Below are 61,640 nucleotides of genomic sequence, written 5' to 3'. Positions count from 1 at the left end.
CGGCTCCTCGGAAATGATGCCGGCTTTTGCGAAAGCTCGAACAACAGTGCCAGCAGCCATGTTAGCCCAAGCATCTACAATCCATTGGCAAATTGTGGCGTAACTCGCCCGGCGCTGCCTTCCACTCTTGGTGAAACTGTGGTCTCCATCGGTCATCCATCGCTGGATGTGTTTGTCGCCGATGTGTTTGCTGCAGTAGGAGCGGAAGATGGCCAGCCGGGGTAGCGGTCATGTCCGGTTGGGGGCTCTGTTGGCTCTCAGGTGACTGTTTCCTCGCGGCTGCGTGCAGCGTGGCTAGGGGAGGGTCTGTGCTGACGAACGTGGGTTACTGACCTGGTAGCCTGGCTGCCCCTGGGTGGGTCCAGGATGGGCGTGAGGTTCTGGGGGCGCTCCGTCTCCGGGCTGGGGCCCGGGCCGGGCCTCGGGGGCTTGGGTCCTGGTTGGTGTGTTGCCGGGGCTGTGGGCGGGTGGGTGCATGGGGGCCCAGCCCTGGAGCAGGGTGCCGCCGGTGCGTCGAGCCACCTGGGGGGCTCTTCAACTGGTGGGGGAGATGGTCACATCTGCAGGAGCTTTCCTCTCTTCAGGGACTCTCTCTGCAGGAGGGGGAGATACAGGAGAGGTGGAGGAAGATCTCAGCCTGGGCGTTTACTGTCTTATGTAGTCTGGAAGATGAGTGGATGGTGGGGTGGGTGCAGTTTTCTCTGTGGTGGGGTTGGGTCAACTGTCCCGGGCTCTGTGGGGCCGGGAGGCGCTGCTGCACTGGGCCCCGGTCTGGATGGGCCTGGGCCCTCTTTCTCTGGCAGGTCGCGGAGTGTGGGAGTGCCTACTGGGGTCAGCGGGGGAGCTGGCCCCAGGGAGGGGTTACCTGCCCCTCCCTTCCTTCCCTCCCCATCTCCAGCTGCCTCCCTCTTCCCGTTCCACCACAACCACCCACACATGCAGGGCCTTGGAGTAGGGGTATGTCACCAGGGTGCAGAGGAGGCTACCCCCCCCCCCCCCCCCCCCCCCCTCTGTCCCCTTCCGGCTGCCTCTGCCTCAATTTTATCCCACAACTTAGACATTCACATTATTCACACTCTCATTACACATACATATAGGACCTTAGGGGTGGGCACAATCACGGAGTCCATATTACCATCAGGGTGTACACCTCACCCCTGGCGTCGTTGCCCACCTCTCAATTTTAAATACACTTAGACATTGAGGGCTATCAGGAGGGACTATGCGCTTACCTGCTGCTCTCTGGCAGGTAGCTCCATGCCCTCCTGGGTTTTAATTGCACCTTAGAACACACATGCATCAACACTACAATGAGCGGGTGGAGGGAGGTTTGGAGTCTTCTCCCACCCCCATTCTCTGCGGCCTGCTGGAGCGGGAGGGCTAGGAGGAGTTGGCCGTCCGACTGCGGTCTGGAGTGTGGGGCCTCCCTGCTGCTACGGAGTCGGGGTGGACTGCTTCTCCCCACTGCAGGGAAAAGGGTAACACCACCTGGGTCTGGGTGCAGTTCCCCCCTCCAGGGGCAATGGTACCTAGACCCGGTTTGTAGAGTATGCTTGGGGAGTGTGATCGTGTGTACAGCGTCTCTTTATGTCTGTCTCCACGTTGGTTGAGTGTGGAGTGAGTGCACATGAGAGCATGAGGGGGGGAATGGATGTTTGTGTCTGTGTGTGCCTGTATGTCTGTGTCTATATGTCAGGTTGGGTATCAGACACCACCTCTCTGGGGACACCTCGGGCCCTCCAAGGTTTGGAGGCCTATCTCCACCCACCACCACTTCCCCTGCCGGTGGCGGACTCCCTCAGGTGTCGGTGCGTTGGTGGTTCTTTGTGTCTGGGGGTGGGCACCCAGGTACACACCGGCTCACTCCTTGGCGGCCGCTTATCGGGGCCTGGAACCTGGGGCTCGCTCGGACCACTTCGGAGGTGGGGTGCCCCCGGCCTCTCGGCCTGGGGCTTGGTCACTCAGGCACAGCTGGCTGCCGGCGGAGCTCACGGGCGCGTCACTGCAACTCCCCCTGGCTTCTGCTCCGCGGCTGCTGAGTGAACCCTCATCTGGGACTCTCCTCAGCTCTTGCTGGGACAGTGGCGCGGCTGCCCCTCTGTTGGTCTTCCATGGTCTCTTGTGTTCTGGGGGCCTCTGGATGTCTGGAGTTTTGATCTCCTCCATACCTGCTTCATACCCTGGAGGACGGGGCTGTGGCCCCCCCCACACTCCCTAGCAGATCGTTACATGGAGAAACCTTTGGAATACAAGCACGCTGATCCACACAGGTATGCACACGGGTGTTCACTGCTCGTAGACTTAAATTACACCTTTCTTGGCTACTACTTCGAAGCACATCTGTCCTGCGTGCTGCACAACAACATTGAATATTTAGTATATACTGCTGTTTACACTTAGCTAGATTAATGCGATGGTGTTGTGTTTAGTATGTTGCTTTGTTTTTTTTGTCTTCTATTCTTCTCTCAACAGGTGATCCAGGAGATTTTTATTTTTTTTCTCCCCCCCTTTCTCACTGTCCCTCTCCCCTTCTGTTTTTCCTTTCCTTCCTCTTCCTTTCTCCCTTTCCTATCCCTCACTGATGTCTGTCCCGTCTGTAACATCTGAAAATAAAATATAATAAATAATAAAAACAAAGATCGACCAAATGGACCAATAGAGCAATGCCACGAAGATCCATTTGGCAAAGTAAATCCATTGGGTATCCTTGTTGGTCTTCAAACAACAATTCTGATGGCTAAAGAACCAAATGGGACAGGCAAAAAAAAAAGAGTAAAAAAAAAAAAAGAGTAAGGCGATGCTGAACGATAGGCTATAGGCGAATTGCTAACTAGAACAACAATACGTCGTTCAAGTGGAACAGCGAAGCGCAATTACGAAAGCCAAGGGGTTGTCACATGATTTGGAAGGCATTGTGGGCATTGTAGGCTTGGCCAATCAGAGCCAGCAGATTTTATTACACGGGCAGAAATATTGCCGTTCAGCGCCTTCGTAACTTGAATTTTTTCGTGACATGGGGTATTCGTAAGTCGGGGTTCCCCTGTATACATAAAAAAAGATCAAAAGTATACAGATAAATCGTTTCCCAAAGTGAAAATACTCATCTATAGATGAAAATTTAAAGCTAAAGTTATTTACTGTCTACAGACAAGTTTCCTTCTAAGTGCATAACAACATTTAAAAACATATCAAGTTGTAACAATCACGTGAGAGTCCAGCAGCAGGTGGAATAAAGAGTCTTGCTTAACAGCTCTAACAAAGGGATTTACAGCTCCTCAGGTCACACATGTTGAAAAGACCACATAGATTATACAGCAACATGCATTTGAAACATTGCAATGAACAGTTATGTTTCTACTTAATAAAGCCTGGAAAACACAAACACTTATGCAACATCAAATAAGGCTTTTAAAACATGTATCATGTATAATGGTAAATATACTGCTGGCTTTTTCTAATCTAATTCATAAACAATTAATGTCACTGATGTTAATGAAGAGCATGTGTCTCCAGTGTCAGCCTGCATGATTTCCTTGTTAATGCTTGGGTGAAAAACAGCATATTCCTTGTCTTTTTTTCTTTTTTTTTACAACAAATGCGTAAAGCAGTGTACACAATCATTAACCCAAGCTTTACCGGCAAGCAGGTTTTCATTGAGGAGATCATGTTTTACACAATCAGTAAATGCAGAGGCTGGGATTACAGCGACAGTTCTTTCATGATAATGGTTTGTATAAAGATTAGATATGGCGGTAAGACTATCCTACTCTTTGAGCAGAGGGAAATTACAAGAGCAATGCGCTCCCCCCCCCCTCTCATTTACCCTCTATCTAGCTGTAATTTTTTTTCATTTAATTTTAATAATTGACAGACATTCTGATACACGGTGTTCATTCTTCATTGGTTTTTGGTACTAATGTAAAAAGAAGAAAAAGAGAAAAAAAAAGAAAAAAAAAAAGGAAGATGGCCAGCTTTTCCTTATAATCCGCTGGAAGTTGCTGCGCTACCGTAGTCCTGGTCCGGATGGAAAAATGGCACCATTTCATAAAAAGTGAAAGTGAAACTGCTTTTAGCCGAATGGTGACCGTCGAAACGCTTCTCCCGCTCGTTCTTTGCTCGATGACCGCCTTATGTCCGCGGAAACTCAGCTGCGTATTCTTGACCTGTCGGAGCTTGTTTTCCAGCTTCCTCCACTTGCGAACCATCGATTCATTAATCTTAAATTCTCTCGCCGCTGCTCGATTTCCATGTTCCTCCGCGTAGCTGATGGCCTTCAGTTTAAACTGTGCTTCGTAAGCGTGTCTCTTTGCCATTTTCAGGGTTGTTAAAACAACGGTGTCCTGCATAACGCACATACCTGTTCTTTTATACAGGTATGTGCAATAAAGTCAACGCACACCCTTTAGCGTTCTCATGGTGTTCTCTTTTTTTTCTTTTTTTTTCTTTTTTTTTTAAGTTAACATGTTCTTTATTTCTTCTTTTTTTTTTTTTTTGGCCTGTCCCGTTTGGCTCTTTTGCCATCAGAATTGTTGTCTAAAGGCAAAGAAAGATGCCCAACGGATTTACTTTACCAAACTGACCATCCCAGCCTTGCCGTAATGGTCCATTTGATTCACCTTTTATTGTTTATTTTATTTTCACTTACTGAATACGGGACAGACTTGACTGGGGGAAAGAAGGGGAGAAAGAAAGAGGGAAAGAGAAACAGCTGAGAAGAGGGACGGGGGAGAAGGGCAAAAGACAAAAACCAACAGAACGGGCAGAGAAAAAAAATGCATATATCAATCACCTGGATCACCTGCTGAGAAAGAAAAAAGAAAGCAAGCAGAAGAGAACAAGAGTAATAGAATAAACAACATCACAATGATATATGGGAATATGACAGTAAATACTAAATGTTAAACATTATTGTGCAGCACATAAGATCAACAGAACACAGTGTGCTTTGAGGTAGGAGCCAAAAAGGGTGTAGTTTGTGGGTGTGATCACCCGTGTGTACACCTGTGAGCATGGACGCGCTTGTTTTTTGTTTTTTTAAAAGGTTCCTTCATGTAATAATCTGCTAGAGGGTGTGGGGGGGCCACAGCCCCGTCCTCCAGGGCGTGAAGCAGGTGTGGAGGAGATCAAAACTCCAGACATCCAGAGGCCCCCAGAACACAAGAGACCAAGGAAGACCAACAGAGGGGCAGCTGCGCCACTGAACCGGAAAGAGCTGAGGAGAGTCCCAGATGAGGGCTCACTCAGCAGCCGCGGAGCAGAAGCCAGGGGGAGTTGCAGTGACGCGCCCGTGAGCTCCGCCGGCAGCCAGCTGCGCCTGAGTGACCGAGCCCCAGGCCGAGAGGCCGGGGGCACCCCACCTCCGAAGTGGCCCGAGCGAGCCCCAGGCTCCAGGCCCCGATAAGCGGCCGCCAAGGAGTGAGCCGGTGTGTACCTGGACGCCCATCCCCGGACACAAAGAACCACCAACGCACCGATGTCTGAGGGGGTCCGCCACTGGCAGGGGAAGTGGTGGTAGGGGGAGATAGGCCTCCAAACCTTGGAGGGCCTGAGATGTCCCCAGAGAGGTGGCGCCTGACACCCAACCTGACATATAGACACAGACATACAGGCACACACAGATACATGGTGTTCTCTACTACGTCCTCCTTACAATACAAAGGGCGCACTGCACTATAGGGCGCGCCGTACTTTTTGAAGAAAATCTAAGACTTTTAAGTGCGCCTTATGGTCGTGAAAATACGGTATATAGCAGAATGCAATATATTTCACAATAATGAGCTTTTTTTCAAAATGTGTTCAATTATTTCACAATATCATTCTCACATTACATATCTGTGTCTTATTTATTCACATAGTTATTTATTTCATCATGACTTATTTATTTATTTATTTAATTTTGAACACTTTGGAGTTCCATATGGTTGTAGTGGGCTTGTAATGTAAATGTGGTCTGATTAAATGTGACATTAATGCTGACGCTGCATAAACCTGATAAAACAGTTCTATTAGTGGGTCTGTGTGATCAGCATCAGTGGGTGAAGGTGAAGCCTTGACTAGTAGAACGTCATGTTGGTGTTTAACAACACATGAGCCAACATCAGACTCCGAGCGCTACGATGCTAAAGATCAGAAGATCCAGTGTGACATCATCGTTACCTGGCAACAGTAGCCCTCATCTGACTTTATTGGAGGATATTTACACCAGCAACACGGTTTAGTTTGATATGACGGATTAACAACATGCGCTGTGATATCCTGTTCATCTGTAACAGATACTGGATCTAATCAGTCAGCAGATATTTGATCAGCTTATTTATAACTACACTAGAAACAAACACAACTGTGTTGGTGATTCATGCAAACTTGCATATCAGCCTTTGAAGGTTTTGTAGTATTGAGAACAAAGAGGTTGTGTTAGGGCTGAAAAGCCCGACTTGTTCTCCTCTGCAGGTCATCAAATGCACCACAGAAGTTTGTATTTGCACAGCCTGTATATGTTTGATGGCTTTATTATTCTCTGTTCAAAGACAGTAAATATGGAAAATGTCTCATGTAGTATCAGCTTCATTTAAAATGACTGCAAACATTTAGAGAACATGTGCTGCTGTTTGTCCTACATTTCAACACTGAATGAATGTATGAAGACTGGAAATATAGATGATAAAAACATGCAGCCAAACATTTGTGGACATGAATAAACTATCTGATCCAAAAAGCAGGAAGTGACACAGCTAGAAAGTGTGTAACAGCTGAAGTCAAATGTAATGCAGAGTTGAATCTGCACTTGGATCCATCTGTGAAAGGTCCACATGTAGGGATCACATGAGTCCTGATGTTTGTCAGTCAGCTTGATAACTCCATCTACTGTGGCTACATATACTGGACTGGTAGCTCCACAGTGTTGGAAAGAAACTATTAAATGTGCAAAGTTTAAAATCAGAGGCTCTTCTAACACAGGAGCCATGTTGAGTTTAGATCACAGCCGACCACCGGCAGTCTGAAATGGAATGAAGCCCATTGACAGCCAGCAGGTCTAAACAGGAACGCACCCATTTGTATGTGTGGCAATGATGTGGCTGCAGCTGACACAGGATTGGTTCAAACTAAACATCAGACACATTTCACAGAGTTCACAAATAAACTCACGTTTTTATTTTTGAAGATGATCATAAAGTAGAATTTATGGTCCAGTAGAAACAGCAGGAGGTTTGAGCCCTTCTGATGGCAAGGCAAGTTTATTTGTATAGCACAATTCCACAACAAGGTGATTCAAAGTGCTTTACAGAGACATTAGAAACAAAAACAAATAAAAAGCATGATTTAAAATTTATTAAAACAAGCAAACAAACTAACTAACTAATTAACAAACAAACAAACAAACAAAACAGTATATAAAATCAAAACAGATCAGAACAGTAGATAAAATCAGTAGTTAAATGTATGTTTTGAAATTTAAGCTTAAAAGTGTGGATTTGGTGCTTTATTCAAATGCAGCTGAGAACAGGTGAGTCTTCAACCTGGATTTAAATAAACTGAGTGTTTCAGCTTATCTGAGGCTTTCTGGGAGTTTGTTCCAGATATAAGGAGCATAAAAGCTGAATGCAGCTTCTCCGTGTCTGGTTCTGACTCTGGGAACTGATAAAAGACCGGATTCAGATGACCTGAGGGATCTGGAAGGTTCATACTGAGTCAGGAGGTCATTGATGTATTTTGGTCCTAAACCATTCAGAGCTTTATAGACCAGCATCAGAACTTTAAAGTCTATCCTCTGACGGACAGGCAGCCAGTGTAAAGACCTCAGAGCTGGACTGATGTGGTCCACTTTTTTGGTCTTAGTGAGGACTCGAGCAGCAGAGTTCTGAATGAGCTGTAGTTGTCTGACTGATGTTTTAGGTAGACCTGTAAAGATGCTGTTACAGTAGTCAAGCCTACTAAAGATGAATGCATGGACTAGTTTTTCCAGGTCCTGTTGAGACATCAGATCTTTTATCCTTGAAATATTCTTGAGGTGATAGTAAGCTGACTTTGTTATTGTCTTAATGTGTTTTTCTAAGTTTAGGTCTGCATCCATCACTACACCCAAATTTCTCACCTGGTTTGTGGTTTTTAGATGTATAGATTGAAGTTCTCTGGTGACCTGTAATCGTTTTTCTTTGGCGCCAAAGACTATTACCTCAGTTTTGTTTTGTTTAGCTGGAGAAAATTGTACGGGGCCTCGGTCTCCTGGTGACATTGTGATATATATTTGTGTGTCATCTGCATAGCTATGACAGTTTATTTTGTTGTTCTTTATAATCTGTGCCAGTGGGAGCATGTAAATGTTAAACAGAAAGGGTCCCAAGATGGAACCTTGGGGAACTCCACATGTGATACTTGTCTGCTCAGATGTGAAGTTACCTGTTGATACAAAGTATTTCCTGTTTTCTAAGTATGTTTTGAACCAGTTTAGTACAGTTCCTGAAAGACCTGTCCAGTTCTCCAGTCGTTTGAGTAATATGTTGTGGTCAACTGTATCAAATGCTGCACTGAGATCCAGTAAAACTAAAACTGACATTTTTCCACTGTCTGTATTCAGACATATGTCATTAAACAGCAGAAACAGGATTTGGAGGAAGATGTTAATAGATTAGAAAGAATTGTACACTGTGAATCAATGCAAGTCTTTCTATATAGACAGATCTGTAATAATCCCTCAGGTAGGTTCCTCTGGGACAGTCACAGATAGAGACACCAATTCTGACATCCTTTGAAAGCCTGACTTTGAATTTTCATCACTCGTCATGCACACAGATGTTAATTCTACATATTCCTGGTACTGAACTCTAAATCAATATGAAGAAAATGTTCCTGCTAATCTGCATCTATGTTGATATCAAATCCTTTTCCAGCACATGGATAAATCTCTATAAATCTTTCAGTCTGATCAGAATGGGCACAGTGTTGTTATTGCAGCTCCCTGATGTTTGAAAAGCTAAATGTCCATTTTAAAGTGCTCGTGTGTAGGATTGTGTTTCCTTCCTTTGTGCAGTTCTTACAGTAAACATGTTTGAATGTTTCCTGTTCATGTCATGACAAGTCATGTCAAGTCATGATGAAGAGATTGATTAGTCAGTCACAGTGTAAAGAGTCCTCCTGCCTGCATCGCTCGCCAGTATAAACAGACCTTTGCTCCTGGAAAACAAATATATCAAAGTCATGTTGTCCAAGAAATGCATTTTATCTCACCAGTGAATCAAAGAAAGTCTGTATAGTTTCTGAGAGTGAGAGGTGAACGTCAGACAGTTCTTAGAAAATGTAGTTTCTCTTTAAGCTTTTAACGTCTCTTTTACCCCCATTTGTCTAAAACTACTTGACAGCCCTTCATGTCAGAGGTTTATTATCTGTGCAGGATGGAGCACATGGTCTCAGTCAGGCTGGACACGATCACTCCTACAGGAAGTAAATGTACTGTGATTTTATTTCACCTGTGAAATGATGAAAAACAGCAGAATAGCTCACGCTAACAAACGGGTGTTGAAATGTTTCATTTTCTGCTGTTTCACAGGTCAAAAAGGGCATCGAACCAAACTGAAGCTGAGCTGCTGCTGCTGTTGTAGTGCAGCATCTGCTGTGTGCTTCATCAGAGAACCTTCTGTACACAGCAGACAGAGGCTGCTGGCTGAAGTCCATCTGCTAGAGAGCTTTAAACACTGGTTATTGAAGTGGCTTTGATGATACTGATACACAGTCTTTGCTGCTGTCACAGGACAGGGATCCACCAGGGAGTAGTTGTCAGGATAAAGAGCCTTCGCTTCTCTAAATATAAACTGGATACTTGTAGGAAACTTTGGGAAGCAGCATTTTTCCTCATATCGTCTAAACTGAAGTTAGCTCAGGTGCTTCTTCCATACTTGCTCTGCAGAAAGCCAAAGAGTTTGGAGCTCTGCAAACATTTCCAGCACAGCTAGATGTTTGTAACTTTGGTCACCTCTGTATCATCCCTCAGATTCTTTCTGCACAGCTTTGAAACCATGACAGCACGAGTGATGCTGAGGAGACGTCCAGTTTAAACAGACCTTTATTCCTGGAACACAAACACATGAAGTGATGCTGCTAAAGAAGAACATTTAATCGCACTAATGAATCAAGCATCTGTGTGTTTGTGTGTCAGTCTGTCCACAGTTCCTCTGATCGACTTCAGACTTGGTGGGTATTTTGTTTTTGCAGCGGTCAAAGTCGATCAGCGTGTTGCTTTGTCTGCTGTAAATCTGCCTGTACAAAGGGAAACATGCATGTTTTTAGATGCAAACTCACAACATGGCTGCATTTTTGTGATTATGTGTATTTTATATTGATTTATTCTATTATGTTTTGTATATGAATCTTTACAAGTGTGTCGATACAGAGGCTTGATTAAAACAAAGGTCTCAGCTGTGCTGTTAGGGATGCACTCATATTTGTTTCAAATGTAATAAATCAAAGGATTTCAGGCTTTTCATCCTTTTTATTTGTTTGGTTCTAACAGCAGCTGGATAAAAACATGCAGGTGATGAATATAATTGTGTGATATTATGAGCATTGTGAATAAAGAAAGAGCAGAGATAGTAAAAAGGAAACAGGTGATGGACATGAGATTTTCAGAACAAAAGCTCCTCAGTGAGACGATCACCTGGACACAAGGTCAGGCAGCTGGGACTCATCTAGAGAGCAAAATGGAAAAGTGATCTGTGCAGAACATCACTGTTGATTGCAGTTATTTACATCAGACTTCTTCTCTGAGATAAGAGCACCATTTGTGGGAAAGATGACAGTATTTCCAGGCTGGATGCTGTTTGCAGGGAGAACTGAATGAAAGTCTCCTGCACCTCAGCGCTGAGGTCCACACCTGTGAACACAGATGAGGTCAATCTGCTGCAGCACGTAGAGCTTTACTGATCAGCAGGTTCAAAGGATTCAGCAGAGCGTAGAGTCAGAGCTAAATGCCACATCACCATAGAGTTTGTTAACAACAGCTTTCTTTGCCCTTTGTCTCGATGGACTGAATCAGGGATACTCGTCATACTTCACCTCAACCACGTCACTGAGAGACCCCAGCCTGACACAGCAGCAGAGATGATGAAAGCAGAAACAGCAAACAGATGCTTCAGTTGTGTTTCTCTCTGTGTGTGTGCTCACGCCCACTTGTGTGTGTGAACTTTCCACGTACCTCAGCTTGTTTCTCCAACATGAGCCATCAGGGCTGAAAAACATCACTAACACATGAATTCTTTCTCTTTTTGTTATCACCTGTGATCATGTGTCTCATGTTTCTGTCATTTACCAGTTCTTGTATAGTTACGTGTAACTAGACTTCTGTGGGACGTAAATGATTGTTTTGTATGCAGATCTGTACAAAGGATGTAAACACTTGATGGTAAATGGTAAATGGCCTGTATTTATATAGCGCTTTTACTAGTCCCTAAGGACCCCAAAGCGCTTTACATATCCAGTCATCCACCCATTCACGCACACATTCACACACTGGTGATGGCAAGCTACATTGTAGCCACAGCCACCCTGGGGCACACTGACAGAGGCGAGGCTGCCGGACACTGGCGCCACCGGGCCCTCTGACCACCACCAGTGATTACAAAGGAGATCTCAGCTGTGTTGTTGTGGATGGACTTCAACGTATTTGTTAAAAAAGAGAATAAAGCAAAGTGTTTTAGCTGTTTGGGAGTTTTTGTTTGATTCCATTCAGTTTTATTTCTATGGAGTCAAATAATAACAAAGGCTCTAGAACAGCCCTGAGTTTGTCCAGGTGACACTCCTCTGAAGAATAAAGACAAAGAGGAAGAAGGGGATTCGTTTTCAAGTCTTGTTTCTTTCAAAATAAAAGCTGAAATGTTTTGGAAGCATGATAATATTTTCAGCCAGGATGCCGTCTCCAAGGAGACCTGCACCTCAGCGCTGAGCTCCACATCACGCCCTGTGAAAGCACAGATATAAATCTGCTGCAGTGAGAAGAACTTTACCCAACACAAGTGTAGAAGTAGACATTTGACTTTACCTACAACCTGTTAACAACAAAGCTTTCATTGCCTCTGTTGTTGATGTCATGTAGGACTAATCATACTTCACATCAGCCATGCACACGTCAGAGGATCTCCAGGCTTTCAGTAATAAAGCCAAGCAGATGATGTGAACATAGCAATAGTAAAACATGCATCATAATCAGCTGTATGTGTCGACTATGTGGCACCTCAGTCTTGTTGGCATGAAGAAAAGTTGTGTAACATGTAGCATAAGGGCTGCAAAGACATCATGTAGACAGCAGTCGTCTGTTAGTCGTAACGTATCTCCTGTTAAAGAGTTAAATGTGCGTTCTCCATCTCTGTCCTCTCACAGCTCGCCGTACACCAACTCCAGCTGTGGTAACCATGGCTGTGCCCATCAACACGCTGAAGCTGAGACGCCACCCGTCACTATGGCGACTCCAATAGGGTTACCTGTCAGCTGTGGACGCATGAAAGGAAAACAGCAGAAACACAGACATGTTTACTGGAACATTTCCTATTGACAGCTTTATGGAAAAGTGGGTTTAAACACTTTTCTATGTTTTATTTTGTTTATTTATGGATTTATTGTGAAAGGAATTTCAAAGTTTTAATTTGACCTTTCCCCTGTTTTTCATACAGAGTGGAGACGAATGGATGGTGCTTTCTTTGTTTGTCTAAAGATAATGAATAAAACTCTACACACATCTTAAACCACCCTCCTTTCTATATATTGTGTTATATAAATGGAAAGTATATAAGACACAAACTGAGCTTATATGATACTAAGGACACTGGAGGTCAGTCCACCTTTATAATTCAGCACAGCCTGGAGTCTCTTAGTCAAGCTTGTTTGTGTTTTCTGTGAGGAAGTTTTCAGCAGCAGCTCTTTTCTTGGATGTTGGTTCCCTTTGTTTCCATCCTCTGTTAAGATGTTTCAGTAATGTTGAGGTCTGGGGAGGCCAATCCATGGCTGACGTCCTGTGATGCTGCATTAGCAGTTTGTTCATAGTGAAAAATGAAGCCACTGCCAATCAGACATTTGCACAGTGGATCAACTTCTGATGGTACTGTCCTGAATTCCACACCTATAATATGTTTGCACATCCTGATGAATATGTGCAGCTGATTTTCAGTCCAGTTCCTGTGTGACAGATGCCAGTCTTTCTGCCTGTGTCCTTCCTTAACAATAGAGCCATCCTTCCACTGAGACTGTTTCTGATGAGGCTTCACTGAGCAGTAGATGGATCCCTCAGCTCATCTAATCGTCCTATTTCTAACACATGACTGTCAGAAACTGTTAATCTGCTGCAGCTCTTTAACTCCTCCACTTCTTTTTTTGTAATCTCTTAGTTTCCTCGTCTTTTAAGGTGGCACTGCACACCAGATCCAAAGTCAACATGCTGTTATATAATGGAGTTGAACCTGTAATGGAGTTTGATTTAAACCAATCAGCAATTAAGTGAATGATGATGAGCAAAGATGGTGGAGGTGGTGGATGAAGACCCGGACAGCTGTGGTTGGCTCCTCGTATAGAGCAGAGTGAGGTTGTGTTTGCACATTATTATAAAACCATGTTCACCATATATTTTAGCTGCAGACAATAACATGATTTCTTTGCTGTGGTGATTTTATTCCACTTTGGTAAAATGGGAAACCATCATTTCTTGCTGTAATTCACACATTATTCCAAGAGCCTCAACACAAGCCTTGTAGTCCGACCATATATAGACAAATCAATAGTTGTGTTTGTAACAGCTCACGAACATGAATCGTTCCACATTACTTTGAAATCATTGTAAACTAAACTGGAATAAATGAGTGTTTATATATAGTTTTGTCTCAGCTGTTCATACACAGTGTTTCAGTTCTTATCAGAGTCCCACCGTCTCACTGTGGTGAACCTTTAGCTCTGTTGTAAGTGTGTTGTTAGACCAGGTTTCCCTCATTTAAAAATAATCTCTCATTAGAAATGGACATGATGTCTAAGACATAGAAATGCTTATTATGGGTTCACTTGATGTCACTGAAAAGATGCACATGGGTAACGTGCAGGCCATCCAGCGCCGAGGTTTATCTCCTCACCTCGAGTCTGCGACACTCTCTCCGTGTCCTCTCAGATAAGGGCGCGCACATTTCTGCACGATCTTCTAAATTACAAAGAGCGACTCACAAAACAGAAGCTCACAAAACACTCATCACAAACCAAAAATGGCTCCACTGAGCGTCAAACTGTCACCAGAATTTACTGATAATCTAAAGACTCACAGAACTCATTTTGTCTCATTGTGTCTTAGTTTGAGACATAAGTGCATGATCATAATACTGTGTAGTTAGATGAGACAGAGCTGATGCTTGCTCTTAATTATCCTCTTCATGTTTCCCGAGCCTCAGCAGTGGAAGCTACCATGGATAGAAAGACTATGACTCATCTTAAATCTCAAATCTTTGTCTCCAAAGAGCTGCTGATGTGTCCGATATGATCCACAAGCTTAAACTAGGATTATAAGTGTGTGCAGTGATGTGTGTGAAACCTCTGAGGACTCACACGTGTGTGCTTCAGCCCACACACACATATGAAGCACTGCGACCTCACACAGAAGTGTTTTACACATCCAACCTGAATCCTGATCATTTCTACAGTTTATTAAGTTCAGCTTCACCTGAACATCAGTGATGAAGCTGCTCTGACTCCATCACAGCTCACAGCTGTTGGAATGAGTCAAACAATGAAGAAGGTTCAGAAACAGCTGATGATTTTACAGAAACATGATGCAAACATGAGGATGGACACATGATTTTTTATTAACAGACACTGTTTATGTTTCACTGTGCATGACGTCATCAACACTGACACCAGGGGGCGCTCATCACCAGCCTGAGGAAGTGTGATAATGGGGGGAGACGCAGTGTTGTGTGTACTGCAGTCGGACAGAAGGAAAAACTTCCTCCTGAAAACATTTTCATCCTTCCCAAAAGTGTTTGAGTCAAATGTTACAAATATATAAATACAATAAAACACAGGGTCTTACATAAAATTAGTGATGCAGTTGTGCACTGAGCACCTTTCCAATGTTCCTTCCTCAGATGAGTCCAGCTGCTGAACACATTAACATCTGTATGTAAATGTAGCCGAGAACCAACCTGAGCACTGCTGGGAAAATACAAAGGCAACCATCAAAGTGCTGTATTATCTTATTTATTCTGAATGTTGACTTAGATCCACACCACGATTTATGAAACTATAGAACTAAAATAACAACAATCGTCTGCTTCTTTAAAATTTCTTTCATTACATCAAACCAGTGAAAACTGAAAAAAACAAAGAGCTGTTAGCATGTTCAGACCAACTTTGAGACAGAGACTGTAAAGTTCTGCACTTTAAATCCTGCCTGTGTTCCTGCAAATGATTCACACTGAAAGTATCTTAGTTTAGTATTGAGTGAGCCACAAAGCAGCCTGATAGCTTTAAAACAGTAAAAGTAAATGAAATTGACAGTTTCAGTGTAGCTGGATCTATTATTGGGGGGTCATGGCCCCCGTAACCCCGCCTGGTCCTGAGGTCAAATCCACCATCTTTGTTTCAGAGCTTCATGTTCTCCCGTGTTTGTGTGCGTCCTCTCCGGTACTCCGGCTTCCTCCCACAGTCCAAACACATGCAGTTAGTGGGGTCAGGTTAGCTGTGAGTGGTTGTGTCTCTGTGTTATTCCACCTTAATCAATGACTTCCTGTTAGCATGAAGTGCTTCTGTAGGACTGATGTCATTTTCATGGTTGGATCATTTAAATGAAGCTGGACTCAGATGCAGTAAATAAGCTGATTGATCATTAATGAATAAAGCTGGTCAAACACATCACGTGGACACATGTGATTGTGTGTTGTAGTATTGATCCCAATGCTGGTATCAGTCCTGGATCAATAACACTGGATGGATGCGTTCAGCATGGAGCCCCTGAGCTGTGTTACAGACAAACATGGAAACTGACAGGTCTGTGTCATTCACAGTCTGTAACACTTCTAAACAACAGAGGCTGACCCAAGTGCCTCAGAGCCAGGCACGCTCACATCACAGCTCTCTAAATAAGCCAGTTTCAAAATAAGAGCTGAAAGCTGTGTTTGCTTGTGTTAGCTTATTATTGTGGAGACTAACATTCAGTGATCATGTGTTCAGACTCATAATGATTTCTCTCAGAAATCCTGATCTTTGTATTTACTGTGTGTTGGATCAATAACTGAGATTCATGGTATCACACAGCTGTGCTGCTGCTGATGTCAGCACATCTGGAACAATAATAATAATAATAATGGATACTTTATTGATCCCCATGGGGAAATTACTTGTTTTTCTCTGCATTTGACCCATTCACTCAGTGAAGCAGTGGGCAGCCCACTAAGCAGGCGCCCGGGGAGCAGTGTGTAGGGACGGTACCTTGCTCAGGGGTACCTCAGGGTAGCCGTTAAGTGGATTCGAACCGCCGACCTTCCGATCATGGGGCGACCACTTTACCTACTGAGCTATCCCTGCCCAAATACGAGGTATCTGCTACCAGACTGAGCAGGACGTGAGACCTGTGGACTGTTTAAAGCTGTCCCTCCACAGCTCACTCAGACCTGATCCACACCTCAGTGATATTCTCTGACTTCCTCAGTAGAGACAGAAACCATTCAGATCTGGGACCATCAGCTGACTGATGATGTCACACAGACTGTGTTTTTCAGGAACAGTGATTCTGATGTGAGCCTGCTAGCTGACAGCAGACCTGATGAAAGCACATGTTCACATCTGTGAGGACAGACTGGACTCTTTGACTGCACCTTGGTTCTCCTCAGAGGTCTGTACAGGAGCATGTCCACCCCCACTGAAGATCTCAGTCACTGTGAAACATAGAAAGCTGCTTGTGTGGCCTCTGCCTCACATGTAGATACAGCTACAGGTTTCTCTGTCAGTCAGACTGAAACAGTGTCCTGATGCTGCATCATTCAGCTCTGTGCCCCAGTCAGCATCACTGGGAGCTACCAGTGTTTCTGCCCTTTTCCTGTAACACTACACTCAGCACAGGCTCAGCTGGTATCCAGTGTTGGACTTTGGCTTCAGCTGCTGTGATAGATCCTCTAACATAGATCAGCTCTGCTACATGTTGTTAGATAAGTGCAGCTGCTGTCATGTCCTGATGTTTCTCTGGCTCAGCAGCTTCTCCATCAGAGGTTCACATGGAGCTGATCCAGTATCTCCAGTAACTGTGTTCTGTGCCTCACTGGTTCATCCTTCTGTCTGTGTGACGTCAGTCAGATGTTGAAGTTAAACTCTGTAATCTTCACTGTGTCACAGAGTTCAGTGAGTCCCGTTATTCACAGTATCAATCAGATCATCAGAGAACAGCTGATCAGCAATCAGTGGTGCCAACAGCGCCTCCTGTGGTGAGAGGATGCAATAATGCAATGTAGCATTTTTCCACTCAACACTTGCAGTCATGGAAACTGTCTGTTGGATCTGTGTGACGTTGCTTTCTTGGTTAGAGTTCCTCACAAATGTCCAGATGATTCTTCTAATGAGGCGTCGACCATGTTTGCAGCTCTTTGGAAGAAAACGTCGCCCTTTGCCATCCTTACTTTTCTTTGACTTCTTCAAATGCAGCTGAACTCCAGCTGGTATTTTCTTGGACTTTGCAGCTGTTTCTGGTCATCAGTTCATTCCTGCAAACCTCTGAAGCTGAACAACAATGATGCTGCATTGCTGGCTGATCCCAAAAGGTTGATTCTGTTCATCTGGACGTTTTCAGAAACGTTTGCTCACTGATCAGGTGACTTCTTCAGTCTCAGCTGACTGCAGCTTTACAAGCTTACAAACAGCACATTTGCACAATGACTGAAAGCAGCAGCACCTGATATATATGATACTAATATAATACATATACATATATAATCCATACTAATGATGAAGGAACTGAGCTCACAGTCCATTGTTCATTCAGTGAACTACTCAGTTTATTTTGGGCCTCAGAAATGCTCACTCTGTTTGTACATCACTGTCAGCAATAGACTCATTCTGCTGTGTGGACAGGAACACATGTGACATCACTTCCTGTTTGTTTGTGACTGAAGAAGTTTACAAGGAATCATTTAGAAGAGTTTCAAACATCAACTGATTGAATCCATGAATCTGAAAACGTGTTTGTGAGTGAACGAGACAGACATGTACAGACTGAACTATCTGTTCAACAGTCAGAGTGTTTCTGTAACAGGAGACACTCTTTACACTCCACTCAGCACAGGGACACTGAGCCACCAGGAGGCCAGAACATAAACCCAGGATAAAGAGTTTGAGTGAATGTGGTGTTGAAGGTGTGGAGGTGGATCAGAGTGTCAGAGGAGACTCTGTAGAAGGACAGAGTGCCAGCAGGACAGTCCACATACACTGCTGCTCTGTTAGAGACAGAGGAGGAGGAGGAGGAGGAGGAGGAGATGGATGTTACTCTGTTATTGTGCCTGACAAACTCAGGACCATCATCAGAGCAGCTCAGACTCCAGGACTGATCATTGTATCCAAACACACAGTCATCACTGTCTCTTTTCCTTCTGATGCTTCTGTAACTCACTGATATATAAACGTCTCCTCTCCACTCGACCTCCCAGTAACAGCGACCAGTCAGACCATTTCTACACAGCAGCTGTTCATAAACATCAAATCTGTCTGGATGATCAGGATATGACTGAACCTCCTCCACACGTGTCACCTTCCTGTTGTTGTCAGACAGTTGGAGCTTTGTGTTCACTGTGTTTGTGTCGATTGTGAGTTGACAGGAATCTGATGGAGAGAACAAACACAATCCAGCTGCAGTTATTGATCCATCATCTGTTCATTGATTGACACTTTGATGATGACTCCTGACATGATGAAGATGGTTGAATGTGTGCTGCTTTGTTTTCATGAATCCCATTAAAAACACACTTACACTTCCTCAGACCTGGTCTCAACCATCGGACTCCAGCAGGCTCCACCCTGAAAGGAGGAGGGGGGTCAGAGCAGCACAGTCAGCATGCACACATGGACATTACATGGCTCTCACACACACACTGTTACACACTGAGCTCAAAGCTCGGCTCCACTGTTTTATTCAAAGAAATCTACATTTATTTATCAGCACATTTAAAAACAGCTTGAGCCAAAGTGCTGCACAGAGTAGAGAGAAAATAGGAAACATACACAGTAATGACTATAAAGACTGGTCAGGATTGAAAGCTACAGAGTACAAATGTGTTTCCAACCGGCTTTTAAAAATGTCCAGTGTTGGTGACGACCTGATGTGAAGGGCGACTGTTCCAGAGTTTGGCTGCAGCCATCGATAAAGCTCACCTCTGTTTTTACGTCTAGTTCTGGTCAGAAGCTGCTTATCTGCAGACCTGAGGGCTCCACTTGGATTCTTTTGTTAAAGAGAGATAAGATGGAGCCAATCCATTCACAGATTTAAAGACAACCAGATCTGGAAGTGGATTCTACCACGTACTGGTAACCAGTGGAAAAAGCTGGTGATGGGTCGTCTAGCACAGACCCACCGCTGGAACCAGACAATTGATGAGGGAGAGAACTGTGACAGCGCCGTTCCTTCACTTGACCTCAGTCGCTCTCGTCTGCTCCCTCGTAACACTGCTCTTTATTGAGCTTACATGAATATGCACAAGTTCATTATGACGTCTTACACAGGTATGAACAAAGAGTACCAGTCTGTGCATAGTGTGTGTGTGTGTGTGTGTGTGCGTACGTGCGTGCGTGTGTGTGTGTGTGTGTGTGTGTGTCTGTGTCTGTGTGTGTGTGTGTGTGTGTGTGTGTTCCAGATGTGACCCTGTGACCCCAAAGCTGGTGCTAAGAGTCCAGCGGTCCCCCTAACAAAGGGCTCTTATACTTAACCAGACACAGAGTAGGTGTCCTCCTACACCAGGGGTCTCAAACTCGTGGCCCGTGGGCCAATTGCGGCCCGCAGGACGATAGTTTTTGGCCCCACCTTAATATGAAAATGTAATGTTAGTTTGATAATGTATGACACTTTACAGTGTTGTGGGCGGAGCTGAATTAACCCACCAATCAGGGTGGGATATGGATCTCAGGGGACACCAGCTGGGCTTGATGCAAGCAGGGAAACATTTCTCAATGAGTCAAAGTTCCAGCAGCGTTGCCCTGGAGTGTTTCTTTCTTTCCTGTGCCTGGCTGGCTTCCTCCTTTCTATTGGGCAAACGCCGACATTCGCCCCAGCGCGCTGCGTTCACAACACTTCAAAAAAAGTTGTTTTTTTAAGTTGCTGCCCAGCGGGACATTATACGTATATAGATTTATACACACGTCAGTGGGATTTAAAGTTATTTTTCCACAGAGAGAGATCTCATATTAACTCTCACAGTGATGCGTAGGCGGCGGGATAAAAGAAAAGTCATGAACTCAATGCAGCCCAATTTAGTCTGCAGTCACATAGCGACACCTGTTCATCGGCAACAACAGTCCCCAGTAACCCGGACTAATTATAGGGTCGCACCGTAATTTGTGGCTCCATGTTTTTATTTGCATCACTGCGTTTGCATTGCAGCAAACATGAACATTACATATATTTCAATATAATGTAAAAGCAGTCAAAACAACTAACATCAGAAACAGCTGATGTTATTTGTTATATGTCACGGTGTCATTTCTGCTTCTTTCTCCTGTAACAACAGCCCGGCGCCGTGAGCAGTCGCCTTTTTTGCGCTCGCTATCCCTGCACTTTCTACCATCTGCAAACGCCACGGTGTTCGTGTCGTCATGAAAGACATCAGAATCAGAATCAGAATCAGAATACTTTATTGATCCCTGGGGGAAATTATTTTTTGTTACAGTGCTCCATTTTAAACCAACATTAAGACAAGACAGACAATACGCTAACTAAGAATAGTACAATATATACATATATATACATACATACATACATAAGTCACTTATAAATAAATATTTGGAAAAGAAACATGTGTAGTTGTAGCAGCAAACAGTGTGTTAAGTGGATGCGTTGTACAGGGAGATGGCCACAGGCAGGAATGATTTCCTGTGTCGTTCAGTGGTGCTTTTCGGTAATCTCAGTCTCTCACTGAACGAGCTCCTGTGACTGACCAACATGTCATGGAGTGGGTGGGAGGTGTTATCCAACATTGTCTTTATCTTGGACAGCATCCGCCTCTCCGACACCACCTTGAGGGAGTCCAGCTCCATCCCCACAACATTGCTGGCCTTACGGATCAGTTTATTAAGTCTGTTGGCATCTGCGACCCTCAGCCTGCTCCCCCAGCATGCAACAGCATAGAGGATCGCACTGGCCACCACAGACTCATAGAAAATCCTCAGCATTTTCTGGCAGATGTTGAAGGACCTCAGTCGCCTCAAAAAATAGAGACGACTCTGGCCCTTCCTGTAAAGTGCTGTGGTGTTTTTAGCCCAGTCCAGTTTATTGTCAATGTGTACTCCAAGGTATTTATAGTCCTCCACAATGTCAACACTGACCCCCTGGATTGAAACAGGGGTCAAGTGTTTCCTGGTCTTCCTGAAGTCCACGATCAGTTCCTTGGTCTTTGCCACGTTGAGCTGCAGATGATTCTGCTCACACCACGTGACAAAGGAGTCGACCACAGCCCGGTACTCTGTCTCATCATCCCTGCTGATGCATCCAACCACCGCAGAGTCATCAGAAAACTTCTGAAGATGGCAGGTCTCTGTGCAGTGGCTGAAGTCTGTGGTGTAGAGGGTGAAGAGGAAGGGGGAGAGGACAGTCCCCTGTGGTGCCCCTGTGTTGCTAATCACCTTGTCAGACACACACTGTGGGAGACGTACATATTGTGGTCTTCCTGTCAGGTAATCAACAATCCAGGACACCAGAGAAGCATCCACCTGCATCGCTGCCAACTTATCACCCAGGAGGGTCGGCCTGATGGTGTTGAAAGCACTGGAAAAGTCAAAAAACATGACCCTCACAGTGCTCGCCGGCTGGTCCAGATGGGTGTAGACACGATTGAGCAGGTAGATGATGGCGTCCTCTGTTCCGAGACGAGGCTGATAAGCGAACTGAAGGGGATCCAGATGTGGTCTTACTATGGGTCGCAGCTGGTCCAGGATGAGCCTTTCCAGGGTCTTCATGATGTGGGAGGTCAGTGCCACGGGCCTGTAATCCTGGGGGCCACTGGGACGAGGCGTCTTTGGTACAGGGACGAGGCATGATGTCTTCCACATCACCGGGACCCTCTGCAGACTCAGACTCAGCATAAACAGTTTATGAAAGACTCCACACAGCTGGGGGGCACAGGCCTTGAGGACAAGGGGACTCACTCCGTCTGGTCCAGCAGACTTTCCTGAGTGAAGTCTCCTCATTTGCATCTCAACCTGGTATTGAGTGAAGGTGATGGGTGGGGGAGGGGTGTCAGGAATCTCACAGGAGGCAACATGTGAAGAGAGAGGCTGGCACAGTGGTGTGGCTCTGGATTCCAGGCTGACTGCAGGTGAGGTTGTGGGGGTGGGAGCAGACACTGTGGTGTCGAATCTATTGAAAAACAGATTCAACTCGTCGGCTCTATTCTCACCTCCCTCAGCTCCCCTGCTGTTGGTTGGCCTGAATCCAGTGATGGTCTTCATGCCCCTCCACACCTCTCTCATGCTGTTCTGCTGGAGTTTCCACTCCAGCTTCCTCCTGTAATTGTCCTTAGCCTCTCTGATCTTGTCCTTTAGTAACACCTGGACCTTCCTCACCTCCTCTTTGTTGCCCCCTCTGAAAGCCCTCTTCTTGTTGTTGAGGAGGGCTTTGATGTCCTTAGTCACCCACGGCTTGTTATTTGGGTAACAATGAACAGTCTGAGCTGGAACAATGGAGTCGGTGCAGAAAGTTATGTAGTCTGTGATACACTCAGTAAGCCCATTGATGTCCTCGGCGTGAGGCTCACAGAGTGTTTCCCAGTCGGTCACCTCGAAACAGCCCTGTAGTTCCGCTATTGCCTCCTCTGACCACCTCCTAACAGTCCTGGTGGTCACAGGTTCCCTCCTCACAATTGGCACATAGCGGGGGGTGAGGTGAATCAGGTTATGATCTGACCTACCAAGTGGGGGGAGGGAGGAGGAGCTGTATGCATCCTTGACGTTAGCATACAGTAAGTCTAAAGTTTTCTCTCCCCTGGTGGGACAGTCCACATATTGTTTGAATGTTGGTAGTGTATTGTCCAGTGATACATGGTTGAAGTCACCCGAGATCACAATAAAGGCACTCGGGTGCTGAGTCTGTAGCCGAGCTATGGCAGAGTGGATAGTGTCACATGCAGCTGTGGGGTTAGCAGAGGGGGGAACATAAACAGCCACCAAGATGACGTGAGAGAATTCCCTGGGTAAATAATACGGCCTGAGTCCAACAGCACACAGTTCAGTGTCCGGGCAACAAATCCTTTCTTTGATTGTTATGTTGGCAGGGTTACACCACCGGTTGTTAACTAAAACAGCAAGCCCACCTCCTTTACGCTTACCGCTAGCGATGCTGTCCCTGTCCGCCCGAACAGTGTGGAAGCCTTCCACGGAAGCATTCTCATCGGGAATGACCTGGTGCAGCCATGATTCGGTGAAACACATCAGGCTACACTCTCGGTATTCCCTCTGACTCCGTACCAGTGCTGAGAGCTCGTCGATTTTACTTGCCAACGATCGCACATTTCCCATCACGATAGACGGCAGACACGGTTTAAACCTCCTCCTCGCTTCGAGCCTCCGCTGTCTCACCGTCACCTTTTTTCTTCTCTTCTGTCCTTGACCTCTGCATCCCCGATGTGTTTTCCTCCAAATTTCAGCTGGTACTTCTGCGGGCACTTCTGCGGGCCTGGCCAGCGAGCCGGCCGGCATCAGGGCGATCAGCTGATCTCTGGAGTAAACAGTCCGTGCGTGTAGGAGATGTGCCGCGGTCCCGTTCCATGATAAAAGTAACAGTTCCACGGCCACCAGAAGAACAAAAACTCTCTCAATCCACATGATTGAGTAAGAGATAGAAAACGGAGGAAAATACAAGTCAGAAAAAAAAAGAATACGTAAGAAAAAAGAGCTAAACTAAGAGAAAAGCAGGAGCGACTGTAACAGGCTGCACGCTGGTTGGCGCATGCGCACTTAACATCGAGCGTAAAAACAAAGGAGACTGCTACCGGCTTTTTATCTGCCGATCGCCGTGCTACGGTTGCAAGAAAAAGAAGCAGAGATGACGTTCTCTACGCGTTGAGACTCACAGTAATTCCAATGCATGGCCAGACCACCGCTCAGCAGATATTTACAAGCTGTGTGATGCCATTGAGAATGTTGGTTTGCCATGGAAGAGGTTTGTTGGAATAACAACAGATGGAGCGCCATCAATGACAGGGAGGAAACATGGACTGGTGGCACAAAACAAACTGGAAGAGGAAGGCGTGGAGGAGGCCATTGCTCTGCACTGCATCATCCATCAGCAGGTCCTTTGCAGCAAATGCCTGAAGTTTGACAATGTGATGTCTATTGTTGTGAAATGCATCAACCAAATCAGATCCAGGGGCTTAAAGCACCGAAGGTTCTGAGCTTTTTTAGAGGAAATGGAGTCAGAATATGGGGATGTGCTCGACTTCACTGAGGTACGTTGGCTCAGCAGGGGAAATGTATTAAAGAGACTTTTTGAGTTGAGAGCAGAAGTGAAGCCTTCATGGAGAAGGATGGAGTTAGTGTTCCTGTGCTAACTGATCCCAAATGGCTCATGGACTCAGCTTTTCTTGTTGATATGACACATGAGCTTAATGTACTGAACAAGACGTTACAAGGCCAGGGGCAACTTGTCAGTGCTGCCTATGACAACGTGAGAGCATTCTCCACAAAACTGGCGCTCTGGAAAGCTCAGCTCTCTCAGACAAACCTTTGCCATTTCCCAGCATGCAAGGCACTCGTGGATGCAGGCACACCATTCAGTGCTGACGAGTATGTTGATGTCATTTTGAGGCTACAGGAAGAATTTGATCACAGATTTGCTGACTTCAAGACACACAGAGCCACCTTTCAAATGTTTGCGGACCCCTTCTCCTTTGATGTGCAAGATGCCCCTTCTGTGCTTCAAATGGAGCTCATTGAGCTGCAGTGCAACTCTGAACTCAAAGCAACGTTCAGGGAGGTGAGTGGAAAAGCAGACAAGCTTGGACAATTTTTGAGAGACTTGAGCCCTAGTTTCCCTCGGCTTTCCCGAATGTTCAAGCGGACCATGTGCCTTTTTGGTAGCACATACTTGTGCCAAAAGCTCTTCTCCACTTTGAACTTCAATAAGTCCAAGTACAGGTCCAGACTTACGGATGATCATCTTCAAGACATACTGAGGGTCGCAACTGCTTCCTCCCTCAGGCCAAATCTGGCTTGGCTATGTGAGAGGAAACGCTGCCAGGTCTCTAGCAGCAAGGAGTAGGCAAGAGAAGCCATGTTCAGAAGAACAGTTCATTTTCTACAGTGTTCCATTCATGTTCAGAAGAAGGTTATAGAACTGTTAATACAGACATTTCAATCTAAACACAGCAGATATAGAAGACTGAAAAAAACACATAAGTTCACTGACTAAAAATATCTTATTATTATTTTATTTATGTATTACAGATTGATTTATTTTCTTATTAATTCTTAATTTGTTAATTTATTTTTCATATTTTCTGTTAAAAAATAAAAATAAAGAGATTTGAGAAGATTGGAATTTTTTTAACCATGCCTTTCTTGTGGAAAACCTAATGCAGCCCAGCCTCACCCAGACTGTGCCTGCAGCGGCCCCCAGCTAAATTGAGTTTGAGACCTCTGTCCTACACCATAAATCAGTAAGAGAGGGTACGACCTCTCTCATGGCCCCAAGTGGTGTGTGCATGCCAGAGCACTCTGGAAGGCATACAGAGTCTTTACAGACTACTAAGGATCAAACCTCTATCATCATGCAATCGATTATACAACTCTAAGCATATATGAGTAAATATTTCTAAGCATAAATGACAGTCAACAATATAAACCTTAAAGCTGGTTGTAATAACAGAATTCATTTGTTTCTCAAATGAGAAAGAGCTATCGAGAAACACTCCTAAATCTTTAGTTCTGAACTTTTCCAGTGGGGCAAGGTCAACATTATCTGCTAATGCAAAATTGGCTACTCTTATTAACTAATGCTAATTTGACGTGAATTAGCATTATGCACTAATGCTAACACTTACTTTTTTAACAATGTGAGTAGCTAATGCTAACACTATTTCCCTTAACTTTATAACAATGGGAACGGCTAATGCTAACACTCTTTTTCCTAGCATTACAACATCTGAGCTGCTAATGCTAAGTAGGTCGCCATTAGCACCTACGTCTAATTTAAGGCAAATACGCATTAGAACCTAATGCTCATATCGTTTTCCTTTGCTTTATAGCAATGTGAGCAGCTACTGCTAAATAGCATTAGCTAATAACAGCAGTCTAATTTAATGCAAGTTAGCATCATTTGAGTTATAACGATGTGAGGATTTAATGCTAAGTATGCTGCCATTAGTGGCTAATTCTAATTAGGGGTGAATAATTATTACCAGCTAATGCTAATATCGTTTTCTCTTCCCTTTTAACAATGTGAGCAGCTAGTGCTAGGTAGGCTGAAGCTAGCAGCTAATGCTAAAGCTAAAGATAATTTGATGTGAATTAGCATTACATTAGTGAGGAGTTAATGCTAAGTAGACTGCCATTAGTAGGTAATGCTAATTTTAGGTGAATAGGAATTGGCAGCTAATGCTAATACTATATTTTCTTGCTTTAACCCTTTAAAACTGGTCAGAGTGGGCACACTCCGTTTTGCGCAACTATTTTTAAATCCCGGTAGCACTATAACCACGTGAGCTAGCGCAATAATTTTTTTTGCATATGAAACCTGAGGAGTTGTACTTACATCTTATGCCATCAGCTTGTCCTAGGTTACAGTTTCCTTCCACATATGCTTAGGACTCATATTGCACTGCTGGAAATAGTTTATTTTGATGCATATGCTGTTATTTTGCAAATTTGCAGTATAATATTCATTTTTGTTTTTCCTGCAGTATATAAAAATTGGTGTATTTCAAAAATAAAACTATGAAGGCACTCAAAATAAATTTCCTGTGGTAGGAAACTATTTTGTGCAACTTTTTTGTATTTACAGTTTTGAGGGAAAAGCCTCTTAAATTTCTCTAACTAGAAATATATGTTAAAAAAAACAAAAACGATTTTCAATTTTTTTGTAGTTTATTGCACTTTTTTGCAATTTATGTAATTACTATGCACTTAATACATACATATTATTAAAATTTAGGCTGTAATGGTTGTATTGATGTATAGCAACTTGAAATGCTCCCAAAAATGGCTCTACAGCATGTAAAAATATAATACAAGCTCTGGTGGACTTGGTTCTATGGTAGGTCTTAAAGAGTTAAATCAATATCTTTATCTGGGCTGCAGAAGTGATAGGGTAACAGGGGCAGGGTACAGACTGGACAGGTCGCTATCATACAGAGACAAACAACCATTTGCACTTCAACACCTTTGGGTAATTTAGAATAACCAGCCCTTACAACTGCATGACTTTTAACTGTGAAGGAAACCAGAGTACACAGAGAGAACCCACTGCAAACTTCGCCTCATTGCGGATTTGAACCCAGGACCTTCTTGCTCTGAGGTAACAGCACGAACCACCATGGCATTAATCTGTCAATACAGACTTAACAAAAGTAGGAAAGCTATGCTTGATGATGCTTTATGTTGTTGTCCTTGACAAGTTAAACCATACGAAATAGTAACAGCATACACGTGGTGTGGTTGTCTGCCTCTTGTAACCCCACTGATTTTCCTGTGGTTTGACATCTAATGTGATCTTGTGGATTTCGTGAGCTGACTCAAAAGAGTGAAATTGGGTGGTTGTTACATGCACAAGATCCAAACTTGTAATTTGAACTAAATAATTCCATGTTTCTATGGTGAACGTAATTGAATTATGTAGCATCTACATGAAATTCAGCAACGTAATTTGTTCTTGTTGAGATGACATCATACAATCTAGTAAGAGTGGCTGGATCCAGGCAACTAACCACTCTTACTCATCTCATCTGCATGTAACAACCACCCAATTTCATTTTTTTGAGTGTGCAAGTCTGCAAATTTCTTTATTAAATCATAAGATTCTTAAATTCATCAAGTCTCTCTCTGCCTGGGTCCTCGTCACAAAACACAATTTAATCCCACATTTGTGAAAGAAAAGCAAAACACTTTTTTGAGAAGTCTGTAACAAAACCATCAAATCTGATAAAGGTTATTTAAATGATGCTCATAGTGAGTAAGAAGTAAACTGAGTGCATGTTTTGGACAGAGATTCACTTTTGTGTATGTATAATATAATACAGATACATAAAAAACACTCCCAAAACAGAATAAATTATTACAAAATATTAATAAAAACCTATTAAAATGGAGGCAACTTTGCCTGTGGTAGAATGTATATAATGTATGAAAAAATCTTTACTGCAGATACTAATTTAACTAATTTAATAATACTAATTTTGTGTTGTAAGATTTATGAGTTTCATGATTTCATAGTGGTACTTGGGAGAGCTTGACATTTTTCTCAGGTGGTACACACTGTAAAAAGTTTGAGAAACACTGATAAGTGTTTCTCTGCCGCATAAGTCAGTATGCAGCAGTCAAACAGACACCTGGACGGTCCAAAAGTTGGCCTACCTGTTACTGGCTGAGGTTTTAGTGGAGTTGTGGCTGAACCACATAAAAATATATCATTAATTTTAATCTCCCCAATCAATGATCATGTTATGTTGGAATGTTGTTAAAGAGGGTCAAAAATGTTTCAACCCAGTTTGTTTTGCAGATTCTGTATAGCAGCTTTAATATAGGGAGAACACAACTTCCTGATTGTATGAATAAAATCAGGATTTTTCTCTTTGTCAGTTTAATAGTTTCTGTTGTGCTTGTCACTGTTCCCTGTCTGTTTTCTTACCTGGTTCTTCCTGACCTTGTACTTTCTCCTCATGTTCCCTCTTTCCTCTCTCCCTCTTTGGACTGACAATCATACACAAATAGATTGGATTCAATTAGATGAAAAAATTACATTAATATGAAAAAAAAAAAATTATTAAGATCACTAACAAAAAGTCCTCTCTCAGTCTACTTTCAACCAAAAGGCAAATAACCAAACCACATGAACATCTAATAAAAGATATAAAATATTGAAACACTGATCCAACATTATCCTTTATTGACGGATCATTTGTTCTTACACTTTTACCTGAATGTGGCTCCTGTTTTTGAAAAAACGTCCTTATATCCATTATGAACCTGTCTGTCTCTCTCTACACAAAAACACACACACAACAGCAGTTATAAGGTTAATGGGCATTCAGTCAGTTAGCTAGTTAGTATCCATTTCAAACAGGACAGTGGCAACAACAGCAGGCTGCGGACAATTTTAAGTTTTAGATTTTAAATAGGCTGTATACATTTCAATGGGAGCAACAGGACAGTCAGATGTCGCTGAATTTACTACAGAGCAGGACGGATTGTAGGGTAGCAAACATTGTTGGAAAACACGTTTTCAACACTGCAGGTTACCTGGTGTAAGGTTTTTCAGCTAAAAAGAAACATGACTCCTATCTAACTACATAAAGAGTAACTGAAGGTTAAATGCTGCTAATACGTCCTGTTTTAATCCAGGCACTCCACCTCCGCTCCGCTGCGTCTCAGCTACCATCGCTCTGGCAGCAACGACCCTAGAGCCAGAGTGGGGGAGAGCTGGAACAAACCATTTTGGGAGGGGGGAGGGGTTATCTATACTTTTGTTGTTAAAATGTTCCGTCTCAACCAAGTACTCTATGCTTTTTATATTTTTAGTAGTGTGTCACACAAACAGCAAATATTGATTAAAAAAAAAAAAGTAAGAAATCTTTGGGGGTGCTTTGATTCATTTTTGGGGGTGCTGAAGCACCCCCAAAAATGGGCTAAAATCGCCCCTGCTTGCATGCAAGGGCAGCCACAGAGCACTCACACTTGGAGTGAGGGCTCCGGGACTCGCACTCTGCCACTGCCCTGGTCTTTATTTATACACAAGAAGAGTAATACAACAGTGAATATGTTTGTTCAGTGGAATGTTGATGCGTGAGCATGTGCGGATATGGGTGTGTGTGTGTGCCAGGAGAGGCTCCTCTACCTGGTACAAAGTGAAACTGCTCATTAAGCTCTTATCTAGCAGGTACTGCTCCTTCCCTGCATGATAACGGGTCACAGTGAATCAAAAACAGTCTGAGTTATAAAGAGGTCATCATGCAGTATTCTATCATATGCAAACTTATATTATTAAAAGATTATACTGACTACAATTTTCTATTGACAACAAGGAAATTCTTTGTATATTTCATATATCAGAGAAAGAGGTAAGAGGGCAGAAATGTTACGGTAGCAGGCTCGGGTGTGTACAGCATAGAAAGAGGAGGAGGATGCCCCCGTTTATTACCCGTCTAATTACGTGGGAATAAACTTCAGCTCATCTTTATTTTGTCTTAATAAGTAAATTCTCTCATTTTTTTCCTTCCCCTGAAGTGTAAATTTTTCTCCATCTGCCGCACACACGATATAACCAAAATGACATTAACTGTATGATTAGCTGTAGTTTTGATGCTGACAGAAAGGTGTGTGTGAAGAATATTAACGGCAGTGAGAACATTAAGAGAACAGTTTGATGTTAGTGACATCATCAACATGGATCATCTGCAGTTTTATTAACAGCACTCGCGTGCTCGTTTTATTTAATTATCTATCTATAACAGCGTGTCAACAGACTCCTGTCTCGTGTTATCGTAAATACATAAATGAATAAATAAACAATAATTTTAAGGGCGGAGTATTCATATTCAAGTACTGAATAGTACTGACCGGGTTTATTTCCTGTGCCTGATCGTCTTCTGTTATTCTGAGCCCAGTTCTTAACGTTCTTTAGTGTTTCACAGTCTGTTGCTGAGTGACGTGAAACTTGTTCGTTACTTTCAAAACTTTTCCCCCGGCGGAGTTCGTGAGGCACGCAGTGAAGTTTAGGGTGTGTCGGGAGGATACAGATCCTTGAATCCGGGGAAAACCACAACTTAGCACCGGAGTGACATCATCGGTGTCGGAATGTGAAAGTTCTTTCTTTTCTCAACATAGAGAGAACAGGAGGAGAGAGTGATGGAGCTTGTTGGGTTTAAATTCCCACTCTGTACATTCCAAGGAAACCACTCGACACAAAGAACAGACGGACACTCCAGCTGAGTTTTACTTGCAGCAAGGGGAGAAAGAAGCAAAGGTGTTTACAATCCTCCGTTCCTAGCACATCTCCGACTTCTTCTCCCCGCTCTGCTCTTTTTATTATGTGGTGGCAGATTTCTTTTCTCATGTATTAATCACATATTTAATCATATCACATTAGTTATAGTAATATCACTTTCTCACTTTACTATAGTAAGAGCACTCCTGTCACTAGTTTACATGCATGTGGAAAGTTACCACAGAGAGGCCATTGTAATGGGAGAAGTTAAACAGATAGTGAGACTCCTTCTGCTTAATAGGGATGTAAATCCTCAGAAAACAAGGTCATAAATCTCTCTGTGAGGGAGGAAGTATAGCCCCCCTGAGAGGGGCCAACATGTGAGTTTGTGGAATGTTCTTTGTCTGTGTGTCTGTATATAAGATGTAAGGGCGGTGGCCACAATTCAGAGATGGTCCTGGTGTTTCACTGGGATGCTCTCTCCACATTGCAATGTGTTTATTAAACCCACTTAAATCAAGCTCACTTAGTGTGTTGCAGGTTATTGTTAAAATTTCCATAACAATTATCTTAAAAGAAACACAAGCACATATTGTCTGCTTCCCTGACCTTGCCTGATAGTGTGTGTGTGTGTGTGTGTGTGTGTGTGTGTGTGTGTGTGTGTGTGTGTGTGTGTGTGTGTGTGTGTGTGTGTGTGTCCGCCCTAACATTCCCTCACTCTACAGTTCCAATAGTGAAAATTCCGGAACCTTCCCCCCTCTGTATGAAGGGGCCTCTCTTTACAGAAAGCAGCTGGGAGGTTGGAGGGAGTGGTCTTTGTTTTACAGAGCAGAGTGACGTCATCTCCCTCCATCACAGGGAGGACAGGACTCTGCAGGATCACTGATCCACCTCAACACAGAGACAAACTACAGCATTTCATCCATTTACACACAGCTTCATCAACACTAACTCCACACACTCAGCTTACCAGTGATTATAGTAATAGTAATAGGTCATAGTAATGTGTCATCTCAAACCCCATTGCTGTCATGTTTTCTGACCAGTTCATAGTGGAGCTGTTGTAACAGCTGGACACACATTCTGTCATGTTATCTTCACCTAGTATAGCTACATTGGGTAGCTGTGCTGACATACATATTATGCACTCTTTAACTGTAATACTTTTCACTGTACAGTTCCAGCTGGATGGAGACTCTCCATGACCACTGGTGTCAGTTTTGAATACACACATTTGGGTAAATTTTGGTAACAGTAGTGTTTTTAATGATTTGGGGAAATAAACTGCACATGGCACACTTGTGTCTGTGGTTTGGGATGCCTTATTACTCCTATAACCTACAGTTGTTTGCAAGTGTTAAGTTTGTATTCACTCACTGATTTTGGTTTCTAGGTGACTGGGGTGTGGATGTTGGCTCCAGGCAGAGCCAAGAGTTAGACCCACTTAACATGACATTAATATTAATTTCATTCTCTAACACAGGGTTTGCAGGGCTGGAGCGAATTTACTCAGGAGGAGAAGCCCTGATGTTGTCTGAGAAATGATCTAACTAATCTTTTCCTTTTTGTTATTCTCCTAGTTCTGATGAGTTGACTCATGGGAGAGAACATGTGTCAAAAGGAGGGATTCCAGAATAAACATGAAACAATGTTTTTCAAACGTTGTTTCAAAAACAATGTTTTTCATTAGTTTTTTATGATGTTTTTGTCTGTGGCTTTTTACTGTGATTTGTTGGATTAACAGTTCATGTACAGGTATTAATCTTATACAGGTGGTACACCCATGTTCAAATGAGGTTTTGATAACCTATAAGCAGTGATGGGAATAACGGCATTACTAACGGCGTTACTTTTTTCAGTAACGAGTAATCTAACTAATTACTATTTCTATCGTTACAACGCCGTTACAGTTACTAACAAGAAAACGCGGTCCGTTACTATTTTTAAACAAACAGACAGTTGAAGCTGTGTTCAGCTTACCGCATCTTATATCAGTTGCACGGAAGTAGCTGTAAGTAATCTGGACGCTACAGCTTTAAGCAGCTGCGCTCCCGCGGGCGGTAATCACGATCGCTGTCTGGAGCACAACACCTGGAGCTAAGGGAGCAAAACAATCGCATGAGTGCTGCTGTTTGACTGAAGAAGGATAAAGTAGTCGCCGTTTTTTCCTGGGTTAGGGTTACTGCTGTCTCCAGGTAGAAAAAGGAGTGATACACCTGCTGCTGTCAGACCTGCAGGTATCAGGCTGTGATGTTCTCCTTTATAGTGGACAGATCTTTTTTTTTTCGGAGTGGCACAAATAATTTGTGTGGTATCTTATTGTGCCACCCAAGAGGGATCAGTGAATGAATGCAGATGACACCTGATTAAACAGTCAGGCAGTTTTGCCTGAAGTAGTTCTGTGTGTTTTTGAGTTAAGGTGGTCGTTGGTGTGAAGTTAATAATCATTTTATTAATGATATGCAATCACATGACTCTCCGAACATCACAAACTCTGTTAGAGTCCTGAACATGAGTAAAAGTGATTGGAGTAATTATAGCATGCAAGCTCTACAGCAACTTGTGCGCATTTTGTACGGTAGCTAGACTGATTTTCTAGCATGTCAGTTCCTGATGCGTAGGTGCATTAGGTCCTCATTGTCTGAGTAAACATAGTAACACAGTTGTGAGTTCTTTTGACATGTGTACTCAACTTTGACACATTGTTTAACACCCTAAAGGTAAGATTTTGAGTTCATCACATTTCATTGAGGGATTTTGATAGGTCTCAAACATGCTGGAAGCACCTAAAGAAGGACGTTGTTCTTCCAGAGGTAAATGTGGTTGTTTTGGTTTCCCACTGATGTGGGGTCAGTAAAGATCTTTTACACCTTTTAAATGGGCTGATGGCCCTACAACAGTGCAGAGTACAGTACACTGCATAGATAGAGAGGAAAGATCTATCACTCTGTTGTAAATTTAGCTCAGAAGTGTTTTACATATGTTGGCTGTGTGGAAATTCGTAGCTACTTCTGGATTTTACTCTAGAACTCGAGAAGCACTAACATTAGTGTTAGTTTATATTTGTGGTATTCACTTACCTATAGGTACAAATATAGTCACTGTCCTTTATGGGAAACATCTGGACAGGCCAAAGCAAATGGCACAAAGGAGTGTGTGTGATGTTTGGTGAGGCATGTGTGCCTCAATCCCTAATAACACAGGGGATGAGGGGTTTTTTTTTTTTTTTTTTTACAGGAACAGTTAATACATTGGGAAACATGGGTTGATGGATGTAATGATAAAGTGGGAAAATATATCACACACTGAAAAACTTCCTTATGTAAATAACAGGTTCTTGTGAAAGAGCACCTTTATGTAACTAAGGTTGAAGTTTTCTTTGCAAATGAACAACCAAGGCTTTTTCATTTTTGTATATGGTCTCATATTGTGTTTTCTTTTATGATATAACTGCCATCCTTCGAACAAAGGGTGGAGACCCAAATGGAGAGAAGATGACCATTGAATATGAATTTGTTGGTTCCTTCTGACTATAGGGAGGATGCACATTGTGAATTCCTTTAGTACACAAATCTCCATGTTTTTATGTGATTCTTAATTAATTATTTTAAATTCTTAATTGTGGTATCACAAAGGGTGGAATGTGGTGGCAGATTTATTTTCTCATGTATTAATCACATATATAATCATATCACATTAGTTACAGTAATATCACTTCCTCACTTTACTATAGTATGAGCACTACTGTCACTAGTTTGGAATGTTAACACGGTGAGGCCATTGTAATGGAGGGTGTCCCAAATTCTTTTATTTGAGGATGAGAACAAAGAAACACTGGTCTTGTACAATGATTTTATTGAACACACGCGTGGGGAGATGTACGTGGGGCGCGTGGGGCGGCCAAGGAGAAAACAAGGTTATAATTCTCTCTGTTTGTTTTTTTGGTCCTTGGCTGACACTTGGTCTTCGCTCGCTCTGCTGTAGAGTATCACTTCCTGTTTCTGCTCAAACAAAGTGGTGTTTCTGAGTAGCTTATCTGCTTAGAAATTTAATTAAAAACTTTTAAATACATTCTTTTTTCATAGTATAATCTTCACGTGCTTCATCTGAAGCACCCTTTCTGTGTGATCACTACCTAATTCATAGCCAAAGTATTCACTCACTGTCTCTGTACACTGTTTCGCTAGCTTAGCTTAGCTCGTAGCCGACTCGTTAGCACCATGGCTACTTCACCTGTCCCTCCTGCACTTTCTTGCTCATTGTGTCAGATGTTTAGTTACTCCTCAGCCTCCTTTAGCAGTAATGATACCTGTAACAAATGTAGCATATTTGCAGCTCTGGAGGCCAGGATTACTGAATTGGAGACTCGGCTTCGCACCCTTCATTCACCTGTAGCTAGCCAGGCCCCTGTAGCTGGTGCAGCCGAAGATAGCGTAGGCCCCACTAGCTGTTCCCCGGCAGACCCCAAGCAGCTGGGGAAAGAGGGCGGCTGGGTGACGGTGAGGAGGAAGCATAGTCCTAAACAGAAGTCCCAGGTACACCACCATCATGTGTCTAACCATTTTTCCCCACTTGGCGACACACCCACCGGGGGTCAAACCCTGGTAATTGGTGATTCTGTTCTCAGACATGTGAAGCTAGAACCGGCAACCATAGTCAGTTGTCTTCCAGGGGACAGAGCAGGCGACATTGAAGGAAATTTAAAACTGCTGGCTAAGGGTAAACGTAAATACAGTAAGATCATAATTCACGTCGGCAGTAATGACACCCGGTTACGCCAATCAGAGGTCACTAAAATCAATATTGAATCGGTGTGCAACTTTGCCAAAACAATGTCGGACTTTGTAGTTTTCTCTGGGCCCCTCCCCAATCAGACCAGGAGTGACATGTTTAGCCGCATGTTCTCCTTAAATTGCTGGCTGTCTGAGTGGTGTCCCAGAAACGATGTGGGCTTCATAGATAATTGGCAAACCTTCTGGAGGAAACCTGGTCTTGTTAGGAGAGACGGCATCCATCCCACTTGGATGGAGCAGTTCTCATTTCTAGAAATATGGACAAATTTATTAAACCCCCCAAAATATGTCTATCCAGAGTTGAGACCAGGAAGCAGAGTTGCAGTCTTACACGCCTCTCTGCAGCTTCTCTCCTGTTACCCCCCCAAAAACCCATCTCCATTGAGACCATGTCAGCTCCCAAACAGACAAAAAACAAACTAAAAAATCACAAAGAAAGAACAATACAGTATCCACATCTGAACCAAAGAGTAAAACAGTGAAATGTGGATTATTAAATATTAGGTCTCTCTCCTCCAAGTCTCTGTTAGTACATGACTTAATAATTGATCAACAAATCGATTTACTCTGCCTTACAGAAACCTGGTTGCAGCAGGATGATTATGTTAGTTTAAATGAATCAACACCCCCGAGTCATTCTAACTAGCAGAAACCTCGAAGCACAGGCCGAGGGGGCCGTGTGGCAGCAATTTTCCACACCAGCCTATTAATTAACGAAAGACCAAGACAGACTTTTAATTCATTTGAAAGCCTGATGCTTAGCCTTGTCCACCCCAGCTGTAAAACTCAGAAACCAGTCTTACTTGTTATCATATATCGCCCACCTGGGCCTTACACAGAGTTTCTCTCTGATTTCTCAGACTTTTTATCTGATTTAGTGCTCAGCTCACTAAAAATGACAGCCTCAACATGGCATTTAACCTGTTATTAGACTCAATTGGCTTCTCTCAAAATGTAAAAGAACCCACCCACCACTTTAATCACACTCTAGATCTTGTTTTAATATATGACACAGAAACTGAACATTTAACAGTGTTTCCTGAAAACCCTCTCCTGTCTAGGGATGGGTATCGTTTAGGTTTTATCCAATACCAGTACCAAACCGGTACTTTTGAAACGGTGCCGGTACTTAAACAGTGCTCAAACTGGTGATTAAAGAATGGAGAACACACACTTTGTCCAAAAACCTCTCATGTTCAGCTGTTTTTTTGTAAAAAGATAACAATGTTAGCCTTTTCTGCAGCTATAGGGCATATATGGTATCACTCTTGGCTGGAAGCAGTGCTTAAACAATGGAAAAAACACAAACTTTGTCCAAAAACCTCTCATGTTTAACTGTTTTCCACTTTTTCTTTGGTCGTTTTAGCTTTTTTGGCCAGGGTGAAGGGAGTATCTGCCATCAAACAAGAAGACAGCCGCATGTAGCTATGATGATGTTTGCTAGTTCACCTTACATGCATTAATGTAATAACGTGGTTAGCCTACTCAACGTAAATTACACACGAACAACATTAAGCTACTCACGCAGAGGAGAACGGCTGCTGCTGACATCATCATCCGTCATCATTTCTGCTACACTGGCAGGGCTAGGGGCCAGGACTCTCCTCTTCGGGTTTTTGGGGGATGTCGCTAACCGGATACCGGTACCCATCCCTACTCCTGTCTGATCATTTCCTGATAACATTTACAATAGTTGATTACACAGCAGTGGAGAGTAGACTTTATCACAGTAGATGTCTTTCTGAAAGTGCTGTAACTAAGTTTAAGAATATAATCCACCCACTGTTATCATCTTCAATGCGCTGTACCAACATAGAGCAGAGCAGCTATCTGAACGCTACTCCAACAGAGGTCGATTATCTTGTTAATAATTTTACCTCCTCACTACGTACGACTCTGGATACTGTAGCTCCTGTGAAAACTAAGGTCTCAAATCAGAAGTACCTGACTCCGTGGTATAATTCTCAAACACGTAGCCTAAAGTAGATAACTTGAAAGCTGGAGAGGAAATGGCGTGTCACCAATTTAGAGGATCATCATTTAGCTTGGAGAAATAGTTTGCTGCTTTATAAGAAAGCCCTCTGCAAAGCCAGAACATCTTACTATTCGTCACTGATTGAAGAAAATAGGAACAACCCCAGGTTTCTCTTCAGCACTGTAGCCAGGCTGACAAAAAGTCAGAGCTCTACTGAGCCAACAATCCCTTTAACGTTAACTAGTAATGACTTCATGAACTTCTTCACAAATAAAATTTCAATCATTATCAAAAAATTGCCAATAATCATCCAACAGATTTAATATTATCTATAGCTACTTTTAGTACCATTGATATTCATTTAGACTCTTTGTCTCCAATTGATCTTTCTGAGTTGACTTCAATAATTACTTCCTCCAAACCATCAACGTGTCTTGTCCTGCCATTAATTAATTCTTCAATCTTAAATATGATCAACCTATCTCTAATAATCGGCTATGTACCACAGGCCTTCAAGCTGGCTGTAGTTAAACCTTTACTCAAAAAGCATCTCTAGACCCAGCAGTCTTAGCTAATTATAGGCCAATCTCCAACCTTCCTTTCATATCAAACATCCTTGAAAGAGTAGTTGTCAAACAGCTAACAGATCATCTGCAGAGGAATGGCTTATTTGAAGAGTTTCAGTCAGGTTTCAGAGCTCATCACAGGACAGAAACAGCTTTAGTGAAGGTTACAAATGATCTTCTTATGGCCTCTGACAGTGGACTCATCTCTTTGCTTGTCCTGCTAGACCTCAGTGCAGCGTTCGATACTGTTGACCATAATATCCTATTAGAGTGATTAGAACATGCTGTAGGTATTACAGGTACTGTGCTGCAGTGGTTTGTATTATATCCATTTAATAGACTCCAATTTGTACATGTAAATGGAGAGTCCTCTTCACACACTAAGGTCAACTATGGTGTTCCACAGGGTTCAGTGCTAGGACCAATTCTGTTTACATTATACATGCTTCCCTTAGGCAGCATCATTAGAAGACATAGCATACATTTACACTGCTATGCTGATGACACCCAGCTCTATCTGTCCATGAAGCCAGATAACACACAACAATTAGTTAAACTGCAGGAATGTCTTAAAGACATAAAGACCTGGATGGCCGCTAACTTTCTGCTTCTTAATTCAGATAAAACTGAGGTTATTGTACTCGGCCCTGAAAATCTTAGAAATATGGTATCTAACCAGATTCTTACTCTGGATGGCATTACCTTGGCCTCCAGTAATGCTGTGAGGAACCTTGGAGTCATTTTTGACCAGGACATGTCCTTCAGCGCACATATTAAACAAATATGTAATACTGCGTTCTTCCATTTGCGCAACATCTCTAAATTAGAAATATCCTGTCTCAGAGTGACGCTGAAAAACTAGTTCATGCATTTATTACTTCCAGGCTGGACTACTGTAATTCATTATTGTCAGGATGTCCTAAAAACTCCCTGAAAAGTCTTCAGCTAATCCAAAATGCTGCAGCAAGAGTCCTGACAGGGTCTAGAAAGAGAGAGCAGATTTCTCCTGTTTTGGCTTCCCTTCATGGGCTTCCTGTTAAATCCAGAATTAAATTCAAAATCCTGCTCCTCACATACAAGGTCTTAAATAATCAGGCCCCATCTTATCTTAATGACCTTGTAGTACCATATCACCCTATTAGAGTACTTCGCTCTCGCACTGCAAGCCTACTTGCTGTTCCTAGAGTATTTAAAAGTAGAATGGGAGGGAGAGCCTTCAGTTTTCAGGCCCTTCTTCTGTGGAACCAGCTTCCAGTTTGGATTCAGGAGACAGACACTATCTCTACTTTTAAGATTAGGCTTCAAACTTTCCTTTTTGCTAAAGCATATAGTTAGGGCTGGACCAGGTGACCCTGGATCCTCCCTTAGTTATGCTGCAATAGATGTAGGCTGCCGGGGGATTCCCATGATGCATTGAGTTTTTCCTTTCCAGTCACCTTTCTCACTCAGTATGTGTTAATAGACCTCTCTGCATTGAATCATATCTGTGATTAATCTCCGTCTCTCTTCCACAGCATGTCTTTATCCTGTCTTCCTTCTCTCACCCCAACCGGTAGCAGCAGATGGCCCCGCCCCTCCCTGAGCCTGTTTCTGCCGGAGGTTTCTTCCTGTTAAAAGGGAGTTTTTCCTTCCCACTGTCGCCAAAGTGCTTGCTCATAGGGGGTCATATGATTGTTGGGTTTTTCTCTGTATCTACTGTACAATATAAAGCACCTTGAGACAACCTTTGTTGTGATTTGGTGTTATATAAATAAAACTGAATTGGATTTAATTGAATTAAGAGTTTTCGGAATGTTTTTTGTCTGTGCGTCTGTAAATAAGATGCAAAGGCGATGGCCACAATTCAGAGATGGTCCTGGTGTTTCACTGGGATGTTCTCTCCAGATTGCAATGTGTTTGAAATCCACTTCAAATCAAGCTCACTGGGTGTGTTGCAGGTTATTGTTAAATTTTCCACAACAATTATCTTGGTTAAAGAAACACAAGCACATATTGTCTGCTTCCCTGACCTTGCCTGATAGTGTGTGTGTGTGTGTGTGTGGGGGGGGGGGGGGGGGGGGGGGTTCTGTGAGTGGGGTAAAGCCTTGAGCATGTGAGTCTATATCTAACTGTTTTCTTCCCTCCTGTTTTTGATTTATTTTCTCATAGTCCCAATAGTGAATGTTCCAGAACCTTCCCCCTTGCATATGAAGGGGCTGTTATTAAGCCATCCACTCGGGTAATTTGCAGTCTTCACTTTCGCAATGCTCTTTCTCCTGCAGGAATGCTTCCTTCTCTTCCATGTGCCCTGTAATAGCTTACAGTGGAGATAAGGCGGACAAGTAGTGCCCTAGCACAAGGTATAAGGCATCAACCACACACTGAACAGTTTCCTCGCATGGGGTCATAGTAAGGTGTCATCTCAAACTCCATTGCTGTCATGTTTTCTGACCAGTTCATAGTGCAAATGTTGTAACAGCTGGACACACATTCTGTCATGTTATCTTCACCTAGTATAGCTACATTGGGTAGCTGTGCTGACATACATATTATGCACTCTCTAACTGTAATACTTCTCACTGTATAGTTTGCATACTTGGAAGTATGCAAACTATACAATGAGAAGTATTACAGTTAAAGACTCACCCATTCTGCTCTAAGGGGATTAGAAACTTCTCTTTCCTGCTTCCCATCTAAATGGCTGTCGTCACGTGGACCCCACCCTGACCCTATAGGGATTTGGAGTTGACGTCATGCCGCAGTGCATTGTGGGATCGCGGCGCTATGTCAGAAGGCAACAAATCAAAACAAACACACTGTGTTGGAAGCAGGACTGTCAGAACCATGCTTAAAATCAGCGCAAAAGACAAAGGGCTGTATCACGACTGATTGTGCCCAGACGCCAAGAGACAGTACTTGGAAAAAATAGTGTGCATCGTTAATGTGGACCCGTATGAAAAAAGGCAGTGGAGTGGAAACCCAGACAGCCTACCGCCTTTGTCCTATCCCAATATCTTCACGTTCCTTGTCTGTGGATTCAGCGCATACACGGCGAATCATTTTCGTAATTATAAATCCCTGGAGGCGCACATCTAATTCACAAACGGTTGAGTACAAGATTTGGCCGTTTTTAAGCCTCCACGTTGTGAGTACGTTGACCATATGACCAAGATACAGCCAGAGGTTGCACATAACATTGACTTCTCCTCAGCACCTGCCCCGAAATTTGCTCTAGATGAATGATTCACGATTGATGCCAGCTGTGCGTTGCCATGTAAATAGTTTGCATTTCATGTGTATGTACTTGCTAAGTACATGTGAACAGATCGTGAATAAAAAAAAAATAAACATACTTTTTTTCTGTTTTATTGAATCCACTTTACAGAAAGTACAATTATTTACAATGAACTGTACATGCAACACAGCAGTTTTATGAATATTCAACAAGAGCAAGTTTCATTTGGCCCTGGTTTGACAACCACACTGGGGCACATATTCACCAAAACACAGCACACCTTAACAATCTTATCAAGCAGTGTTGTGTCTTCACCCTCAAATGATATGAGTAATCGGATTGGCATTGTAGTGTGTAGCATTTTGAGCACAAACTACCTATTACTCGCTCAACATGAATTCTCAGGTGGGCACTTGCTCTCGTTTGGGGATGGCAGAGAACTCAATATCCGCTCGTCTGACCGATGCAATCCGAGCCTGACGTCTTCGTTTAGTATTATCAGATACACGAGATCCCTCCCGTTGCCTCCAGGAGGGGAAACGATGAAAAGACAGCCCATTTTCCAGCTTCTTGCCTTCCCTATTGTGTGATCTACCATTCCAACGGACAACACAGCAAGTACGAACCATAGCTGACGCTCCCGTGTGCTTTGCTTGGCCTACTGTCATGGAGGGAGGGACGTTGCCCCCTCCCATGACATCACCCTCCAAAACCCTATAGTGAGTAATGTTACCAACGAGAGCAAGACCCAAAAATCACACGTCTCCCCGCCATTCTAAATGAGCCTGTGGATCAGTTGTTTTATTCACCAGTTTGAGACCGGAACGACACTAAAAGTCGCTCGCCGTTTGTAGCCGGACTTCCACCACTACCCTGTTTCGGCCGGGGAATTGTTTGACTACCTTACAATGGCTCAGGTGAACCCACGTCGGTCATTCAGCCATTTTCAAAGCTGTTGGGGTGGCCAGTAGAACCTAGAATGGTCCCTTCCACCGGGAGTTGGTCCAATGCTTCCTCTTAATCACTTTGATGAGCACCCGGCTCCCGACAGTCAGCTTTGGTACCTGTGAACACACAGCAGAACAAGGCAGCTTGTTTGCGTCAACCACTTCTTTTGTCCTTAATATTTTGCACATCTAGGGTTTGCAGTTTTTGCCTGTTGCTCATCCTGGCTCAACGCTAGAAGAGTAAACTGTCTACCATGAACTATTTCAAAAGGGGTCCACCTGCTGTAGTGGGTGTTATTCTCATGTAAAGTTTCAGAGCCTCTCTGAGAAGCAGCAAACAGCTAGATACACACTCATTTGCTCAAGACTGTGCCCCACTCATAGTGGAGACATAGTACCAGACACCTGCTGACGCGCTATTACACAATCTATATGCTGTCCTAGAAAACAAGTCAAAAAAACTCAAAACCTATTCACCCTGAAAGAGGTGGTACCAGGAGTAGGTGTGGTGGTGTGTTTGTCTAAAATAAAGCAAACACAATCATTAAGTTGTCGTCACATTGTGAATGTTGAAAGCTGCAGAAACACAGACAGGTGAGTGTGTCACCTGTGACAGTGATCCAGCTGGATGGAGACTCTCCATGACCGCTGATGTCACACTTGTAGAGGCCTTCATCAGACCTGGAAACATGCTGGATGGTCATGTGACCTGTAGGCTGCTTCCTGATGAGGGAGCCATCTTTATAGAAAGCAGCTGGGAGGTTGGAGGGAGTGGTCTTTGTTTTACAGAGCAGAGTGACGTCATCTCCCTCCATCACAGGGAGGACAGGACTCTGCAGGATCACTGATCCACCTCAACACAGAGACAAACTACAGCATTTCATCCATTTACACACAGCTTCATCAACACTAACTCCACACACTCAGCTTACCAGTGACTGTCAGGTTAACCATGTTACTGATGGGACCCTCTCTGGACTCACACCAGTAAACTCCACTGTCCTGTGTTAAGATGTAGCTCATGTTACAGGAACAATTACCTGAAGTAGCTTTTTTTCACCATTCAGCTTCACACTGAGTCCGCTGTGAGGATTAAAAAAGCGAACAAAGAAAACTTTTGGCCTGTTCTACTTTTGTGAACACTGATGTATGTAATTACTTTTCATTTCATTTCTGTTTTATTCCTGAGCTCCATTGTGAGACATGAACCCAATCAGGTCATATCAGTGAGCATTTATCAGGTTTAAACTGTGACAGAAGAAGGTTACTGACCTTGGTTTGTTGTGCAGCTCAGCAGTGAGATCAGAACTAAAGAGAAATGACACTCAGGTTAATTTGAAGTGAACATAAAGAACAACTCCACACAAACAGCTGACAAACACACAAACTCATCTCTCTCTGATTTATCTGCTCATTTTCTATTTGATTCCAGTGGGTGTGGGAGCTTGACAGGGAAACTGTGGTAGGCCAAGGGTACTGAAACAGAAGGAAAGGGTGGTCAGAGATGTCCAGTGAAAGGTTCAGTAATCAAACTGTGTTGCCTTATTTGCACGCAGATGGAGAGAAGCAAGAGGGGAGCGTGTGAGGCAGTGGTCCGGTTGAGTCCAGTGTGCTATGCTGGAGAGCAGAGAGGCAGGCAGGTGAGAGTGACAAGATCATCAGGGCTTTGTTACTGACAGCAGCAGTACAGTGGAGATCAGCATCCAATTAAGTGAGTACAGCGAGGTTTGAGAGGTGGTTTCCATGAACCTACTAACAAACAGAAGATCAAGGTAAGTACAAACAGTATGATAGAGAAGGGAGATGTGAGGCCGCAAACTAACATGGGTTACCCAACAACTTGGCAAAGACTAGTCGTGAGCAGTGGTCTTTTATACTGCCAGTATGATTGCCATGAGGTGGCAATCGAGAAAGGAGAGATGAGTACTTCACCCAGAGGAGGAGAGCAGATGCTGTGGAAAATTACCATGATACACCCTATTTCTTTTACTCTCTGTTTTTCAGCTCCATCTTTTCACCACTTCATTCACCACACCAAATTCTGCTCTACAAGCTGCGTAGAAGTTAGCTATAAAGTGTTTCTAGCAGCTGGTGTCATACTTGCTAGGCAAACTGAGCAGCAAGTCTCAGGCTAGACCATCCCATTTAACAGCCTTTTTGTTTTATTATATGATATAATACTTGTTCTGAAGGCAGGACTGTGTTGCAGTTTTTAGCCTCACCACTAGAGAGTGCGGCCATTTTGTGAGTAATGTTGTACTGTTCATGGAGGCAGTGTTAATGCAGAGTTATGCTTGGGAGTATTTGTGGGTACTTTGAGGGTGTGTATCCTTAAGACTGGTGATTTACAGGATATTTCTTGTTTAAGAATGTTAGCCTCTCTGGTTTATCGCTCTCGACATCTTCTGTCTGTACATTTCACTCACGCTAAGTTATTGCTAAACTAATTTAAGTTTGGCTAGGCCAAGCTAAGTATTGTTTTGAGCTGGTGATTTTATAATGTGTATTTGCCTTCTTTTTCTCTATTTAGCATCATAAGCAAGTGGGGCTCAAAATTTGAGTGATAGAAAGATATTTGTTTTGTTATTACCAAACACGGTTAATTCTATAAGCCTAGTAATAAGGTCTACAGGATAAGTATGTGGCTTTAATATTTTATGTAGTGATTCTTGTTGTCTACATTGGATTGTAATAATAATCAAAGTGTTTTTATTGAGTTTTCAGAAAGCATATCATTCATACAGAAAAGCTCGAACTCAAGTCCTACCACACAGTGCAAGACAGAACTATACCCAGACAGAAGAAGAAAAAAAAAAAGGGAGGGGGGGGGAGTTGCCAGTTATGGAGTGGACGGAAACTCATCTTCAAAATAGGAAATGAAAGGCTGCCAGACCTTAAAGAATTTCTTGGTGTTGCCCTGTATAGTAAATCTGAGATGTTCTAATTTGAGGTGTGCCATCACCTCCTCCACCCAGCGTTTATGGGATGGCGGTGTTGCCTTTATCCAGTTAAATAGAATCAATCTCCTTGCCAGCAATGAGGCGAATGCTATTGCCTTCCTCTGAGAGGCTGTTAGTTGAGTTTCCCTCGGTGCCACACCAAAGATGGCTGTCAGAGGCATTGGTTCTATATCCTTATTAGAAATGAATGAGAATGTTCTAAAGATGTTAGCCCAAAAGTCTTTCAGCCTGGAACAAGACCAGAACATGTGGCATAAGTTGGCTGGCACCTGTTTACATCTGGGGCAGGTCGGATCGGCCCCCTGGTACATTCTTGCCAGTTTCTCCCTTGCCAAATGGAGTCTGTGCAACACCTTGAACTGTATCAATCCGTGTCTCACACATATAGAAGCAGAGTGTACTAGATCTAAAGCCCCCCCCCCCCCCCCCAGTCAACCTCTGAAATGTCCAGCTCCAATTCTTCCTCCCATTTCCGTCTTACATTGTCCAGGGAGGGGGAAGCCACATTCTGAATACGTGCATATAGCGTGGAGATTGTCCCCTTAGCAGTCGGATCTGTGTCCATCAACTCGTCTATCCATCCGCTTTGTGGAAGCTCGAGGGAGGGGCTGAATGACTTTTTCACAAAGTCCCGAACCTGGAAATATCTAAAGTAATTAGTCTTGGAGGAGATTCAATAGTCCTTTTCCAGTTGAGCAGCAGACATAAAAGTACCATTTTTAAAAAGATCTTTGACACATTCCACCCCAGCTCTATGCCATTCCCTAAAGGCTGTTCCCCCGAGGGCTGGGGGAAACAAGTGATTTCCATAGATGGGAGCAGACAGGAGGGCGGTTCTGTTTTTAAAATGTGATCTGAATTGAGTCCAAATTTTCAGAGAATGAGATACCACCGGGTTGTTTGTGTAAAGATGTTTGCTCAAGGGTAGAGGAGCGCAGACCAGGGAGCGCAGGGACACTGGACTAGAAACATACCTTTCCATATGAACCCATATTGGGGTTTCATCCTCATCTAACTCTTTGACCCAAAATAACAACTTATGTATATTAGCAGCAAAATAATAGTGCATATAGTTCGGCACAGCCAGGCCTCCCTCTTCTTTCTGTCTCTCAAGAAACTCCCGTCTTATTCTGGGGACAGTTTTTTTCCAAATAAAGGCAGACGTACATTTGTTCAATTCCTTAAAAAATGATTTAGGAATGAAAATCGGTATCGTCTGAAATAAATAGAGGAGCCGCGGCAGTATATTCATTTTAACAGAATTTACCTTCCCTGCTAATGATAAGGGGAGCGATGTCCACCTTTCCATATCTAATTTCGCTTTGTCCAGTGCAACTTTAAAGTTATAGTGGACTATAAGTATATAAGTAAATCTTTATACTTACTAGTTACATTAACACCTAAATATGTGAATCTATCCTTATGTATTGCAAAGGGATAGGCCCAGAAAGAAAGTTTCCTCGCCTGTTTATTAATGGGGAAAAGAACACTTTTGTCTAAATTAATTTTATAGCCCGACACCCTCCCAAAATCTTTGATAATACCAAGGGCCACCGGGATACTAGTGGCAGGGTTTGACAGAAAAAGGAGGAGATCGTCAGCATATAAGGACAGCCTATGGTTTTGTGTCCCCCTTTGTATCCCTACCAATCCAGCAGCCTGTCTCAGCATCATCGCAAGGGGTTCAATTGCCACATCAAAGAGCAGGGGTGACAGAGGGCACCCCTGCCTTGTTCCTCGGAATAGAGAGAAGGGTTCAGATATGATATTATTCGTTCTCACCATAGCCTGGGGGCTCGAATAAATTATTTTAATCCACGAGCAAAATGTTGGACCAAAGCCGAATCTTTCGAGGGCCGTAAATAGATAGTAATACTCTATTCTATCAAAGGCTTTGTGGGCATCTAAGGATATCACAATCTCTGGCATAATGTTATCTCCAGCAGTATATACTACATTGAACAGACGGCGGAGATTGCTGGAGAGTTGTCTACCTGCAACAAACCCTGTCTGATCAGGATGTATTATCTTACTTATGACAAGCTCAATTCTAGCTGCCAGTACCTTGGTCAGTATTTTATAATCACATCCAAGTAAACTTACTGGGCGATATGACTCACATTTAAGTGGGTCCTTATTCTTCTTAAGGAGTACAGAGATCAAGGCCTGTGACATTGTTTGGGGCAGAGCTTTTTTATCAAGAATTTCCTGAAATATTCTGCAAAGTAAGGGAATCAGTGCGGGAGCAAATGTCCTATAAAACTCACTTGGGTACCCATCAGGGCCCGGCGCTTTTCCTGTCTTCATACCCCGAATTGCTTTGTCTATCTCCATGACAGATATGGGTCCCTCTAACCTATCTCTATCTGCTGCCTCTAGTGGTGGTATTTCAAGGTTTTCAAAAAAATTCTTCACTCGGTCCCTATCATTTATTTCTGAGGTATACAAGTCCTCATAAAAAGATTTAAATTGATTGTTAATCCCCTTCTGATCTATAATTTTATTGCCCACATTGTCTCCTATCTCTACTATCATACCAGCAGCTGCTGATTGTTTCAGCTGGTAGCTCAGGAGTTTGCCGGCGCGCTCACCATACTCATAGAGATCTTGTCTCGACCTAAGATATAAATCCTCCTCGCGCTGACTTGTCAGAATGTCATATTCAGGCTGGAGCAAAATCCTTTTTCTATGCAGCTCCGCAGATGGAGTCAAAGAATTTGCCCGGTCAACTTCTTTTATTGCTGTCATTAATTCTGTGGTACGTTTCATTCTTCTTTTCCTTTCACCAGCACTGTATGAAATAATTTGTCTGCGTACGTACGCTTTTAATGATTCCCATAAAATGCCACTGCTTATATCAGGAGTATAATTAACCCTTTAAGACCTACCATAGAACCAAGTCCGCCAGAGCTTATATTATATTTTTACATGCTGTGGAGCCATTTTTGGGAGCATTTCAAGTTGCTATACATCAATACAACCATTATAGCCCAGATTTTAATAATATGTATTCATTAAGTGCATAGTAATTACATAAATTGCAAAAAAGTGCAATAAACTACAAAAAAATTGAAAATCGTTTTTGATTTTTTAACATATATTTGTAGTTAGAGAAATTTAAGAGGCTCATCCCTCAAAACTGTAAATACAAAAAAGTTGCACAAAATAGTTTCCCACCACAGGAAATTTATTTTGAGTGTCTTCATAGTTTTATTTTTGAAATACACCAATTTTTATATACTGCAGGAAAAACGAAAATAAATATTATACTGCAAATTTGCAAAATAACAGCATATGCATCAAAATAAACTATTTCCAGCAGTGCAATATGAGTCCTAAACATCCCAGAAACGACACAGAAAGTCATAAAGTCAAAGATAACTTTTAAAAAGAGCAGTATAGGCCCTGAGGCCCTGATCGCAAAAAAGACTACATTTCCGCGAAAATGACGTCACTTCCGGTTTCGGCCAGGTAATGGCGGAAATGCAAAAGTTCGCGCTGACGTCTATTCCAACGTAGGAAGTGTTTTGAACAGCTGATCGGACCGGCAAAGCGTGTTTCTGGAATATTATGTTTTTGTTCCTGCAAGCGCTTTTTATGCAGTTTTTGCAAAGCTTTATGTGGAAGGAAACCGTGACCTAGGACAAGCTGATGGCACAATATGTAAGTACAACTCCTCCGGTTTCATATGCAAAAAAAATTTTTGCGCTAGCTTACGTGGTTGCAGTGCTACCGGGATTTAAAGATAGTTACGCATAACAGAGCGTTCCCGCTCCGATCGGCTCTAAAGGGTTAAGATCCAAAAAAAAAACTATTTGCGAATTGATGAATTCTTTAAAATCATCATCAGCCAACAATCTACTATTAAGACGCCACATCCTCTGAGGTGGTGTATAGTCAGGGAATTTAAGTTTCAGTGTGACCGGGCTATGGTCAGATAGTACTATACCAGGGTATTCTACATGCATTACCATTGGGGTCAATTTCTTGTCTAACAAAAGATAGTCGATTCTAGTATAAGTTAGGTGTGGCGGGGAATAAAAGGAGTACTGTCTAACAGTCGGATTTGCATATCTCCATGGATCGAATATACCATATGTTTCACAAAAGGAGTTAACGCATTGAGCAGATTTACTTAGCACACCAGGTGTTGGGCTAGAGCGGTCCAGAGTTAAATCTAGGACACAATTCAAGTCTCCCCCCAAAATCAAATTATGTGTGTCCAAGTTAGGTAGTAACGAAAACAAATCCTTAAAAAATTGAACATTATCCCAATTGGGTGCGTATATATTTGCCAACACTACTGGCATATTGAATAATTTCCCAGCTACAATAACATATCGACCATGTTTGTCTTTTATGGCGGTTGTTTCTATGAATTGTACATTCCTGTGTATAAGGATGGCCACTCCTCGACTCTTACTATCAAAATTTGAATGATAGATCTGGTTGAAACCCCCCCTACACAGTTTAAGGTGGTCCCTGTTTAAGAAATGTGTCTCTTGCAAATATACTATCTCTGCTCCCTGGTCTCTTAAATATGAAAAAACAGAAAAAATAAAGGGACGGTGTCTGGGAAAAAATGGGGAAACAACACACACACATACACAAGTAACACACAACACATTGCATATATGAATATGAACCCAAACACAGTGCTCATCAACAAGCACTCTCGTGGCCAACCGGTCCACCCTCTCCTACACACCAAGCCTACCGTGTGCGGCTCCGTGCAAAATATCCCATGGTTCTAAAAATATAATATCACCCTCTAAGCTACCCACCTCCTAAAAAGAGGGGGAAAGAAAAAAAAAACAGTCGGGGGAACTTGTAGCAAAGAGATCTTTGAAAATAAAATCCAGTAATACAAAAATAACATGTAAGTAGTATAAAGCAATTTCTTAAACAAAATATTCAAATATAAAACAATAAGATGAGGTGGTACTTCACCAATATTGCAAAATCCAATCACCAATATCTTTCCTGAGACATTTAAGTCCTTACACCAGTGTAGCCCTTATACGTAGCCAAGCTCAGACCAGCCCATATATTTCACCCGGGAGTCAGCGTCTTCTTGATGAACTCCATGGCGTCTTTTGGGGTCTCGAAGGTTTTCGTTTGTCCCCCTTCTGGTGTAATCACCAGCGTTGCCGGATAACGGAGCCCATATCTGACCCCCCCGTAGGTACGCAGGAGGCTCCTTGCTTCTTTGAAGGCTGCTCTCTTGTTGTTTACTTCCTGGGTGTAGTCTGGGAAGATATGAATCCGTCCACTCCGACCTTCCGGCGTTCTCTCCATTTCCCTCGCCTTCTTCAGTATCTCCTCCTTCTCTATATAGTAGTGGCATCTCACCACGAACGCTCTCGGTGGAGCCCCGGCTCCGTCTCGTCTCGCGCCGAGTGTTCGGTGTGCCCAGTCAAGCGTCGGTGTCACCGATAGCCCCAGTTTTTCTTTCAGCAGTCCAGCTATGAACTCCGACGGCGTCTTGCCCGTCTCAGCCCCTTCTCTTACCCCCACGATGCGTATGTTGTTGCGTCGTGATCTCGCCTCGAGATCTTCACTACGTCTCCTCAGCGTCAGCATCTCCTTCTCCAATTCTTTCAGTTTCGTCTCCATGCTGGTTATACTGTCAGACTGGTCGTTCAGCGTGTCATCCACTTCTTTTTTCCGCGCTTCCATCTCGTTAGCCAGACTGACGGACGTCTCGCTTATCAGTCTCACCTCCTCACGTAGCAACTCAAACTGAGCTTTAGTGTTATCTTCCACACTCTTAGCCCACTTTTCCATCTCGGCTTTTGACTCTTTTCTTCCTTTTTCTACTTCCTCCTTTCATCTCATGATCTCGGTTTTTGTCTCCTCTCTGTATTTTGTAATCTCAGCATTCGTTTTTTTGATCTCGGACATCATGTCTTGAGCCCACTGAGGCATGTTGTCGGCGTGTGCTGGGTTAGCAGTGGCCTTGCTAGCTGCGGCGGCAGGGTTGCTATCCGCATGCAACTTTTCTACGCCGGCACGGGTCTGTCGGTTGGACATTTTCGGTCATAAATTGCTCCGTGAGCACCCTCGTTCACTCCACAGCACGAATTGTATTAACCGAGCTTCCTCAAAATGGTAACGAACTGGCGATATCACTATTTTGACTACTTTTACACGGAGCCTCCGCACGCACGTCTTCACACGGCAAAGCACATCCGGAAGTCCTACATTGGATTGTAGTTTGTGTTCTGTTTGTTCATTCTGTTTTGTAGAACCACACACAAACCCACAGTAAATATTCCACTGAATCTGCCATTTGACAGCTGAACGACTATCACCTGGCCTTGTCATTTGCTGTAGGGTTATATTGACTTTTGACCTGTGCACACCCTGCAATCGCCACCATAGAAAACTGAACCTGCTATCAGAAATCATAACAACAAATTGGTCCTTCAAGCCGGATAGAGGTGATTACAGAGTCAAGATGGGTTATGGCACCCAGAGAGCAGATGCAGGTCCACGGAGGGCTGTGCGACCACCAGGATGGATGACTTAGTATGAAGGCTACACACAGCTACACACTGCCATGTTGGAGCAGCATCAGACTAGAGAGGGATACGCCAAGATGTGGCCCTCACCCAGACACCTGGTTCTATCAGAGCTGCAAGACAGACACCAGTGTCATCCAGCATTCTTGAAGAGTTCATAAACATTGTGCAACAACTGCAGGAGGACAACAGGCAACTTCAGCTGATGGTAGGAGACATGAAGAGGCAGATAGGTCATAATGTCACCACGCTGGAATCCACTCGCCAACATTCTGCCCAGCAACCAAGGGGCTACGTTTCCGCTGATGATACTCGGGTCTCCACACCTCTAACTACCCAGCGTTTTCCCCTCAGACAAATGCAGCACAAAATATCCTCCATGCAGGATGCAGTTGAAGAATGGTCAGTGCCACCACCTCCAGTTTTCCTCCAGAGAGATCATCCTAATCTGCCAGAGGTACAGTCTGTTCCACCTCCACCACTACCACCGAGAGACAGCAGAAGCATGAAAAGAGATAAGAGATCCACTAAAAGGAGTACCACTATGCTGCTTGGCGTAACGCACAATGCTGCCCCCGAAAGGTCCTCAGCCATAATCCCTTCCACTTCTGAAGTCCAAGACAAGCCCACAACTTATTGTCCGTATTTTAATAACACTCTGCATTTCCTAAATCAATGTGTCAACTTCAAGATGCTGTCTAAGGAGCAGAAATACATTTGGATTAAGTCCAACAATCTCTACTGGCACCTAGAGGCCCTGCATGAGGTGAATCACAGACCTGCAGCACCCAATCTACCAATGGAAGTCGCTGAGCTGGGAAGTAAACCATCTACTGATGTGCTTTATCGGAACCAGCATGCTGGCTGTAGCCAGGTGATTCTTAAGATAATTAAAGTGCTGCTGCAGAATGGTGAAGACACCCTGGAGACATTTGCAATATTAGATGATGGATCAGAGAGGATGATTCTTCGGTAACAGACAGTTAAGGTGGGCAGCCAAACATCAAAGACCATCTTAGTGAGCACAGGCTCTCCTCAGGGGTGTGTCCTGAGCCAGCTGCTGTTTAGCCTGTTCACACATGACTGTACGGCCAGATTCAGCACTAACCACATTGTGAAGTTTGCAGACGACACAACTGTGGTTGGTCTCATCACTGACAATGACGAGTCTGCCTATAGAATGGACGTGGAGCAGCTTGGAGTGTGGTGCAGATCCCACAATCTCACCATCAATGTGGACAAAACAAAAGAGATGGTGATCGATTTCAGGAAGGCTGGTAGAGATCACCACACAGACCTCACCATAGATGGTGCTGCTGTGGAGAGGGTCAGCAGTGTTAAGTTTCTTGGTGTGCACCTTGCTGATGACCTGTGATTCTCCATTAACACCACAGCAGTTATCAAAAAAGCACAAAAGCGTCTCCACTCCCTCAGGAGTCTCAGGAAAGCAGGACTCTCCACACTTCATCTCACAACTTTCTACAGAAGCACAACTGAAAACATCCTGACGCAAAGTTTTACAGCTTGGTTTGGCAGCTGCAAGTCTTACGAGAATCGTCGACTTAATAGGATTGTTAAGACTGCCAACAGGTTTGTTGGTGCCCCTCTCTCATCAATGGAGGAGATCTACAAACAGCGCTGCACACGCAGAGCTATCTCCATCACCAGAGACTCCCACCACCCCTCTTATGGCCTGTTCTCACTCCTGCCGTCTGGCAAGAGGTACAGGAGCATCAGCTGCAGAACCACCAGGAGGGTGGAAGGGTTCTTTGCACAAGCTGTGAGACTGATAAATGGACTGTGTCCCCTCCCCACCCACACAGCCACACAGCCATCCACACAGCTACACTCTAAGATCAACAAGCAGACGGTGTTGCCCCTATCTACACACACACTCACACACACATACAATGCACTCCCCAGATACACACACTACCTAATTTTTCCATCCCCTTCTGTGAAAGGACCGCTGCTATGTACCTGAACGAATGTGACTGGAGTTTGTTTTAGAACTTAGATTTTATGCTATCTATGCCTTTTTCAAACTCAATCGTTTAAACTGTTATTCTATTTAAACTGTATTTATTCTTTTTAAACTGCATTGTTTATTGTACTGTAGAGGCTGGTGAGAAACAATATTTCATTTCAGGCTGGGTACGAAATGACAATAAACTTCTTGAGTTTTGATTCTTCTCCCTTAGGCCACTCAAAAACTGCAGCTACAGGACACCGGAGAGAGTCTTTCTTTATGTATGGTGAGACAAGGACTGAGAACATTGCCTGGTGCCTCAGTGACAGTCAAAGTCTCCCCTGCCAGCCAACCATCCAGAGCATTCACCATTGAGAGAGACTTCACCGCTGATGATCAAGGTTTGGCTGAACATTCATACCCTGCGAACGCACTTCAGCAGAAATACAGACACTTAAGAACGCTTCCCTTACAGCCCTTCAAAAATGCCCAGCCACTCCTGATCGGCTCTGACTGTCCTCACCTAGTAACGCCCATCAAACGTTTGCACTGAGGCCTACCTGGAGGACCAGCTGCAGTCAAGACTAGACTTGGTTGGGCACAACAAGGATCAGTCCACTCCCTTAAGCTCTCTGCTAAACCGCAACAATGCCTCTTCCTTTCAACTGCCTCTCCTCAATCAGAGCTTCATAGTCAAGTAGAAAGGCTTTGGCAACTCAACACTGCCATATCTAAGTGAGAAACTAGTGACACGGTCTCGGAGGGAAGAGAAAGCTATGGGACAACAAGACTGCATATCGAAGGAGTAAACAGAAATTCAACCCCCCTTCTGCGCATCAGTGATATACCTACACTCAGGGTGCTGCCTGAAGCAGTGCTCCCCACCTGGTGACACACAACAGAAAGAACCATGTAATGTTTAATTGCTCATTCACCTACAGGGATCAGAACCTCAATGAGCTGCTGTTACCAGGCCCAAACCTGGGGACCTCTCTTCTTGGTGTGCTCCTAGGCTTCAGAGAATGATCCATCGCAGTTAGCAGTGACATCAAGGAGATGTTCCACCTGGTGAGACTACTGCCCTAAGACTGGCCACTACTTTTTTTTTCTTTTGCCTGTCCTGTTTGGGGTTTTTTTAGCCACCAGAATTGATGTCTGAAAGCCAACAAAGATACCCAACGGATTTACTTTGCCAAGTGGATCAGCACAGCCTTGCCGTTTTGGTCCATTTGATCAACCTTTGTTGTTACTATTTATTTCATTTCATTTGTTTCGAACAAGACAGACATGGCTGGGGGATAGGACAGGAAGGAAGAAAGAGGAAGGAACAGAAAAAACAGAGGGGAAGAGGGACAGTGAAAAAGGACACTTTTAAAAGTAAAAATCTCCTGGATCGCCTGTTGAGAGAAAAGGAAAAAGAGAAAACAAGCAAAAAAAAAAAAGAGAGAGAGCGACATAATAAACACAGCACCATTGCATTAATCTAGCTAACTGTAAGTTATGGGACAAAAGCTGTGAGTGGGATGATACACTGTTACCGAGTGACCTGCTCCCTCATAGAACGAATGGGAAGGTGAGCTGCAGCATCTGGACAACATCAGTCTACAACGTTGTCATGTAAGCCCAGAGCTGGACAAATCCGACAGCAGGCACATCTTTTGCGATGCATCTCAACAGGAATATGGGAGTGTTGCATACCCAAGGACAGAAAATGCTCCTGGAATGGTGGAAGTTGCTTTCCTGACTGCCTGCTCTAGGGTGGCTCTGAAACAAAAGTTGTCCATGTCACATCTGGAACTATGTGCGGCCTTGACTGGAGCTCAACTTACTAGCCTCCTGACCAAAGAGCTCACCTTGCCACTATGTAGAGTGGTGTTATGGACAGACTCTGCCACTGTCCTAACATGGATTCAGTCAGATTCCTTTCATTTCAAGGTGTTCGTGGGAACTTGGATAGCTGAGAACCAGGAACTAACGAACAACCAGCCTTGGCGTTATTTGACAAAATCTGAAAATCCAGCAGATGATCTAACTAGGGGTAAAAGGCTACAAGACCTCACGGTCCAGTCCCAGTGGGCATGTGGACCCCTGTTTTTAGAATAGAATAGAATAGAATTCAACTTTATTGTCATTGCACATGCACAGGTACAGGGCAACGAAATGCAGTTTGCATCCATCCAGAAGTGCTTTAGTGATATAGATATATTACAATATATATTAGCAATAATATAGATGTGTGAGTATATTACAGAAATGGGTCTATTATGGTATGTTATAATGTACACGGTATGAAGTATGTTGTGAATATTCTATAACTATAAGTATGTACAGGCTGTAGTGAGTACAAGCTATGTACAGGATATGAACAGGATATAAATATGAAAAACTATACAGAATATGAAATAAATAACTTTACAGAATCTGGGATATACAGCTATACAGAAATGGGAACTATGCAAGTTGTAAACAGTTGTAGGATTAAAGATTATCGAATGTACAGAATGATTATTTACACAGAGCTATACATTAGTGCAGTTAAGATAAGTGAGGGTGTAGATAGTTTCTACAGAGGCTATATAAAGTGCTAGTAGTTGTGAGTGGTGGTTCAGTCCATGTTATTATTGTGTTTGAGGGTACAGTTGTCCATTGTGGGTGTGTGTATGTTCAGTCCATGAGTTTAACGTGGGTCAGATGTCAGGAGGCAGAGTTCAGGAGTCTGACAGCTGTGGGGAAGAAGCTGTTCCGGTACCTGGTGGTCTTAGTCCGGAGGCTCCTGTGGCGCCTCCCAGAGGGCAGGAGGGTGAAGAGTCCATGTGATGGGTGACTGGGGTCTTTGATGATTTTCCCAGCCCTTTTCAGACACCGCTTCCTGTAGATGTCTTTTATGGCAGGAAGTGGTGCTCCGGCGATGCGCTGGGCAGTTTTCACGACCCTCTGCAACGCCTTCCGGTCCGAGGCAGAGCAGTTCCCGTACCAGACTGTTATACAGTTGGTCAGGATGCTCTCGATGGTGCAGCGATAGAAGTTCACCAGGATGTCTGAGGACAGGTGGTTCTTCCTCAGAGTCCTCAAGAAGAAGAGGCGCTGGTGAGCCTTCTTGACCAGCTTGGAGCAGTTGGTCGTCCAGGTGAGATCCTCGGAGATGTGGACTCCCAGGAACTTGAAGCTGCTCACACGCTCCACAGCCGTCCCCTTAATGTGGATGGGTGGATGTGGGTCAGCATTCCTCCTGTAGTCCACGATGAGCTCCTTGGTCTTCTCGGTGTTAAGCAGCAGGTTGTTTGTGTCGCACCACTCAGCCAGACGATCCACCTCCTCCCTGTAGGCGGCCTCATCGTTGTCACTGATGAGGCCAATCACCGTGGTGTCATCTGCAAACTTAATGATGGTGTTGGAACCATCAGCAGGTCTGCAGTCGTGGGTGAAGAAGGAGTAGAGGAAAGGGCTCATCACACAGCCTTGTGGTACACCGGTGTTCATTGTGATGGTAGATGAGCAGCGGTCCAGCCGGACATGTTGGGGGCGGTTGGTCAGGAAGTCCAGTAACCATTTGCAGATGAGGGAACTGATACCCAGGTCTGTCAGTTTCCTGATGAGTTGTGAGGGGTGGATTGTATTGAATGCTGAACTGAAGTCTATAAACAGCATTCTGGCGTAGGTGTTGTTGTTGTCCAGGTGTGAGAGGACAGAGTGCATTGCGATGGAGACTGCATCCTCTGTGCTCCTGTTCCGGCGGTATGCGAATTGGTGGGGGTCCAGGGTGGGGGGGAGACAGGATTTGAAGTGTGCTACGACCAGTCGCTCTAAGCACTTAGTGATGATGGGGGTGAGTGCTACTGGGCGGTAATCATTGAGGCAAGATGGGTTGGAGTTTTTGGGTATCGGGACGATGGAGGTGGATTTGAAGCAGGCCGGTACCACAGCGTGGGCCAAGGACAGATTGAATATGTCTGTGAGCACTCCTGCAAGCTCCCCAGAACACGCTCTGAGAACACGCCCGGGGATGCCATCAGGGCCTGCAGCCTTGTGGACATTGATCCTGCTCAGCACCGCTCCTACATCGGTGGGGGAGAGAGTCATAGGTTGGTGGTCTGGCGTCATGTCTGCTTTGGTTGTGGTTGTGGGGTTCCCTCGCTCAAAACGAGCATAAAAGTTGTTGAGCTCGTTTAGGAAGGAGACATCAGAGGATGCGGGAGAGGGTTTGGTGGTCCTGTAGTCTGTGATGGTCTGGAGTCCTTGCCACATGCGTCGGGGGTTGGAGTTGGAGAAGTGTTCTTCTACCTTCTTTTTGTAATGGTGTTTGGCTTTTTTGATGCCCTTCTTTAGATTAGCCCTGGCTGTACTGTAGGCGTGTGCATCTCCTGACCTAAAGGCAGTGTTGCGGGCCTTCAGGAGGAGACGAACATCCCGGTTCATCCAAGGCTTCTGGTTGGGGTACATGGTGATCCGTTTCTGGGTGGTGACACTGTCTGTGGTTTTGGAGATGTAATCCAGTACAGATGAGGCGTACTGGTCCAGGTCTGTGTGGGTGAACATATTCCAGTCTGTGTTTTTAAATCTGTCCTGGAGCACTGCGTCTGTCCCCTCTGGCCACACTTTAATTGTCCTCACAGCAGGTTTCACACGTTGGATGAGTGGTGAATACCGAGGTGTGAGGAACAGGGAGAGATGGTCTGATTGTCCAATGTGGGGGAGGGGTGTGGCTTTGTAGGCTCCAGCCAGGTTGGAATACACATGGTCTAAAGTCTTGTCTCCTCTGGTGTGGCAGGAGACATGTTGGTGGAATCTGGGGAGGACTGTCTTTAAATTGGTGTGGTTGAAGTCGCCAGCAACAATAAAAGCAGCCTCGGGGTGTTTATTCTGGTGTTTGTTAATGGCTGCAGAAAGTTCTTTCATGGCCAACCTAGCATTAGCGTCGGGGGGTATATACACGGCAGTGAGTATGATCGAAGTGAATTCTCTGGGGAGATAATAAGGTCTGCATTTGACCATTAAAAACTCCGCATTAGGTGAGCAGTGACTCTCAGTAGTAGTGGAGTTCATGCACCAAGCATTGTTAATATAAATGCACAAACCTCCACCTCTGGTCTTGCCGGAGTCATCTGCTAGCCTGTCGGCTCGGTGTGTGTGGCGTCCTGCTAACTCGATAGCATTGTCCGGGCAGCTGTTGTTCAGCCATGTTTGAGTCCATAATCCGTCAGCAAAACGGATTATTTTTGCAGCTACATCAAGACCAGTGGCTCTATTGGTCACACAATATGCAGACTTTGCTGAGGAGCAGCTTTCACATCTCCCTCTCTGCCTGGGCAGAGCTCCGACTGAGCTCCCGTAGGCTCCCTTGGCCTACGCACCTGTTGGCGTTTTGCTGCTAATCATGGGACCTCCTTAAGGCTAAGATGCTAACTTACTCGCTGCTGGAATATTGAGTAACTCATTCATACATTCATTTATTTTGTCTTGAGTGACCCCACATTATATTTTCATTCTTTCAGATGAATTACCTAAATACTGCACATACTGAAACCTATTGTCAGAGATATATTCCTCAAACTGCAGGATAAACAGACACTCACTCAAGAACGAGATCGCACAGCGCTCTTTGCTGCACTTGCCGCAAGAGAAGTAGCTGCCTCTGAACATCTTCAACTAGCTTCCCTCTGCAAGCTGCTTTTATTGGTTACACTAATGAATATGCATTTTACAACTACACAGGACATTCTTAAGCAGGCATATCTAAACAACATCAGTGTCTGTTTTCTGTGTTTGTGTGTGTGTGTGGGGGGGGGTGCACACGTGAGTGTGGGTGTTTCTGCGTGACTTCCTGCTCCACAAGGGTCAACTCCCCTCACCCAGTTTATGGCTTAATTCCTGTAGCGGTCCACTATACACAAGCACAGTCGAGGTCATAAAGGGCAGGAAGTTAAACATCCTCACTATACCATTCGACGAGCTGGGGAGGGGAACAGAAACAAAGGAATGTCTCTGATAGTGCTGTTTAGGACAAGGCTTACAACTTGAAGCACAACTATGACAACATTTAATGAAATCACTCTAACACCTATTATCTAAGTAACTGCTTAACCAGTTCAAGATGGAAATCTTGAAAGTCAAGACTGAACATTGCAGTGTCAAAAGCTTTTTTTTTTTTAAAAATCAATGAATACCCCATAGCACATTTATTGTTATGTGCTGCTAATGAAATGTCTTCAGTAGTACTCATTAATGCTATAGCTTTTGACCTGTTTCGTCGAAATCCATACTGACTGTTAAGTCTAATTGTTGAATGTTGTCATTGTGGTTCTTAAATTTGTAAAGTCTTAGTTCAAACTGTTGGATCAAGACATTCCTTTGTCCCCCTCTCCAGCCTCTCGGGGTTCTGGGGGGAGGCTGAAGTGTTTTATCACAGACACATCCCTTGTGAAGATTCTGTTTGATGTTTGGTAACCTCCCTGCCCTTTTTATGGCTCTACTGTGTTGTGTATGGTGAACCAATAAAGGAATTGAACTATATATTGGGTGTGGGGGAGATTACCCCCTTTATGACCAAGGATGTTGTGATCAGAGACACACACACACACACACACACGTTCTTGCACATTGTCATGAAATCAATATCCTTAGTATCCTTATTTTCCTATTATATTGTTTTATGTACTTTAATAATGAAGATTTGTAGAGCAAGGCCACTTATGACTCACAAACTAAGTGCTCAGCCAGACTGAAAAACAGGAAGTTTTAGTGCACAGGCATATTAATAGATAAGACACAGAAAAATTGAGCAGTTTTGTAGGAATGGGGTCTAAAAGACACGTTGATGGTTTGGAGGAAGTAATTATTGAAGTTAACTCAAAAAGATCAATTGGAGAAAAAGAGTCTAACTTAACATCAATGGTACTAAAAGTAGCTGTAGATGATATTACATCTGTGGGATGATTATTGGTAATTTTTTCTCTAATGATAAAAATTGTATTTTTGAAGAAGTTCATGAAGTCATTACTAGTTAACGTTAAAGGGATTGTTGGCTCAGTAGAGCTCTGACTGTTTGTCAGCCTGGCTACAGTGCTGAAGAGAAACCTGGGGTTGTTCTTATTTTCTTCAATCAGTGATGAATAGTAAGATGTTCTGGCTTTCCGGAGGGCTTTCTTATAAAGCAGCAAACTATTTCTCCAGGCTAAATGATGATCCTCTAAATTTGTGACACGCCATTTCCTCTCCAGCTTTCGAGTCATCTGCTTTAGGGTACGTGTTTGAGAATTATACCACGGAGTCAGGTACTTCTGATTAGAGACCTTAGTTTTCACAGGAGCTACAGTATCCAGAGTCGTACGTAGTGAGGAGGTGAAATTATTAACAAGA

At 43.7% G+C, this 61,640-nt stretch overlaps 1 protein-coding gene, 1 long non-coding RNA gene and 1 pseudogene across 2 annotated transcripts; 1 reads left to right on the top strand and 2 right to left on the bottom strand.

Annotated features, from left to right (window-relative positions):
* Positions 1 to 16,313: 16,313 nt before the first annotated feature.
* Positions 16,314 to 29,888, bottom strand: LOC146672655 (uncharacterized). The gene is made up of 5 exons (XR_014908334.1): positions 29,653 to 29,888; positions 29,330 to 29,393; positions 29,042 to 29,103; positions 18,968 to 19,014; positions 16,314 to 18,819 (listed from the first exon to the last, which is right to left on the bottom strand). It is a non-coding gene; the product is annotated as an uncharacterized LOC146672655 (long non-coding RNA).
* A 5,662-nt stretch (positions 29,889 to 35,550) lies between these two features.
* LOC146672654 (uncharacterized) lies at positions 35,551 to 37,159 on the top strand (annotated as a pseudogene).
* Positions 37,160 to 42,858: 5,699 nt separating this feature from the next.
* LOC146672653 (Fc receptor-like B) lies at positions 42,859 to 43,883 on the bottom strand. Its single transcript, XM_085402594.1, has 4 exons — positions 43,764 to 43,883; positions 43,439 to 43,684; positions 43,309 to 43,352; positions 42,859 to 42,948 (listed from the first exon to the last, which is right to left on the bottom strand). Exons 1-4 carry the CDS (start codon positions 43,852 to 43,854, stop codon positions 42,859 to 42,861), a joined length of 471 nt encoding a protein of 156 aa, XP_085258720.1. The 5' UTR covers positions 43,855 to 43,883.
* Positions 43,884 to 61,640: the final 17,757 nt, after the last annotated feature.

Source organism: Rhamphochromis longiceps, linkage group LG3, assembly GCF_057381845.1.
Source record: "Rhamphochromis longiceps isolate RC_006_pf linkage group LG3, R_longiceps_female_GT1.1, whole genome shotgun sequence".
Classification (NCBI taxonomy): Eukaryota; Metazoa; Chordata; class Actinopteri; order Cichliformes; family Cichlidae; genus Rhamphochromis; species Rhamphochromis longiceps.
This window is presented reverse-complemented; position numbering and strand designations above follow the sequence as displayed.

Excerpts from the sequence above, each read along its gene's own strand:
- LOC146672653 (XM_085402594.1), bottom strand. The coding sequence starts at position 43,854 with ATGAGCTACATCTTAACACAGGACAGTGGAGTTTACTGGTGTGAGTCC. Across the intron at positions 43,353-43,438 it reads CAGCTGGATCACTGTCACAG|ACAAACACACCACCACACCT; the intron begins GTGACACACTCA and ends GCTTTATTTTAG. Across the intron at positions 42,949-43,308 it reads CTGGTACCACCTCTTTCAGG|GTACCAAAGCTGACTGTCGG; the intron begins GTGAATAGGTTT and ends GTGTGTTCACAG.